We start from the raw sequence: 72,089 nt of genomic DNA on the forward strand, positions 1-72,089 counted from the left end.
TGGGTGTCTGTGTGGCCCAATTTTTTGAAAAAAGGGAGGTTCCGCTTGGAGTAACCCTTGCTTGCTGTGTTTCTAAAAATGATCCAAGATTAACAGATCTGGGATCAGCAAAGACTTTGCTACCTACCCCGGTGTCATCCTGGGGACAGTTAAGGATGGCGTATTTTTTAATGTGCTTGATGCAAATCTACCTGTGCAGTGTACAACTGGGGCACAAGTGCTGCCACTGAAGGGGTGTCTGTGTGGCCCAATTTTTGGAAAAAAGGGAGACTCTGCTTGGAGTAAAGCGGGCTTTACACGCTGCGACATCGCTAATGCGGAGTCGTTGGGGTCACGGAATTTGTGACGAACATCCGGCCGCATTAGCGATGTTGCTTCGTGTGACACCGATAAGCGATTTTGCATCGTTGCAAAAACGTGCAAAATCGCTAATCGGCGACATGGGGGTCCATTCTTAAAAATCGTTACTGCAGCAGTAACGAAGTTGTTCCTCGTTCCTGCAGCAGCACACATCGCTGCGTGTGACGCCGCAGGAACGAGGAAGCTCCCCTTACCTGCCTCCCGGCCGCTATGCGGAAGGAAGGAGGTAGGCGGGATGTTACGTCCCGCTCATCTCCGCCCCTCCGCTGCTATTGGGCGGCGGTTCAGTGACGCTTCAGTGACATCGCTGTGACGCCGCACGGACCGCCCCCTTAGAAAGGAGGCGGTTCGCCCGTCACAGCGACGTCGCCCGGACAGGTAAGTATGTGTGACGGCTGTTGTGCGACACGGGCAGCGATTTGCCCGTGTCACGCAACAGATGGGGCGGGTACCCACACTAGCGATATTGGGACCGATATCGCAGTGTGTAAAGTAGCCTTAACCCTTGCTTGCTGTGTTTCTAAAAATGATCCAAGATGAACAGATCTGGGATCAGCAAAGACTTTGCTACCTACCCTGGTGTCATCCTGGGGACAGTTAAGGATGGCGTATTTCTGAATGTGCTTGATGCAAATCTACCTGTGAAGTGTACAACTGGGGCACAAGTGCTGCCACTGAAGGGGTGGGTGTCTGTGTGGCCCAATTTTTGGAAAAAAGGGAGATTCCGCTTGGAGTAACCCTTGCTTGCTGTGTTTTTAAAAAGGAGCCAAGATGAGCAAGTCATGGTTCAGCAAAGACTTTGCTACCTACCCCGGTGTCATCCTGGGGACGGTTAAGGATGGCGTATTTTTGAATGTGCTTGATGTAACTCTACCTGTGAAGTGTACAACTGGGGCACAAGTGCTGCCACTGAAGGGGTGTCTGTGTGGCCAAATTTTTGGAAAAAAGGGAGACTCCGCTTGGAGTAACCCTTGCTTGCTGTGTTTCTAAAAATGATCCAAGATGAACAGATCTGGGATCAGCAAAGACTTTCCTACCTACCCCGGTGTCATCCTGGGGACGGTTAAGGATGGCGTATTTCTGAATGTGCTTGATGCAAATCTACCTGTGAAGTGTACAACTGGGGCACAAGTGTTGCCACTGAAGAGGTGTCTGTGTGGCCCAATTTTTGGAAAAAAGGGAGACTCCGCTTGGAGTAACCCTTGCTGTGTTTTTAAAAAGGAGCCAAGATGAATAAGTCATGGTTCAGCAAAGACTTTGCTACCTACCCCGGTGTCATCCTGGGGACAGTTAAGGATGGCGTATTTTTGAATGTGCTTGATGCAAATCTAGCTGTGAAGTGTACAACTGGGGCACAAGTGCTGCCACTGAAGGGGTGGGTGTCTGTGTGGCCCAATTTTTGGAAAAAAGGGAGACTCCGCTTGGAGTAACCCTTGCTTGCAGTGTTTCTAACAATGATCCAAGATGAACAGATCTGGGATCAGCAAAGACTTTGCTACCTAACCCGGTGTCATCCTGGGGACAGCTAAGAATGGCGTATTTCTGAATGTGCTTGATGCAAATCTACCTGTGAAGTGTACAACTGGGGCACAAGTGCTGCCACTGAAGGGGTGTCTGTGTGGCCCAATTTTTGGAAAAAGGGACACTAAGCTTGTAGTCCCCTTGCGGTGTTTTGCATGATTTTAGAAGGGCATGCCATGCCTATATCTGTGTCTCGTCCTCCTTTTCCTCGTCAAGCTGTTTTGTTTTTGCATTAGAATTTGTTCTTGTCACTTTCCCATGTGTTTTTGTTGTGTTGTGAGTTGTTTGTCACCTTTTGGGCACTTTTGAGGGTGTTTTCTAGGTGTTTTTATGTGTTTGTGATTGCCTCCCATTGTTTCCTATGGGGTTCGAGTGGTTCGCCGAACCGGTTCGCCGAACCGAACTCGAACTAGACCTCCGTTCGATAAACCGAACTCGAGCCGAACCGCAACCGGTTTGCTCATCTCTACTAATTAATGAAATAATTTTTTATCAAAACACTATTAACACAAGGTGAAAATAATACAGCTTATTATAAAGAAAAGCATACAAATTTTCGTTATTGTCACCAAAAAAATATAAAAAAAAGGGCACAAACTATATGATATAGACAATTATAAAATTATATATTATGTTGCCATGCAACAGCCCCTTGACTAGAGTTGAGCGCGGTTCGTGGTTCGTGGTTCTCCAGTTCTAGGCTCGAGTGATTTTGGGGCATGTTCTAGATCGAACTAGAACTCGAGCTTTTTGCAAAAGCTCGATAGTTCTAGAAACGTTCGAGAACGGTTCTAGCAGCCAAAAAACAGCTAAATCATAGCTTGGTTTCTGCTGTAATAGTGTAAGTCACTCTGTGAATCAAACTATTATCACATTTCAGTGTATAGTGTGCGTGAACAGCGCCTTCAGATCACTGCTGTTTCTATAATGGCGATCGCCATTTTTTTTTTTTTTTTTCTTGTCTTCCTTCCCTAAGCGCGCGCGTCTTGTGGGGCGGGCCAGCATGTCAGCCAATCACAGACACACACACAGCTAAGTGGACTTTGAGCCAGAGAAGCAACGGCATGTGTGATAGGATCTGCATGTCACATGTCCCTGCATTATAAAACCGGACATTTTCTTCACGGACGCCATTATCTGCCTTCTGCGTCTTTGGTGTCAGACATCACTGTCGCAGTTCCGTCTTGAGTCCTATCGCTGATACAGCTGTATGCGCTGCATACACAGCGTTAGACAGCATAGGGAGAGCACTTTATAGCAGTCCTTTTAAGGGCTCAAACCGGCAGGGTCAGAGTTAAGGTGACAGGTCCTGAAAACAGCGCCAGCGTCTGTGCAGCCAAGGTCAGGGATTTCCTCCCTGCATTTCACCATTAGGAGGGAATAGAAAGGCAGGCTTCCATTCCTCTACCCAGAGCACCACAATCCTGCCACTGTACCCTCTTGTCCTCTGCACACTCCAACTCATAACTAAGCCATTATACTAGCAAACACTCAGTGTACCTAGTGGCATCCTATCTGTGGCTATTGGACTTTGCTATAGTCCCACTAGTGCAAAGACATTTGCAGAGCACGTCTGCCTGCATTGCACACTACAACTAATTATAACTAAGCCATTATACTAGCAAACACTCAGTGTACCTAGTGGCATCCTATACGTGGCTATTGGACTTTGCTATAGTCCCACTAGTGCCAAGACATTTGCAGAGCGCATCTGCCTGCGTTGCACACTCCAACTAATTATAACTAAGCCATTATACTAGCAAACACTCAGTGTACCTAGTGGCATCCTATACGTGGCTATTGGACTTTGCTATAGTCCCACTAGTGCCAAGACATTTGCAGAGCGCATCTGCCTGCGTTGCACACTCCAACTAATTATAACTAAGCCATTATACTAGCAAACACTCAGTGTACCTAGTGGCATCCTATACGTGGCTATTGGACTTTGCTATAGTCCCACTAGTGCCAAGACATTTGCAGAGCGCATCTGCCTGCGTTGCACACTCCAACTAATTATAACTAAGCCATTATACTAGCAAACACTCAGTGTACCTAGTGGCATCCTATACGTGGCTATTGGACTTTGCTATAGTCCCACTAGTGCCAAGACATTTGCAGAGCGCATCTGCCTGCGTTGCACACTCCAACTAATTATAACTAAGCCATTATACTAGCAAACACTTAGTGTACCTAGTGGCATCCTATACGTGGCTATTGGACTTTGCTATAGTCCCACTGGTGCCAAGACATTTGCAGAGCGCATCTGCCTGCGTTGCACACTCCAACTAATTATAACTAAGCCATTATACTAGCAAACACTCAGTGTACCTAGTGGCATCCTATACGTGGCTATTGGACTTTGCTATAGTCCCACTAGTGCCAAGACATTTGCAGAGCGCATCTGCCTGCGTTGCACACTCCAACTAATTATAACTAAGCCATTATACTAGCAAACACTTAGTGTACCTAGTGGCATCCTATACGTGGCTATTGGACTTTGCTTTAGTCCCACTAGTGCCAAGACATTTGCAGAACGCATCTGCCTGCGTTGCACACTCCAACTAATTAAAACTAAGCCATTATACTAGCACACACTCAGTGTACCTAGTGGCATCCTATACGTGGCTATTGGACTTTGCTATAGTCCCACTAGTGCCAAGACATTTGCAGAGCGCATCTGCCTGCGTTGCACACTCCAACTAATTATAACTAAGCCATTATACTAGCAAACACTTAGTGTACCTAGTGGCATCCTATACGTGGCTATTGGACTTTGCTATAGTCCCACTAGTGCCAAGACATTTGCAGAGCGCATCTGCCTGCGTTGCACACTCCAACTAATTATAACTAAGCCATTATACTAGCACACACTCAGTGTACCTAGTGGCATCCTATACGTGGCTATTGGACTTTGCTATAGTCCCACTAGTGCCAAGACATTTGCAGAGCGCATCTGCCTGCGTTGCACACTCCAACTAATTATAACTAAGCCATTATACTAGCAAACACTTAGTGTACCTAGTGGCATCCTATACGTGGCTATTGGACTTTGCTATAGTCCCACTAGTGCCAAGACATTTGCAGAGCGCATCTGCCTGCGTTGCACACTCCAACTAATTATAACTAAGCCATTATACTAGCAAACACTTAGTGTACCTAGTGGCATCCTATACGTGGCTATTGGACTTTGCTATAGTCCCACTAGTGCCAAGACATTTGCAGAGCGCATCTGCCTGCGTTGCACACTCCAACTAATTATAACTAAGCCATTATACTAGCACACACTCAGTGTACCTAGTGGCATCCTATACGTGGCTATTGGACTTTGCTATAGTCCCACTAGTGCCAAGACATTTGCAGAGCGCATCTGCCTGCGTTGCACACTCCAACTAATTATAACTAAGCCATTATACTAGCACACACTCAGTGTACCTAGTGGCATCCTATACGTGGCTATTGGACTTTGCTATAGTCCCACTAGTGCCAAGACATTTGCAGAGCGCATCTGCCTGCGTTGCACACTCCAACTAATTATAACTAAGCCATTATACTAGCAAACACTTAGTGTACCTAGTGGCATCCTATACGTGGCTATTGGACTTTGCTATAGTCCCACTAGTGCCAAGACATTTGCAGAGCGCATCTGCCTGCGTTGCACACTCCAACTAATTATAACTAAGCCATTATACTAGCACACACTCAGTGTACCTAGTGGCATCCTATACGTGGCTATTGGACTTTGCTATAGTCCCACTAGTGCCAAGACATTTGCAGAGCGCATCTGCCTGCGTTGCACACTCCAACTAATTATAACTAAGCCATTATACTAGCACACACTCAGTGTACCTAGTGGCATCCTATACGTGGCTATTGGACTTTGCTATAGTCCCACTAGTGCCAAGACATTTGCAGAGCGCATCTGCCTGCGTTGCACACTCCAACTAATTATAACTAAGCCATTATACTAGCAAACACTTAGTGTACCTAGTGGCATCCTATACGTGGCTATTGGACTTTGCTTTAGTCCCACTAGTGCCAAGACATTTGCAGAACGCATCTGCCTGCGTTGCACACTCCAACTAATTATAACTAAGCCATTATACTAGCACACACTCAGTGTACCTAGTGGCATCCTATACGTGGCTATTGGACTTTGCTATAGTCCCACTAGTGCCAAGACATTTGCAGAGCGCATCTGCCTGCGTTGCACACTCCAACTAATTATAACTAAGCCATTATACTAGCAAACACTCAGTGTACCTAGTGGCATCCTATACGTGGCTATTGGACTTTGCTATAGTCCCACTAGTGCCAAGACATTTGCAGAGCGCATCTGCCTGCGTTGCACACTCCAACTAATTATAACTAAGCCATTATACTAGCAAACACTCAGTGTACCTAGTGGCATCCTATACGTGGCTATTGGACTTTGCTATAGTCCCACTAGTGCCAAGACATTTGCAGAGCGCATCTGCCTGCGTTGCACACTCCAACTAATTATAACTAAGCCATTATACTAGCAAACACTCAGTGTACCTCGTGGCATCCTATACGTGGCTATTGGACTTTGCTATAGTCCCACTAGTGCCAAGACATTTGCAGAGCGCATCTGCCTGCGTTGCACACTCCAACTAATTATAACTAAGCCATTATACTAGCAAACACTTAGTGTACCTAGTGGCATCCTATACGTGGCTATTGGACTTTGCTTTAGTCCCACTAGTGCCAAGACATTTGCAGAACGCATCTGCCTGCGTTGCACACTCCAACTAATTATAACTAAGCCATTATACTAGCACACACTCAGTGTACCTAGTGGCATCCTATACGTGGCTATTGGACTTTGCTATAGTCCCACTAGTGCCAAGACATTTGCAGAGCGCATCTGCCTGCGTTGCAGACTCCAACTAATTATAACTAAGCCATTATACTAGCACACACTCAGTGTACCTAGTGGCATCCTATACGTGGCTATTGGACTTTGCTATAGTCCCACTAGTGCCAAGACATTTGCAGAGCGCATCTGCCTGCGTTGCACACTCCAACTAATTATAACTAAGCCATTATACTAGCAAACACTTAGTGTACCTAGTGGCATCCTATACGTGGCTATTGGACTTTGCTATAGTCCCACTAGTGCCAAGACATTTGCAGAGCGCATCTGCCTGCGTTGCACACTCCAACTAATTATAACTAAGCCATTATACTAGCAAACACTCAGTGTACCTAGTGGCATCCTATACGTGGCTATTGGACTTTGCTATAGTCCCACTAGTGCCAAGACATTTGCAGAGCGCATCTGCCTGCGTTGCACACTCCAACTAATTATAACTAAGCCATTATACTAGCACACACTCAGTGTACCTAGTGGCATCCTATACGTGGCTATTGGACTTTGCTATAGTCCCACTAGTGCCAAGACATTTGCAGAGCGCATCTGCCTGCGTTGCACACTCCAACTAATTATAACTAAGCCATTATACTAGCAAACACTCAGTGTACCTAGTGGCATCCTATACGTGGCTATTGGACTTTGCTATAGTCCCACTAGTGCCAAGACATTTGCAGAGCGCATCTGCCTGCGTTGCACACTCCAACTAATTATAACTAAGCCATTATACTAGCAAACACTCAGTGTACCTAGTGGCATCCTATACGTGGCTATTGGACTTTGCTATAGTCCCACTAGTGCCAAGACATTTGCAGAGCGCATCTGCCTGCGTTGCACACTCCAACTAATTATAACTAAGCCATTATACTAGCAAACACTTAGTGTACCTAGTGGCATCCTATACGTGGCTATTGGACTTTGCTTTAGTCCCACTAGTGCCAAGACATTTGCAGAACGCATCTGCCTGCGTTGCACACTCCAACTAATTATAACTAAGCCATTATACTAGCACACACTCAGTGTACCTAGTGGCATCCTATACGTGGCTATTGGACTTTGCTATAGTCCCACTAGTGCCAAGTCATTTGCAGAGCGCATCTGCCTGCGTTGCACACTCCAACTAATTATAACTAAGCCATTATACTAGCACACACTCAGTGTACCTAGTGGCATCCTATACGTGGCTATTGGACTTTGCTATAGTCCCACTAGTGCCAAGACATTTGCAGAGCGCATCTGCCTGCGTTGCACACTCCAACTAATTATAACTAAGCCATTATACTAGCACACACTCAGTGTACCTAGTGGCATCCTATACGTGGCTATTGGACTTTGCTATAGTCCCACTAGTGCCAAGACATTTGCAGAGCGCATCTGCCTGCGTTGCACACTCCAACTAATTATAACTAAGCCATTATACTAGCACACACTCAGTGTACCTAGTGGCATCCTATACGTGGCTATTGGACTTTGCTATAGTCCCACTAGTGCCAAGACATTTGCAGAGCGCATCTGCCTGCGTTGCACACTCCAACTAATTATAACTAAGCCATTATACTAGCAAACACTTAGTGTACCTAGTGGCATCCTATACGTGGCTATTGGACTTTGCTATAGTCCCACTAGTGCCAAGACATTTGCAGAGCGCATCTGCCTGCGTTGCACACTCCAACTAATTATAACTAAGCCATTATACTAGCAAACACTCAGTGTACCTAGTGGCATCCTATACGTGGCTATTGGACTTTGCTATAGTCCCACTAGTGCCAAGACAATTGCAGAGCGCATCTGCCTGCGTTGCACACTCCAACTAATTATAACTAAGCCATTATACTAGCAAACATTTAGTGTACCTAGTGGCATCCTATACGTGGCTATTGGACTTTGCTTTAGTCCCACTAGTGCCAAGACATTTGCAGAACGCATCTGCCTGCGTTGCACACTCCAACTAATTATAACTAAGCCATTATACTAGCACACACTCAGTGTACCTAGTGGCATCCTATACGTGGCTATTGGACTTTGCTATAGTCCCACTAGTGCCAAGACATTTGCAGAGCGCATCTGCCTGCGTTGCACACTCCAACTAATTATAACTAAGCCATTATACTAGCACACACTCAGTGTACCTAGTGGCATCCTATACGTGGCTATTGGACTTTGCTATAGTCCCACTAGTGCCAAGACATTTGCAGAACGCATCTGCCTGCGTTGCACACTCCAACTAATTATAACTAAGCCATTATACTAGCACACACTCAGTGTACCTAGTGGCATCCTATACGTGGCTATTGGACTTTGCTATAGTCCCACTAGTGCCAAGACATTTGCAGAGCGCATCTGCCTTCGTTGCACACTCCAACTAATTATAACTAAGCCATTATACTAGCACACACTCAGTGTACCTAGTGGCATCCTATACGTGGCTATTGGACTTTGCTATAGTCCCACTAGTGCCAAGACATTTGCAGAACGCATCTGCCTGCGTTGCACACTCCAACTAATTATAACTAAGCCATTATACTAGCACACACTCAGTGTACCTAGTGGCATCCTATACGTGGCTATTGGACTTTGCTATAGTCCCACTAGTGCCAAGACATTTGCAGAGCGCATCTGCCTGCGTTGCACACTCCAACTAATTATAACTAAGCCATTATACTAGCACACACTCAGTGTACCTAGTGGCATCCTATACGTGGCTATTGGACTTTGCTATAGTCCCACTAGTGCCAAGACATTTGCAGAACGCATCTGCCTGCGTTGCACACTCCAACTAATTATAACTAAGCCATTATACTAGCACACACTCAGTGTACCTAGTGGCATCCTATACGTGGCTATTGGACTTTGCTATAGTCCCACTAGTGCCAAGACATTTGCAGAGCGCATCTGCCTTCGTTGCACACTCCAACTAATTATAACTAAGCCATTATACTAGCAAACACTCAGTGTACCTAGTGGCATCCTATACGTGGCTATTGGACTTTGCTTTAGTCCCACTAGTGCCAAGACATTTGCAGCACGTCTGCCTGCGTTGCACACTCCAACTAATTATAACTAAGTTACATTGTCAGGGATATTTATTCTTTATTATTCTGCTGTTAATAAAGCTAGACCAACACTGCAATCTTCACCACCTCTCAATTTTTACTACCACATTTTCAGTCCACAATCTTGTCGCAATCAACATGAGTGGCAAAATGACAGATGCTGGTGGAAAGGGGAAGAGGCGTGGTGGAAAAGGCAAAAAAGGTTTTGTCAGTGGGGAAGGTGGCAAAGCTCCATTATCATCTGCTGCAGATAGACCATCTACTAGCAAAAGTAAGATGTCTACTACTTATTGTGGACAATCCGATGTGCTCCCTTTTTTACGGACACGAACAAGAGGAACAAAGGTAGATGATGGGCAAAAAAGGAAAATGCTTGAATGGATCTCAAGTGGTCCAACAAGTGCCCTCTCAGCCACTTCAAGTACCGCATCCAAAAAACACCAGTCCTCTGAGTTGTCATCCCAATCACACTTGATTTCTCCCAGCTCTGAAGTCTCCATCAGCCCTGCACAGTATGGTGGAACTGAGATGGCTGAGTCTGCAGAGCTGTTCAGTCACACTATAGCCTGGGAATCAGAGGTCTGCTCCCAAGCTACAGTGAGTACAGAACAGGAAATGGTCTGCAGTGATGCCCAGAACCTTTGTGACTCTGATTCAGGCCGTGAGGACCAAGTTTCTGAGCATAATGTTGACCCTTTGTCACAAACTGTAACACCTGTGGTTATAGACAATGAGGAACATACTGATGACGATGAGACGCAGATACCAGATTGGGATGACAACTTAAATATTCGGTCAGGGCAAGAAGAGGCTCGGTCTGAGGGGGAGGGGAGTGCAAACACAACAATTGATGATGACGTTCTAGATCCCACCTACTGTCAACCCCCAGTCAGGCACTCGAGGAGGTCAACAGAGGCGGTGGAGGAGGATGCAACCGACGACGAAGTTACCTTGCGCCTTCCTGGACAGAGTCGGAGCACTGGTAGCACGTCTACAACTGCATCCTCAGCCACCACTCTGCCTATGAGCATTATTCGGGGTGGATCAACAGGTCGCATGGCCTCTAAGCCTTGCCTAGCCTGGTCCTTTTTTCACATCGAAAAAGATCGCCCAACTCATGTGATATGTAACATTTGTCATGATTCTGTTAGTAGAGGTCAAAACCTCAGCAGTTTGACAACTTCTTCCATGAATCGTCACATGACTAAATATCATAAGTCCCGGTGGGAAGCTCACCGTGCTGCAATGCGGCCTAGCGGAGCGAACCATCCACCGCCCGCCCCTTCCAGTGCATCCGCGCGCTCTTCATCTTCTAGGACTGTGGGGACAGCTGTCACACCTTTTTTTCCACGCAAAACTTCCACCACTGTAACCGCAACAGGCAGTTTGCTTGTAAGGTCGTCAGTTGGTTTGGAAGGGGAAACAAGTGAGTGTGTACAGCTCTCTCAGACATCGATAGCACCAACGTTGGATGAAGGCAACATCATGTCTCCGCCTGCACTTTCCTCACAAACCTGCATTTTTCCAGGGACACCCTACTCAACACCGTCTACACACAGCAGCCAGATCTCTGTCCCTCAGATGTGGTCAAATAAAAGGCCACTTCCTCCGACCCATGACAAAGCTAAGAGGTTGACTCTATCCCTCTGTAAGCTGTTGGCTACCGAAATGCTGCCTTTCCGCCTAGTGGACACACAGGATTTTAGAGACCTTATGTCTGTCGCTGTGCCCCAGTACCAGATGCCTAGTCGCCACTACTTCTCTAAGAAAGGTGTGCCCGCGCTACACCAGCATGTCGCACACAACATCACCGCTTCCTTGAGAAACTCTGTGTGTGAACGGGTGCATTTCACCACCGATACTTGGACCAGTAAGCATGGACAGGGACGTTACATGTCGCTGACTGGGCACTGGGTAACTATGGTGATAGATGGTGAAGGGTCTGCTGCACAAGTCTTGCTGTCCCCACGACTTGTGTGTCAATCCTCTGTCTGTCCAAGTTCCGCCACTGCTTCTGCATCCTCCACCTCATCTGGGTCCTCCACCTCCGCCCCAAGCCTGCCTGGTCAGGCCACCAGCGTTCTCACTGCGCAGAAGGAATCACGCACCCCTCATTACTATGCTGGCAGCAGAGCGCAACGGCATCAGGCGGTCTTTAGCTTGACATGTCTTGGTAATAAGAGTCACACAGCTGAGGAGTTGTGGTCAGCTCTGCGGTCCGAGTTTAATAAATGGTTGTCTCCACTCAACCTGCAGCCTGGTAAGGCCGTGTGCGACAATGCTGCAAACCTGGGTGCGGCCCTTCGCCTGGGCAAGGTGACACACGTACCTTGTATGGCTCACGTGTTGAACCTTGTCGTGCAGCAATTTTTAACACACTATCCCGGCCTAGATGGCCTTCTGAACAGGGCACGGAAACTGTCTGCTCACTTCCGCCGTTCAAGCGCCGCAGCTGAGCGACTTGCATCGCTCCAGAAGTCTTTCGGCCTGCCGGTTCATCGCCTGAAATGCGATGTGGCGACACGCTGGAATTCAACTCTACACATGTTACAGCGACTGTGGCAGCACCGCAGAGCCCTGGTGCAATACGTCATGACGTATAGCCTGGGCCAACGAGATGCAGAGGTGGGGCAGATCACCCTGATGGAGTGGTCTCAGATCAAGGACCTATGCACCCTTCTGCACAGTTTCGACATGGCGACGAATATGTTTAGCGCTGACAATGCCATTATCAGCATGACGATTCCAGTCATTTACATGCTGGAGCACACGCTAAACACTATTCGGAGTCAGGGGGTGGGACAACATGAAGGGGAGGAACTACAGGAGGATTCATATGCGCAAGGGACAACAACATCACCAAGGTCCAGACGTTCATCATCACCAACGCAGCAGGCATGGGACCAAGGGGGACAGGGATCGACAAGGGCGCATAGTAGCAGGCGAAATGTTGAGCAAGGTGCAGGAGAACATGAAGAAATGGAGGACGAACTGTCCATGGACATGGAAGACTCAGCGGATGAGGGAGACCTTGGTCAAATTTCAGTTGAAAGAGGTTGGGGTCAGATGTCAGAGGAAGAAAGAACGGGTAGCACCTCTATGCCACAAACACAGCGTGGACTTGGTCCGCATGGCTGCGCAAGACACATGAGTGCCTTTTTGTTGCACTACCTCCAACATGACAGTCGTATTGTCAAAATTAGAAGTGATGATGACTACTGGATTGCCACACTATTAGATCCCCGGTACAAGTCCAAATTTTGTGACATAATTCCAGCCATAGAAAGGGACGCACGTATGCAGGAGTATCAGCAGAAGCTGTTACTAGATCTTAGCTCGGCTTTTCCACCAAACAACCGTGCAGGTGCAGGGAGTGAATCTCCCAGTTGTAACTTGACAAACATGGGACGGTCTCGTCATCTTCAACAGTCTACCCGTACCAGTAGGACCGTATCTGGTGCCGGTTACAGCAATTTTATGGAATCTTTTCATAATTTTTTTAGACCCTCTTTTGCAAGGCCACCAGAGACAACAAGTCTGACACATAGTCAACGGCTGGAGAGGATGATACAGGAGTATCTCCAAATGAACATCGATGCCATGACTGTGCAACTGGAGCCTTGCTCCTTTTGGGCTTCAAACCTAGAAAAATGGCCAGAGCTCGCAACTTACGCCTTGGAGATTTTGTCGTGTCCAGCTGCCAGCGTTGTCTCTGAACGTGTATTCAGTGCTGCTGGGTGTGTGCTGACAGATAAGCGCACGCGTCTGTCCAGTGACAATGTGGACAGACTGACGTTCATCAAAATGAACAAGTCATGGATCCAGAAGGAATTTACTACCCCTGTGTCATCCTGGGGAGAGTAAATGCTTGTTGATTTGGAATGTGCTTGATGCAAATCAAAACATCCTGTTTGCAACTAGGGCACAAGTGCTGCCACTGAATGGGTGGGTGTGTGGGGCCCAATTTTTGGAAAAAAAGGGAGACTCCGCTTGGAGTAACCCTTGCTTACATTGTTTTTAAAAGAAGCCAAGATGAACAGAGCTGGGATCAGGAAAGACTTTGCTACCTACCCTGGTGTCATCCTGGGGACGGTTAATTATGGCGTATTTTTGAATGTGCTTGATGCAAATCTAGCTGTGAAGTGTACAACTGGGGCACAACTGCTGCCACTGAATGGGTGGGTGTGTGGGGCCCAATTTTTGGAAAAAAAGGGAGACTCCGCTTGGAGTAACCCTTGCTTGCTGTGTTTTTAAAAGAAGCCAAGATGAACAGAGCTGGGATCAGGAAAGACTTTGCTACCTACCCCGGTGTCATCCTGGGGACGGATAAGAATGACGTATTTTTGAATGTGCTTGATGCAAATCTAGCTGTGAAGTGTACAACTGGGGCACAACTGCTGCCACTGAATGGGTGGGTGTGTGGGGCCCAATTTTTGGAAAAAAAGGGAGACTCCGCTTGGAGTAACCCTTGCTTGATGTGTTTTTAAAAGAAGCCAAGATGAACAGAGCTGGGATCAGGAAAGACTTTGCTACCTACCCCGGTGTCATCCTGGGGACGGATAAGAATGGCGTATTTTTGAATGTGCTTGATGCAAATGTAGCTGTGAAGTGTACAACTAGGGCACAACTGCTGCCACTGAAGGGGTGGGTGTGTGTGGGGCCCAATTTTTGGAAAAAAGGGAGACTCCGCTTGGAGTAACCCTTGCTTACATTGTTTTTAAAAGAAGCCAAGATGAACAAGTCATGGGTCAGCAAAGACTTTGCTACCTACCCCGGTGTCATCCTGGGGATGGATAAGAATGGCGTATTTTTGAATGTGCTTGATGCAAATGTAGCTGTGAAGTGTACAACTAGGGCACAACTGCTGCCACTGAAGGGGTGGGTGTGTGTGGGGCCCAATTTTTGGAAAAAAGGGAGACTCCGCTTGGAGTAACCCTTGCTTGATGTGTTTTTAAAAGAAGCCAAGATGAACAGAGCTGGGATCAGGAAAGACTTTGCTACCTACCCCGGTGTCATCCTGGGGACGGATAAGAATGGCGTATTTTTGAATGTGCTTGATGCAAATGTAGCTGTGAAGTGTACAACTAGGGCACAACTGCTGCCACTGAAGGGGTGGGTGTGTGTGGGGCCCAATTTTTGGAAAAAAGGGAGACTCCGCTTGGAGTAACCCTTGCTTACATTGTTTTTAAAAGAAGCCAAGATGAACAAGTCATGGGTCAGCAAAGACTTTGCTACCTACCCCGGTGTCATCCTGGGGATGGATAAGAATGGCGTATTTTTGAATGTGCTTGATGCAAATCTAGCTGTGAAGTGTACAACTGGGGCACAACTGCTGCCACTGAATGGGTGGGTGTGTGGGGCCCAATTTTTGGAAAAAAAAGGGAGACTCCGCTTGGAGTAACCCTTGCTTGCTGTGTTTTTAAAAGAAGCCAAGATGAACAGAGCTGGGATCAGGAAATACTTTGCTACCTACCCCGGTGTCATCCTGGGGACGGATAAGAATGACGTATTTTTGAATGTGCTTGATGCAAATCTAGCTGTGAAGTGTACAACTGGGGCACAACTGCTGCCACTGAATGGGTGGGTGTGTGGGGCCCAATTTTTGGAAAAAAAGGGAGACTCCGCTTGGAGTAACCCTTGCTTGCTGTGTTTTTAAAAGAAGCCAAGATGAACAGAGCTGGGATCAGGAAAGACTTTGCTACCTACCCCGGTGTCATCCTGGGGACGGATAAGAATGGCGTATTTTTGAATGTGCTTGATGCAAATGTAGCTGTAAAGTGTACAACTAGGGCACAACTGCTGCCACTGAAGGGGTGGGTGTGTGTGGGGCCCAATTTTTGGAAAAAAGGGAGACTCCGCTTGGAGTAACCCTTGCTTACATTGTTTTTAAAAGAAGCCAAGATGAACAAGTCATGGGTCAGCAAAGACTTTGCTACCTACCCCGGTGTCATCCTGGGGATGGATAAGAATGGCGTATTTTTGAATGTGCTTGATGCAAATGTAGCTGTGAAGTGTACAACTAGGGCACAACTGCTGCCACTGAAGGGGTGGGTGTGTGTGGGGCCCAATTTTTGGAAAAAAGGGAGACTCCGCTTGGAGTAACCCTTGCTTGATGTGTTTTTAAAAGAAGCCAAGATGAACAGAGCTGGGATCAGGAAAGACTTTGCTACCTACCCCGGTGTCATCCTGGGGACGGATAAGAATGACGTATTTTTGAATGTGCTTGATGCAAATCTAGCTGTGAAGTGTACAACTGGGGCACAACTGCTGCCACTGAATGGGTGGGTGTGTGGGGCCCAATTTTTGGAAAAAAAGGGAGACTCCGCTTGGAGTAACCCTTGCTTGATGTGTTTTTAAAAGAAGCCAAGATGAACAGAGCTGGGATCAGGAAAGACTTTGCTACCTACCCCGGTGTCATCCTGGGGACGGATAAGAATGGCGTATTTTTGAATGTGCTTGATGCAAATATAGCTGTGAAGTGTACAACTAGGGCACAACTGCTGCCACTGAATGGGTGGGTGTGTGGGGCCCAATTTTTGGAAAAAAAGGGAGACTCCGCTTGGAGTAACCCTTGCTTGATGTGTTTTTAAAAGAAGCCAAGATGAACAGAGCTGGGATCAGGAAAGACTTTGCTACCTACCCCGGTGTCATCCTGGGGACGGATAAGAATGGCGTATTTTTGAATGTGCTTGATGCAAATGTAGCTGTGAAGTGTACAACTAGGGCACAACTGCTGCCACTGAAGGGGTGGGTGTGTGTGGGGCCCAATTTTTGGAAAAAAGGGAGACTCCGCTTGGAGTAACCCTTGCTTACATTGTTTTTAAAAGAAGCCAAGATGAACAAGTCATGGGTCAGCAAAGACTTTGCTACCTACCCCGGTGTCATCCTGGGGATGGATAAGAATGGCGTATTTTTGAATGTGCTTGATGCAAATGTAGCTGTGAAGTGTACAACTAGGGCACAACTGCTGCCACTGAAGGGGTGGGTGTGTGTGGGGCCCAATTTTTGGAAAAAAGGGAGACTCCGCTTGGAGTAACCCTTGCTTGATGTGTTTTTAAAAGAAGCCAAGATGAACAGAGCTGGGATCAGGAAAGACTTTGCTACCTACCCCGGTGTCATCCTGGGGACGGATAAGAATGGCGTATTTTTGAATGTGCTTGATGCAAATGTAGCTGTGAAGTGTACAACTAGGGCACAACTGCTGCCACTGAAGGGGTGGGTGTGTGTGGGGCCCAATTTTTGGAAAAAAGGGAGACTCCGCTTGGAGTAACCCTTGCTTACATTGTTTTTAAAAGAAGCCAAGATGAACAAGTCATGGGTCAGCAAAGACTTTGCTACCTACCCCGGTGTCATCCTGGGGATGGATAAGAATGGCGTATTTTTGAATGTGCTTGATGCAAATGTAGCTGTGAAGTGTACAACTAGGGCACAACTGCTGCCACTGAAGGGGTGGGTGTGTGTGGGGCCCAATTTTTGGAAAAAAGGGAGACTCCGCTTGGAGTAACCCTTGCTTGATGTGTTTTTAAAAGAAGCCAAGATGAACAGAGCTGGGATCAGGAAAGACTTTGCTACCTACCCCGGTGTCATCCTGGGGACGGATAAGAATGGCGTATTTTTGAATGTGCTTGATGCAAATGTAGCTGTGAAGTGTACAACTAGGGCACAACTGCTGCCACTGAATGGGTGGGTGTGTGGGGCCCAATTTTTGGAAAAAAGGGAGACTCCGCTTGGAGTAACCCTTGCTTACATTGTTTTTAAAAGAAGCCAAGATGAACAGAGCTGGGATCAGGAAAGACTTTGCTACCTACCCCGGTGTCATCCTGGGGACGGATAAGAATGGCGTATTTTTGAATGTGCTTGATGCAAATGTAGCTGTGAAGTGTACAACTAGGGCACAACTGCTACCACTGAAGGGGTGGGTGTGTGTGTGGCCCAATTTTTGGAAAAAAGGGAGACTCCGCTTGGAGTCACCTTGCGGTGTTTTACATGATTTTAGAAGGGCGTGCCATGCCTATATCTGTGTGTCCTCCTCTTTTTCCTTGTCCAGCTGTTTTGTTTTCGCATGAGTATATGTCCTTGTCACTTTCCAATGTGTTTGAGTTGTTTGTCACCTTTAGGACACCTTTGAGGGTGTTTTCTAGGTGTTTTTCTGTGTTTGTGATTGCCTGCCATTGTTTCCTATGCAGTTCGAGTTCGGTTCGTCGAACGTTCGACGAACCGAACTCGAACGGGAGGTCCGTTCGGCGAACCAACCTCGAGCCGAACCGCGACCGGTTCGCTCATCTCTACCCTTGACCATTAAAATACTCTTTGTATCTGTCCCGATTTCTATGGATATCATGGCGGAGTCGTCCTGGGATGGGGATCTGATTTAATGATTCGAGGTGGTTTTCAGTAGTCCTCCACTCACTAGGTTGTATTTCACCTGTCCGAGTATTTACCGTGTCATCATAGCTTGCTGGGGTGTATTGCAGTGCATCCTTTTTCCGAAGAAAATTATGCAATAAGCAGCAGGCTAAGACGACACAGTCTATGGACTCCAATTTTAAATTTATAGCTGTATGAAAGACCCTAAACCTACTTGCCAAAATTCCAAAAGCATTTTCTGCTACACGCCTTGCCCGGGATAGGCGGTAATTGAAAACTCTTTTTTCCACATTTAAGTGCAGTTGCGGATATGGCCTTAAAAGATGATTCTGGAGGGGAAACGCCTCATCAGCTATAAAAACAAAATTTTAATTTTCACATGTTTGTGCATTTGTGGACAATCCCAATTGATACCTGGCCAAACGTCTCCCGAACTCTGTAAAATCTAGAGCACCACCGTCAGACACACGCCATTAATGCCCCATCTACATAAAGGAACTCATAACTGGCATTCACTACAGCCAACAAAATAATGCTATAAAATCCTTTATAGTTATAAAAATAAGACCCACTGTTGTGGGGTTGAGTAATGCGAACATGTTTCCCATCAATTGCGCCTCCGCAATTGGGGAATTGCCATTGGCTCTCGAAATCTTTGGCTATTTCAAGCCATTTTGCTTGAGTACATGCAAATGGCATAAATTCCCTGAGGCACTCAATTATGGCCTGGCAGGTTTCTGGAATGAGACTGCTTAATAAGGACCTTGAAATAGCGGCAGAATATTGTAGGTCTCTGAGAGACTGTCCGGTTGCTAGATAACGTAAAGTTACGCCAAGTCTTTCATCCACAGGCACCGCTGGAGGCATCACTGTGTCCTGTCTCTGAATATAGGGTGTTACACGGTGGAGGAGAAATAGGAATGATTCCTCAGACATTCGCAGTAAGTTGCGGAAATCCTGAGGGTTACGATCTTGGAAATCCCGCACAAGCTGAATGTGGCTGTAGTGCTCCCTATGTAACAACCAATGTTGTGCCCACATGTGGCGTTGTCTGGGTTCTTGGCGGGTCTCATCCTCCAATTCTTTCACAGTAACGACCGCAGCGGCAACTACAGACGCACATAGGATGTTGTGTTGTTCATTGGTAACCATGATGAGACTGTGAATTTAAAAAAATCATATTATTTTTTTTATTAAATTAGAAAATATGTATTCATACAAAACAAACCAATTACATCTTTCTAAAATCAGAAAAATAAAAACAAAATCATTACAAAAACAACAATTCAATTTTTTGCTAATAAAAAAAAAAGTTTGGACACAAAAATTACGCATACATTTAAACATCCATATTTTCAATTTACTACTATATCTACACAAATTGATTTCCAAAAATAAGGATCTGGAAAGGTCCGTCTTGCGTCACAAACAGCAGTGAATGCGTCCAAATAAAGCACACATGCTGGCGGCCACAGCGGGCAGAAAACAAAGATCATCTGGATCTTTTTATTCATAGAGTGACCAATAGAAACCTAGATTCGCTGCCTTATCAGGGCGCGTGAGGCATGGATGTCTTTCAGCTTATACGCCCGCCCATGTCATTGATGACGCACGCATGTGCGATATTGTTGGTCGGTCACAGAGCTTCACACATAACAATGTGTGCTGCGGAATGGACGATAAACAAGGGAATTTGACAACCTTCAACGATTTATTGATTCGGAACGACCTCTCCACGGCAAATGATTTTGAGCACTTTTGCGATCGTTTTATATCGCTCGTACGTGTCACATGCAGCGATGTCGATGATGGAGCTGGATGTGCGTCACCCACAACTTGACCCCGACAATAATTCATTGACGATATCGTAGCATGTAAAGCCCGCTTAAGGACCATACAGGAACAACAGTAATTATAACATGAAGGCACTAACACAAATAAACATTTATATGCAGGTACCTTCTACACAACATTTCAGATTGGAGATGTTAGCATCCTTTTTATATTCAGTCGCCATGATGAGATTTCAGGTCCAGAGCTCTCCTCTGCAGATTTCCCTCTTCTACCATCTTCTGTCACATTTTATGACACATTGCCCTTAAGAATAAGTATCATTATATTGCCCCTTATGAACTATGGCCTCAACACTTTCTTACCTTATGCTGTCCCTATCTTTAGTGTCCCCACATGCTTCCACCTCTTCATACTGTTCTCCAATGCTCCTACCTTTCCATACTGCCCAGCCATACTCCCACGACTCCATGCTGTCCCTCCACCACTGCATACTGTCCCCCCATGTTACCACCTTTCCATACTGCCACCCGCTTTCTCAACTCTCTACTGTCCCTTCATGCTCCGAGAACCCCATACTATCTCTCTAGGCACCTACAACTACATACTGTCACCTAAAGCTCCAAAAACTTCATACTGTCCTTCCATGCTCCCACAATTTCATAATGTTCTTCCACGCTCCCACAACTCGATATTGTCCCTTCAAACTCCCAAAACTGCATAATGTCCTTCCAACTCTATACTGTCTCCCCTCCTCTTCATGCGGCCCCCTCCCAGTTCCACCCCTCCATAATGTCCCCCATGTTTTCATTACTGCTGCATCTTCATAACACACACCTGAAAGTAACAACGTCCACTTACAATAAAGTGTCTTTTAATCTTCGGCTCCTTCATGGGGTGCTTACTATTTGACTTCAGTATCATTTATTCTGCCTCTGTGGTACTGTCACGCTCCCCGGGTCCCCTGCGCTGCTCCCCGGCTCACCTGCCTCGCTCCCCGGTTCCTCGGTCCGGTCACCGCCGCTCCCCGCTCTCCAGCATCCATTGCCGGTGCGTCCCCGACGTCCTGGTCCCCGCTCCCGGCGCCCGTCGGCTTCTCAGCCCCAGCTTGGCTCTGCTGCTTCCTCCTCTCAGCTTCCTGCTCTGGCTTCTGGCACTCGGGCCGCGTGCATGCGCATTAGGGCGCGCGCGCGGTCATTGACCCTTTCTTAAAGGGCCAGCGTCCATTAACAGGAAATGAAGCACACAGGTACAGGGTATAAAGGGGTTTAATGTCCAAGTGGGCGGGGCCTGATCTTCGTGTTTCTCAAGCTAGGAGTCAGGTCTCCTTGTGTTCTCGTGAGATACTCACCTCTCTCTCTTCTAGAGCCGATCCTGCCTCGCCATCCGGTCCTGCCGAATCCCGAAACCCGAACGCTGTCTATCTGCCATCTTGACAGTCCGTACCATCTCGGATCCCTGCGGTGACCCGTCATCTCGCTCCAAAGGTTCCGGACTCCGCCTGACACCATCTCGGCTTCCGAATCTGAGCTCCGTCACCCGGACTACCTTCAGTGACTCCGTGGTCCCAGGGACTTCTCCATTTGTGCACGGACTGCTCTGCTACTTCTAGTGCTCCAGCTACCGGACCCCTTACCATCATCAAGGAGTTCGGCCCAGTGGATCCACCTCCTGGGTCTGCCCGTCCACCTGGCCCTGACAGGTACCTCATTAATAGTAGCAGGTTGATGAGGTTAGCAGTGTAATGACCTCATCATGCTGCTGGACATCAGGGTGCGAAGCTGACAAGCACTCATCTCCCACTGTTCCTGGTGTTCAAGTGTATTTATGTCTATAACATACAATACAGGTGAATGCAGGAAGATCACCATGGGCTGCAGAAAATCCTTTGGCAGGCTGCTTGTGGCCTTCAGGCTGTATGTTGTGCAGGCTTGATTTTTATTAGAGAATGAGTTATTGACTAGCTATTACTCTTGTTATTTTACTCACCTAACAATACTCTGTACAAAAGAATTGAAGTCCTCAGTGGTTGATACCTTTTAATGGCTAACTGAAAAGATGGTAATAATAGCAAGCTTTCGAGACTACTCTGGTCTCTTCATCAGGCATGGTATAACACAAAATCTGAAGAGTCACATTTATATGTGACTCTTCAGATTTTGTGTTATACCATGCCTGATGAAGAGACCTGAGTAGTCAGGAAAGCTTGCTATTATTACCATCTTTTCAGTTAGCCATTAAAAGGTATCAACCACTGAGGACTTCAGTTCTTTTAAACAATTTTTTCTCTCTACTGGCTAACACGGTACAAAGATCTATTTTACCTGTAACAATACTCTGTACAGTAATTTAACATTTTTTTTACTATCTAGAGTATAAACTAACAAATATAGCTTGTCTAATGTAGTATTTTTTTATATAGCTCTGAACAAAATTGAAAATAGGGACCAAAATGTTGAAATGCTATACCAAAAATACAGTGACATAAATCTGTTAAGCACACAAACGGGTACAACTTTGATCTCTGGTGCTTCTATAGATGTTGCTAGGGTCTTAATTCAAGGGCATAAACTTTAAGGCATTTGTCCCATCTTCCAAACACAAAAAGTGGCCTTATAGTGGTAAGTTATTGGTTCTACCCAGATGTTTTTCAGACAATATTAATTCTCCTAAAGTTTTTTTTTCCATAGATAAAGTGAAAAATTATTGTAAGGAAATGTCATTACTTTAAAATAGGGGGCTGTGGTTTCTAAAACCTATATGAATCCTGAAAGTAAATGGTGCACAGACATAATTTAGCACTGTGTCACCTTCTAAATTTCCACTATACAATAGAGCATTACATCTATGAATTCATGATGCCTTCAATGAAATGTAGCTCCCTGACACCATCAGAGCTGATGCAACCCCACATCTGTCACCACCATGTGATACTTTATGCATCATGCAATTGGAAAAAAAATCATTTAGAAACATGCATGGCGCCTATGGTGAAACATAGTAATGGCAGTGTCCCCATGTGAGGTTTCGCGGGTGCTGCTGGTGTTGGGGAGCTAAATTTCATTGATAGTATCATAAATTTACAGATGTACTGATCTATATTGCAAGAGAAAATGCTCCATTACTCCATGCACTTGGTAAACAGGCACTTTTCCTACATGACTATGTAGCGCCCCTGAGACTGGGTGCTACAGGGTATTGTATTGTATTTATTTTTATGTATTTTATAATGTCCATCCACCCTGGGCAGGGAGAGGTTAAGTCTGTTTCTGCTCACACAGCCTCACACACACAGACAAAGGAAACATTCCTTAGGTGGGGGCACGTGCAGGAGGAAGTTACAAAAGGGACAGTTTGGTTTCACTTTACTTCAGAACGCTTGGGAGACCAGAGAGAGTGGAAGCACACTTTTTCAGCTCCCTAGGGAGCTCTTTCTCAGTGAGGCAGAGCAGAAGAGCCACCAGGTCCAGATCGGTTATACACCATTTCCTTACCTGGGACCGGGCGAGTGGATGGCTGAGGACCCCTAAGCTGGGAGAGATGCCAGTTAGGAGGTTCCAGGTCCATTAGCTGGCAGAGACTTGGAATGGGAGAGGTGGCTGGCCGGGAAGGAGTTGAGATCCTAGGACTGGTAGTTGTTTGGCATGGAGGAGAAGAGGGTTACAGAGGGTAGGATGTTGTTGCCCCCTTTGAACAAGCGTAGCTTCATGTGGCAGAGTAGTTGGTCCCAAGAGCTCCAGAGACCAGGAGGGGACCACCACACGAGCGTACAAAAAGGAGAAAGTCCACAGGCTGCTCTACCAGACTTTGACCTCTGCCCTGCCTGGGAATGACCGCAGTCATTGCAATAAAGAAAGAACTTACTAACCAAAATCCCACAATGTCTGCCTGCTATTTCATCCTTCTTCTCTGCACAATTCCTAAAGCTTAACATGAACAAAACAGAATTCATTGTCTTTCCTCCTCATTCAACTCCTCCACCAAGCCTATCCATCAAAGTTAATGGCTGCTCACTCTCCCCAGTCTCACAAGCTCGTTGCCTTGGAGTAACCCTTGACTCTGCTCTATCCTTCAAGCCGCATATCCAAGCCATCTTCACCTCATGCCAACTACATCTCAAAAATATCTCCCAAATACGTGCTTTCCTTAACCAAGAATCAGCAAAAACACTAGTGCATGCCCTCATCATCTCCCACCTCGACTACTGCAACATCCTGTTCTGTGGCCTCCCTTCCAACACTCTTGCACCCCTCCAATCTATCCTAAACTCTGCGACTCGCTTAATCCACCTCTACCCTTGCTATTTCCCAGCTTCGCCACTCTGCCAATCCCTTCACTGGCTTCCCATTGCCCAAAGACCCAAGTTCAAAACATTAACCATGACCTACAAAGCCATCCACAACATGTCTCTTCCTTACATCTGTGAACTAGTCTCCTGGTACCTACCTGCACGCAACCTCAGATTCTTAAAAGATCTCCTTTTCTACTCATCTCTTATCTCCTATTCCCACAATCGCATACAAGATTTCTCCCATGCCTCCCCCATACTCTAGAATGCTCTACCCCAGCATATCAGACTCCTACCGTGATGCTGAGTATCACTCTTCATAAAGCATCCAGACTCTAGAAGAGGCCATTTTTGAAGAATGGAAAAAGATGTTGCAATATGTCACTAACTTCTTCATTTTATCCTTAGATAATAAAGTGCTGACCTTAAAAATCATGGAGGTCATACTGAATACTAGATGTAGTAGTTTTTGTAATGGGGTGCATTCGTTTTTGATTAAAACTGAAGATTTTGCAATAAAAGTTATTTTTTTTATTTCATATTATGGGTTAAAAATATTCTAAGAAACTCAGTCTTGTCAACATTTTTTATATTGTTCTTGTGTTCAATGAGATATTGATTATAATGTTCATTTTCAAAGGGGGTGTACTCATTGATGCTGAGCGCTGTAAGTTCTTTTTTATTGTTACCATTGAGGTTTGGGAAACTACTTCTAATATCATGCTATTGTTCACAGAATGCTCATAAGTGATGGGAAAATGTATTTCATGAATAAAAGGGTTAAAGCAACATGAATGTAAAGTTGGTGTATATATTTCCACAGCATTGGGATTTTGGTGACTCACCAGAAAGAAGAGCGGCATCAGCCATTACAATGTAATTATGGGGTTATGTGATTAAGGTATTCCTCCTGTTGCTTAGACTTCCTGAGTCAGGTCAGTTTAACCATGTATTAAAGTTTGAAGCAATAGTGATATTTCATCAGGAGTGCACCAGGTAAATGAATAAATCTGATTGGTGTCAATAGTTAAAAGCCACTGCTATTGCCATACTTTCAACCAACAGGTTTAACTGATGTTAGCCAACAAATGTCATTGTAAACAGCATTAACCCCTTCACTATCGGCCGATTTTGCACTTTCCTTTTTCTATTGCTATTCTTCTTCCGAGAGACGTAACTTTTTTATTTTTCTTTCAATATGGTCATGTGAGGGCTCGTTTTTTGCAGAACGAGCTGTACTTTCATATGAAACCATGAGTTTTACCATATAGTGTACTGGAAAACGCCAAAAGAAATCCAAATACGGAACAATTGCAAAAAAGTGCAATTGCACTATGGTTTTTGAAAAATGTTATTCATTGTGTTCACTATATGGTAAAACTGATGAGTTTGTGTGATACCTGAGGTCAATTCAAGTTTGTAGATAACAAACATGAATAGGTTTACTTTTATCTAAGGGGTTAAAAAACCCCAGAAGTTTGTCCAAAAAAAGTGGTGCATATTTTGCGCCATATTCCGTGACCCGTAGCGTTCTCACTTTTCCGGGATCTATGGCTCAGTGATGGGTTATTTTTTGCATCTCAAGCTGACATTTTTTAAGATACCATTTTTGTGCAGATGCTACAATTTGATCGCCTGTTATTGCATTTTGCGCAAAATGTGTGGCGACTAAAAAATGTAATTTTGGCATTTGAAATTTTTTTGCCGCTATGCCGTTTAACGATCAGATTAATTGATTTTATATTTTAATAGATTGGAATTTTTGAATGCAGCAATACCAAATATGTGTGAATATTTGTATTTATTAAACCCTTTAATTTCAATGGGGCGAATGGGGGTGATTTGAACTTTTATTTTTTTTAATTTTTCAAAACTTTTTTAAACTTTTATTTTTTATTTTACTAGTACACCTAGGGGGCTAAGGATCAGCTGTCTGCTCACTCATTAATTTCTCCCGTTCAGAGTGGCACTGCTCAGAGCGTGAGTAATGATCATCTCTTGTAACGACCAGTATTCAACTGTTTCTTACAGGACCATATGAGCTACAGGAGTCATTACATGACCCTGTGTTACCATGACAACCACCGGATCCACGTAATCACGTCACGTGAATTCCGGTATCAGCCTGTGAGTACAGATCTACCGTTATCGCCATTAACATGGCGCTGTCACATCTTCACAGCGCCATTTAAAGGGTTAAAAGGTATGAGCAGAACGCGATGTGCCTGGCAGCCAAATCACCTGACATGTGTGCTTATTGTTGCAGGCTGCTTTCAGCAGCCTGCGGGGATTAACACTATGACCGCTAGGACTTAATATTACCACCCACGGACGTTAAGGGGTTAAATATTTTGCTTAAGAAAAGTAAAAAATGTTATGACATTGCTCTTAGTTAAAATTGTATTCATAAGTTATCTGGGTCGAAAACCCCTTTTTTAGGCATGCCTAAAAATATCTATAGTTTATCAAAAATATTGTGCTTGCATGGATACCTGAAGTCTGAAATATAGCAAATCAGACATTAAGTGAAATTTGGAAGATAAACCATACTAATTTATTCTTTAGGGTGCCTTTAAGAACAATTTTCAATAACAGAGATTATTAAGATTTGCCATATTACCATACCATAGGACTTCATATTGCCATCCGTATATATTAGTTGAGCTCTTACTTATTTTCATTTAATTAAAGAAAGAAATAAACAGAAATGTTTCTTTGTCAGGGAAAATGCCAAGGATGTTCATGGGTGGTGTTTGGTATTGCATGTGAACCCATTCAAATAAATGTGGCTGAACTGTAATACCAGGCATAACCTATGGACTTACATTTTGCTGTTTCTGGAGAAAAAGGACAGTCACCCCTTGAAGGGGTCTCATAAAAATGTATTAAAATAAATAATGCACATTTAAATATTAGCTATTTTATTTAGCAAAATGTGTTCTCTGTCAGGATTTTACATATGGCAACTTCTATCTATATCATTTTGCACCCCTTCCTAGATTTCAGAAGACACATAGTAGAACTGGCTGCCTGAAGGACTAGACAGACACATTAAAACTGTCATTCTGAGATGGATTTTCCTTTTCAGTCAGCTAAAGAAAGGTGTTTATCTCCTCCTTTAGTCTGGTCATGACAGTGTCCTTTCTGGTTGAATGAACCAAGGGCTGCAAGTTCATGATGCCTGATGGGATGCTGATCTGGCCTGATGCCTGTTTAAAAATCTAGGATGGGTTGTGATTGATGGCAGCTGCTATCTTTTAAATCCTGACTGAGTGCAGTAGATAAACCATATCTTTTTGCTAAATAAAGGTATTTAGAAAATGTTTAATATTGAAATATTATTTATTTTATTATTTTATTACAATTCTCGGGGAACACCCTTACTGGGAATCTGTCAGCAGGTTTTTTTTTGCTTTAAAATATGAAGACAGCAGGAGAGACACTAAAACACAAAATTCAGCAATGTGCTACTTCTCAAGCTGTGTGCTTTTGTTTACCAACAATGAATGTTTTATCACTAGGACATTATCATTCCTGTGACTAGCTGCCTTGTGCTGAGTTATCCGATCACGCACCCTCCTCTGATAAGCAGCTCACTGTCTATAGACAATGTACAGAGAGCTGTGGTGTGGGCGGGGTTAGCTTTCTGAGTTCTGCTACATGAAACATCTAAGAACTCTGTGTTACAACTGGTCCATCCAGTAATCTAAGTGATACATTGTTAGAATCAGGATCTCTTGTCCTACATCATGCTGTTCTCAGATGAGATAGCAAAAACCTTGTGACAAATTCCTTTTGAGGTGCAATGTCAACTTGAACCCAATAACGTCAAATCTAATTAGCGTTATTGATACTAAAGATACATTAATGTGTTATACTTTTTTCCTATTAGCATATTGCTTTTAATTAAAAAACAAAAAAAATCTTGTTATAAAGTATTGACAACTTCATTAGGACTAAAATGTAATTATTCTACCTGAATTCCTTCTTGTGCAGATAAAGTGTGAGCCCTTGACCTAAAGTCACTGATCAGTTCTAATCAATTAATAACATTAATAACCTTCCATTTTTTAATCAAAGCTAACAGGTTCTGGATCTCCTATTAAGAAGGACCAGGAGATCAGGAATATCACATTTTCAGCAGATAATGTATGCGGAGACTGTGTATGTTCCAAACCTAATGCTTAATTGTTCATCTGTGTAAATCCTGTAATTCTTTCCTGGAGCAGAATATTAAACAGGAGTGACATTGACAGAGGTTCATTAGCAAAGTAAGTGTATTTTTAAAGTTCAACTTCTACACAAAAACAGATGCTAATTGCTGAGCTAAATGTTTTCTACTCAGTGACAGATAACTTCTTGTGTATTTATATTTTTACTTTGGAGACACAAAATCCTTTACTGTATATGACATTCAAAAGTTCAGACTAGTGTAGGTGTTTGCACAAAGATGTATAGGGGATCATAGTCTCCATTATGTATCATGCCAATATAAGCAATGGTGCCTAAAGGGAATGATTTGTTGTTTATCAAGTTTTTGTGTTGTATGTATTTTTTTAACAATTTTTTGTAATCATGCAATTTATTTAAAAACAATATTAGTAATTTTACAATTTTGTTACTGCCTATTGGGGATATTTCTGATTAAATTTCTGTTGTTTCATGAAATCTTTATGAATATTAGCTGTAGTGAACAGACACTGACTATCACTTGTATTGAAGCATCTGATGAGCATGTGCAAAGGTAGGGGGACAAGAGTCAGCTCAGCTGTGAAGTTAGCTATTGTGATTGGTAAGTCTTGTGTTATCAGCTGTGTATGGATGTTATTACCTGATATTGTAATCCTGCTTCCAATGCTAAGGAACCTTGCTAAAAACTCTTCCTAAAACCCACCCACATACTAGGAGTCTGTATGTAGTCAGTGTGAAGATGAATAGATTGCTCATTTTGTTTTTTAATTAAACATTGAAAAACTTTATTTAAAAATACATGTAACATAAAAATCTAATTTAAATAATGGGTAATTTTCTGATGACACATTCCCTTCAAGCCACGTGCACACATTCAGTATTTGGTCAGTATTTGAGATGCGAAAACCTGTTCAGTTCGTGTTCGCCAATTTTAGATTTGGTACAAGCCTTAACCGGTTTGTTCGGGCTTGGCTTACCAAACACTTTGCTCAAAAGTCGTCAATGTTCAGTAAGTGTTCGTTTGCAGAACACCCACTAATGGCCCCATCAAAGTCATGTCAAGTATTGGCATGGCTGTGAATGGCCAGGGAAATCACTGTAAAAAAAAAGAAGCAAAAAGGTTAAAGAACAACATACTTACCGAGTCTCCTTGTGGCTGTAACTGCTCGTGCAGCTGTACTTTTGGGGCCTCTGATTATCCCTCATACATGTTCACTGCTTTCCCCATACACCAACGTTTCGGACTCTGTCTGCATGTCTATATCGTGGTATAAAATAAATAAATAAAATTGGCATAGGATCCCCCATCTATTGATATAAGCACAAATAAGCCCACGGTTACAGGCTGCAGCCCCCAGCCATGCACTTATCTTGGCTGGGTATCAAAATAGGAGGAACAACATGTGGCTTTTTTGTAAAAGAAAATAAAAAAAAAAATAATTTAAAAACCCAGTGTGCGGTTCCCCCCAATTTTGATACCCAGCCATGTTAAAGCTTGATAGCTTGTGGCTGGTATTTTCAGGCTGGGGAGACCCATACTTATAGTGCCCCCCAGCTTAAAAATAGCAGACTGCAGTTGACCAGGCTTGCTGCATCCATTAGATGTGACAGTCCCGGCACTTTATCCGGCTTATTCCGATTACTCTGGTGTGGTGTCAATATGGGTAATAAGGGGTTAATCACAGCTCTCAGCTGCCACTAAGCCCTAGATTAGTAATCAGAGGCATCTTTAAAACCCCCCACTATTAATCTGTAGGTGAAAGTAAATAAATACAGTTTTCTGCCAGGAGATGCTAATTTAGTGCTGAAATGTCTGCACCAGATTTCAACACCAAATTTGCATCTCCTGGCAGAATACTGCACCTAAACAGAGTCAATACCATTTTTGTGCTTTTTTGCCAAGAGATGCAGATTTGGTGCTGAAATTTATACACCATATTCATGCACAAAACTGCATCTCCTGGCAAAAAAAAAGTATCACTACCGCATCAAAAGGATTTTTCCTGTGTTCGTGTATTTCTTTTCACTTACAGATTAGCAATGGGGGTCTCATAGAAGCCTCCCATTACTAATCTAGGGCTTAGTAGCAGCTGTGAGCTATAATTAATCCCTTATATTACCCCAATTGCCACTACACCAGGGCAATTGAGATGAACTGGTTAAAGTGCCAGGATTGTCCCATCTAATGCATGTGACAATTCTGGGCTGCTGCAGGCTGCTATATTTAGGCTGAGGGACTGAATAACCATGGGCCTCTGCAACCTGAGAATAACAGCCCCCAGCTGTTGGTTTTATCATGGCTGGGTATCAAAATTGGGGGGAAACTGCACAACATTTATTTTAAATTATTTATTTAAATAAAAAACAAAAAGCAGCATAGGTCCCTCTTATTTTGATACAGAACCAAGAGAAGCACATGGCTGGCGGCTGCAGCCTGTAACTGTGTGCTTTATCTGTGCTTGGTGTTATAATATGGGCAGACCTTACGCCAATTTTTTTATTTATTTATTTTTACACCACTATAAATATGCAGACAGTGTGTGTGATTATAAGCAGTCAGATACGCTGTCACACAGGTTGCAGGTGCGGTGTGACTGCAACCAATCACAGACAATGAAACTGCTGATGGGCGTGGGAAGCAGCACATTTGTATGAGGGATAATCAGCGGCCCTGGAGGTAGTGTTACAGCTACGCGAAGACTGGTAAGTATAATTCTCCTGCTTATCCCTATTTTCATTCTTTTTCCTTTAATTGTTTTGTAATTATCTGGATGGCCGAATCTGGATACTTACCCAGAGTTCCCTGAGAACTCTGGGCCCGGGGTCGGTGCATGGATACTAAGTATCCCGCTCAGATCTGGACTTTTACAGTCCATGTTCGACCATCATTACTTACTAGTCCTCTAATAGTTTTATCAAAACTACAAGAAGAAGCCCAATAACTGATAAATTACTGGAATCAGGGTCTCTGTCTATACATCATACTGCTCTCTGAATACAAGGTGGCATAAACCTGGCAACAGATTCTCTTTAAGCTAATATCTTATACATTTGTTCAACATTAAGAAAGTGTCATTAATTCAATATTTAGTACATGCATTTTCTTTAGGAAATCCTCAAGACATGGCCTACAGGGTTCATTGTAGACAGTGTTGGGAAACACTATTAGAAGACAATAGTCCAAACATTTAAAGACCATTTTCCATATACTTAAAGGCTGTCATACACGTAAGAGAGGTGTCAGTTGAATGACAATAATTTAGCTGACAGCTATATCCCTTGATTCCTTAATGCACAAGAGCACTCCTGTTCTTTATGGAATTCTTTGGCAGCTGCTTTTCTATGCATAGAACCAAAGTATTAGACTTTGGAATTCCAATGTGGTGATCTTTCCCTTTCCAGATATCATCTCTCATGGGATATTTCAGGACACCCCCATTTACAATGGACTATTTGCCATTGATACCTGCAGAGCCAGTGGGTTCAGACAACTTTAGTCCAATGTATTTGGGTGGATTAATACCTTTGTTGATATGAGTTCTATTGAAGCTTAAATGGAACCTGTCAGATGTAATATGCACCCAGAATCAAGAGCAGTTCTGGGTGTATATTGCTAATTCCTGCCTAACCGTCCCTGTATACACTAGCATAGATAAAAGAATCATTAGAAAAAGCATTTCTAAAGATCTTTTATTGTATGCTAATGAGCAAGGGCACTAGCCCCCTGGGCATTGCTTCCCTTGCCAGTCACCCCCATTAGCATGTTAGTACATCCCTGTGGGCGTGCTAACATGCTAATGAATATGCAGCGTCAGTGTATGATCTTACTCACTTCTCTGCCACCATCGCGTCCAACAGGGGATTTCGGCTCAGTTCGCATGCATGACTCTGGAGTTTGGGTCATGCGCGCTATGAAACCGGGTGTAAGCGTCTTGGATTCAAACTGAAGTAGTGCGCATGACCCAAACTCCGGGGTCATGTGCACTGAACCGAAATCCCCCGTTGGACGCGATGGTGGCGGAGAAGTGAGTGAGATCATCCTCTGATGCTGCACATTCATTAGCATGTTAGCACGCCCACAGGGACGTACTAACAAGCTATTGAGGGTAACTGGCAAGGGAAGCAATGCCCTGGGGGCTACTCCCCTCACTCATTAGCATACGGTAAAAGATCTTTAGAAATACTTTTTCTAAAGATCTCATCATCTATGCTAGTGTATACAGGGATGGTTAGGCAGGGATTAGCAATATACACCCAGAACTGCTTGTGGTTCTGGGTGCATATTGTACATGACAGGTTCCCTTTAAACAATGAACTGTTCATGAAATTGGATAATATATTAGCTTTAAATTAACACTACAATGAGTTTGATCTTAAAACAAAGTAATATTATTTAGGTCATTTTAGAATTTTGCGCTATTATCAACTGCAAGGGTTCCTTAATGAGTGTATATTGTAGTATATTATGAAAGAGCAGAGTCACATGTATTTGAAATATGCGTTTCTTTCATTTAAATATTTTGTAGGCATTATATTACTGGAGCTACTAATACTTCCAATACATCTTGAGAAGCTGTAATTACACTACAGACATTATCTAGATAGGCTGTGAATATAGATGAGCAAATACAGCAGAAGCTCAGTACACTGAATTGGTATAGTGAGTCATTTGTTGTCATTCTATTGGGTATTTGACAACAATGAATTTTAATAAGCCTGCTATGGCAAATTGAAGGACATTGTGTAAATTACTGATGCCTCACTATTATTTTGAAGCATCCTTGTAGAGTCATATAAATTCTATTTTCACCTTTAAAGACCATTTACTATTTGGTAAAGTCCTGAGCTGAAATCTTCCAAAATTTGTTACTGCCATATTGTCTGCACTGAGCTTGGTCTAATCACTTCTGGGAAATACAATTGTTAAACCAATATAAAGGACTTGGCACTTACATTTTAGAAGCAAACTTGTTAGATTTATAGACATACGATCCAAAGATACTGTGACAAGCAAAAGGGAAAACAATGCTTTGAACATTTGACTTTCAGGCTCCATATCTCACCATCCACTACAGCTTCAATTTGTGAGACGACTTTCATTTTATAGACAATCATCTTGACTATCTCATGCGAAAAACTTGACTTGCAACTCTTAAGAAGCAATTTGTTATGTAGATTGTTGTGATGTCACTGCATTGTTACTGTTTTGCTCCAGTTGGCGGAAAAATCTTTTTTTTCTTTCATACTACAAATTACAACCTATCCTCACATTTCCTAATAGATCAGTGTGTTATTAGGTTGATTCCCAAGTGAAAATTCACTGGTTCAAATGGAGGAGTAGCCATGAAGAATTTTTCTCAAGAGAAGAGAAACAGCATCATCCAGCTCATCGATAGCAGTATTTTGGTGGAGAAAATTGCCAAACTGCCTCATGTGAGTGCCATGACAGTTTGAACAATATGAAATGAAGTTCATCTATCCATTCAAAAGCCAATACGTTGCCGTCCAGGCAAAATATCAGAGTCTACAAGTCGCCTTATCAAAAGGTCTACAGGTTTTGGCACAACAAACATGGCAGTGGAGGTGCCTCGTATGCTTCGTAATAGTGATATCACAGTCATCCAAGCAATCAGTATGCAATGCATGCTACACAAGTCTGGAATGGTGGCGCAAAAAAAGTGAAAAAACTTCAGCTTCAATATATTCATAAGATTTGTCGGTTGAGTTAACAAAAAAAGTATGAAAAGTCGACAGTGGAACATTGGAAACGGGTAATCTGGAGCGATGAGATGAAAGTCAATTCTCTGATGGGTGCAAATGGGTCTGGAAGAATCAAGGGAAAAAGGGGCTAATAGATCAAGAAATAGAAGGAACTGTCAAGTGTAGTGGCAAAAGCATGAGGATATGGGGTTGTTTCATAGGAATTAGATAGTTAACCAGGATTTATGGTGGTCTCAATGATGAGCTGTACGTGAGTAACCTAGAAGATGAGTTACCTTGTACACTCGAGTACTATGTGTAGGAAAAAGACGACATAGTGTTCCAGCAGGACAATGACCTCAAGCATATGTCAAGATTAGCAAAGAAATGGTTAAATAACAATAAAGTAGAGCTGTTGGATTCTCCCCAGACCTCACCTAATTGAACTCTTGTGGATAGAATTGAAGAAAATGCTGTATACACACCCAAGTGAATCGACCAATATACACCAACATTGGTAATGTGTAGAAGAGACCTGGGATCAGATTTTGGTCAAAACAGGGTTGAATCTGATCCGGAGCATACCCAGAAAATTTCAGACAGTGTTGACTGCCAAAGGTGGATTTACAAATACTAACAAAATAATACAAATTTAAATGTAGATTTTTAGGAGCAAAATAGTAACAATGCACTGACATGACAAGGATTTGCATACCTAATCACATGTTAAATAGTTGCAAGTCAAAATTATATATAAGATAGTCAAGGTGATTGTCAATAAAATGAAGGTAGTTTACCTGGACTCATTTTTCAAGATATGGGAAATGCAGCTCAATGTCCATGATATTGGGACTAAAATAAGGGATGGATGGAATATAGTGGGAAAACATATTCTTAATGAGCAGTGGAGATAGACTCAGTTTAAAATAATACACAGAGTTATTTACGCTTTTGCTCTACCGGCGACTCCTCTTAAACTAGCCAGGATAGTGCATTGTCCAAAATGCAAGACTCCCTCTACAGATTTGTTATATGGCTAATGATTATGCCCTTGGTCAATAGAATTTTGGTAGGTAATCACTAAATATATGGAAACCATCTGGTCATTCAAGTTCATATGAATAATAACCATGAAGTGATAATACACATCATAATAAGATAACATCCATAAGGTAGGTGGATATGCGTGGTGGCGATACGCGTGGGGCCCTTTACCCTTAGCCACCTACCCCCATGGACACTGTCCTATAATGATCCGCATCATCACCACTCATGGGCTACCCTGCTACGTTATTTGGTTATTGTTTTCCTAATGCTGATGCAAAAAAATGTTTTTCCATCTGCTTTGCTGTGCATACAGTATATATGGCTTACTTACCTCCTTACCTTACCTTATGGATGTTATCTTATTATGATGTGTATCATCACTTCTTGCTTATTATTCTGCTAGGTTATCAGGGCTTTCCACCCCCTGTTTTTCAGCTTTACCTTGTATGCTAACTTTATAGTTTGCATATTTTTTCAGGTAACGTTTATGTTCTTTGCACATTGTATTAATCAAAATTCATATTGTTCATTATTTGCTGTATGGTACGTTTTGGCTTACTGTATATTTTGTCCTGTTTCAGGTGGTTCTCATGCTCCCTTGCACATTGTATCACAGATAGGATATTGATAGATGTCTGATCATGTTGTGTGTTTACTTCTTGATAATTTATTATTCTTGATTGTGCATTATCGTGGTTTTTTTTGCTCTTGTGTGTTTTTGTTGTTATCTTTTAAGTGTTTTTAATGATTTTTTGATACTGAATAAAGGTCTTTGTATAGATTGTATTGATCCGGTGTGCTCCTCATTCCATGTGCAGTGTCATTATGCTCCTTCTTAGTCTCTCTTGTTCTACTGCACTGGGGATCACTCAATATTTATCTTTTAGTATTGTAGTGGTGCACTCTGTTTTGGTTTTCAGTGCTACTTAACCATTGGCTTGACTCTAATGCCCCATCACTTTGCGAATTTCTGGAACAATTGAAACATTTATTGCATTTAGAGAAGCGGTATGCAGAAAAATGAAAGGATCAGATACCCAAATACTTTAAAACTTGGAAGGCATTTATTGAAAAATATTGCTCTACTGATGAGATAAAACACATAGTCACACCTTTTAAGGACTCTGCGTGGTACCACATAGAGAAGCTGAATGGTTCTTTGGGTAAACTGGAGATTGATATCTGATAGCTTGTAATTTTTGTCTATTCCGCTATAGCCCTGAGAGATGCTTACTTATATGCAAATTGTGCAAACTGTTTAAGTCTTTTACATTTTGAAAATTCTTTAAATGTTTACCTCATTCCTCTATGTTGAAAAACTAATAAAATTATATTTAATAAAAAAATGAAGGTAGTTTGAAGTTCGAAATTGTAGTGAATCATGAGACATGGAGCCTGAAAGTTAAATGTTCAAAAGATTACTTTTTGTTTGCCAGTGTATATCTTATGTTATTTCAGTTATCTCCTGTGACCTTCATTCAATATTGGAGTATCTCATCTCCACCATGACCTGCTCTTGGAACAATGCTTCTGTAGTCTGGTGCCACCATATTCATTCTGCAAGAGGCGCTGATTGAAAGACTTTGGAACCAGAAGCTTAATGCCATAGGCTTGTGCGTGGCTGGGATCAGCTGTGCTGTCCTGTCTAACAATATGGGTGTGTGTTATCCACCTGGAGATATTGACTTGATTTAGGGTACCTTCACACTTTAGCGATGCAGCAGCGATCCGACCAGCAATCTGACCTGGTCAGGATTGCTGCTGCATCGCTACATGGTCGCTGGTGAGCTGTCAAACAGGCAGACCTCACCAGCGACCAGTGACCAGCCCCCAGCCAGCAGCGACGTGCAAGCGACGCTGCGCTTGCACGGAGCCGGTGTCTGGAAGCTGCGGACACTCGTAACTAAGGTAAACATTGGGTATGGTTACCCGATGTTTACCTTAGTTACCAGCTCACACCGCTTAACTTAGCGTGTGCAGGGAGCAGGAGCCGGCACTGGCAGCGTGAGAGCTGCGGAGGCTGGTAACAAAGGTAAATATCGGGTAACCACCTTGGTTACCCGATGTTTACCTTGGTTACAGCTTACCGCAGGCTGTCAGACGCCGGCTCATGGTCCCTGCACATTCAGGATTGTTGCTCTCTCGCTGTCACACACAGCGATGTGTGCTTATCAGCGGGAGAGCAACAATAAAAAAACGAACCAGCACTGTGTGTAACGAGCAGCGATCTCACAGCAGGGGCCAGATCGCTGCTCAGTGTCCCACACAGCGAGATCGCTAATGAGGTCACAAAAAACGTGATTCAGCAGCGATCTCAGTAGCGATCTCGCTGTGTGTGAAGTACCCCTTAGCCAACTAGAAAGCACCACACCCTAATTAAGCTTCCAGATTACTGCTGGAAGCTGCCAGATATAGCGTTGTGCTCCTCTGATTAAGGTCTCTGTTCTCTGTTCCAGTGTAGTATATCTACGTCTTGTTTTGATGTTTATTATTTATTGATGTTTTTCCTGCCTGATGATTTTGTACCTTCTCTGATGTCTTGGTTTTGATCTTGCTAACAGACCATTTTCTTGTTCTGGTTAGCTTCTCTGGACAGCAGCACGTCGGTGGAAACAATCCAGTGGACGTCATTATAAGAACAGATCCTTGTACATGAGTTAAAAGGTAAAGGAGAGGGTTCCTCTGTAATCTGCCAGAAGGAGTGGCTTGCACCATCAGTCCAAGGCAGCATTTTTGGACCTTTGGCCTTACAGTCTTTACAAGGAGAAAATGCAGCACTCATTAGAAAGGGAGAAACACTTCTCTAGTGTGGTATCCACTGCTCTCCCTACACTTTCTTTCAACATCCCACCTACAATCCAATATGTAATGAAGGTCACAGAACATAACTGAAGTATCATTTGATGAAGATATATCTTTGGATTATCTATAAATGAATCTATTATATTTGCATCTGAAAACTGACGGCCAAGTTCTTCATACTGGATTTGTAAGGATTAGCAAGAATGCCTTATTCTATCCTCCTTAATTTTTAATCCAGAAAAGATTGTAGCACTAGCTTGTAATTTTGGATTAATAGTACAAGATAAAAAGTACAATGTATTTACAAATATAAATATGTATGTTTGTAAAATAAAATAGACTATATATACCTATAATTTGTATTGCTGCGAAACATGAATTTGTTTACCTTAACAACAAGTCTCCTTTTTACATACTTGGTACTTAGGTCGATTCTTGTAAGATTTTGCAACAGAAAAATCAATATATCTGACTAAAAACTATACACCTTCTTGTGGAGGTTGAGGGAAGTTTCCATTAACCATATTGAGTCTTAAATTTATGGTGGTCCAGTCCTGTGTTTATGTAGGCTCTTTTCTTGGTTTAGAGAGGGGAGCCAGCACGATCTGAAAATGGCATGCATCATATAAAAAGTGCAAATTCACAGATTTATTCCAACTGTACTGTAATATAAATGAGATTTTTAGCAAATAATTGATCAATTCTTTGAGCCACCCCTGCCAACGTCACGGCAAATCTCAATAGGGGGGTCCTACTCTATATTCTGTATTTCATGTGCCATGCGGCCTCCTAGATAAAGTTAAAAGCAGAACCATAATGGAGCACACATACCTGTAACCTGTATATATAACCGCTTCTATGTTGCAAAAGAGGCAATTGTGGATAGAGGCCAGCCAAGGTCCCAGCATGTGGAGCAAGCTCTACACATACCAGGACTATATCAGAACTGACCCTCCCAGTGCCACACAGCAACCATTGATAAAGGCGGACCAGATCTAAGTATGGTGCTTAATTAGCAATGCCTGTGGAAAGGGTGAGGCAACTGAATGTGTACAGCTACCAACAGGAGGAATATATTGCAAACCAAGATCAGGGGTGTATAGCATGGTGGTGACCAGCCACCAGACATTTGTAGCATAACTACAACCAAACAGAGAGAGAGGGGAGCCAGCACGATCTGAAAATGGCATGCATCATATAAAAAGTGCAAATTCACAGATTTATTCCAACTGTACTGTAATATAAATGAGATTTTTAGCAAATAATTGATCAATTCTTTGAGCCACCCCTGCCAACGTCACGGCAAATCTCAATAGGGGGGTCCTACTCTATATTCTGTATTTCATGTGCCATGCGGCCTCCTAGATAAAGTTAAAAGCAGAACCATAATGGAGCACACATACCTATAACCTGTATATATAACCGCTTCTATGTTGCAAAAGAGGCAATTGTGGATAGAGGCCAGCCCAGGTCCCAGCATGTGGAGCAAGCTCTACACATACCAGGACTATATCACAACTGACCCTCCCAGTGCCAGAGAGCAACCATTGATAAAGGCGGACCAGATCTAAGTATAGTGCTTAATTAGCAATGCCTGTGGAAAGGGTGAGGCAACTGAATGTGTACAGCTACCAACAGGAGGAATATATTGCAAACCAAGATCAGGGGTGCATAGCATGGTGGTGACCAGCCACCAGACATTTGTAGCATAACTAAAACCAAACAGAGAGAGAGGGGAGCCAGCACGATCTGAAAATGGCATGCATCATATAAAAAGTGCAAATTCACAGATTTATTCCAACTGTACTGTAATATAAATGAGATTTTTAGCAAATAATTGATCAATTCTTTGAGCCACCCCTTCCAACGTCACGGCAAATCTCAATAGGGGGGTCCTACTCTATATTCTGTATTTCATGTGCCATGCGGCCTCCTAGATAAAGTTAAAAGCAGAACCATAATGGAGCACACATACCTATAACCTGTATATATAACCGCTTCTATGTTGCAAAAGAGGCAATTGTGGATAGAGGCCAGCCCAGGTCCCAGCATGTGGAGCAAGCTCTACACATACCAGGACTATATCAGAACTGGCCCTCCCAGTGCCAGAGAGCAACCATTGATAAAGGCGGACCAGATCTAAGTATGGTGCTTAATTAGCAATGCCTGTGGAAAGGGTGAGGCAACTGAATGTGTACAGCTACCAACAGGAGGAATATATTGCAAACCAAGATCAGGGGTGCATAGCATGGTGGTGACCAGCCACCAGACATTTGTAGCATAACTACAACCAAACAGAGAGAGAGGGGAGCCAGCACGATCTGAAAATGGCATGCATCATATAAAAAGTGCAAATTCACAGATTTATTCCAACTGTACTGTAATATAAATGAGATTTTTAGAAAATAATTGATCAATTCTTTGCGCCACCCCTGCCAACGTCACGGCAAATCTCAATAGGGGGGTCCTACTCTATATTCTGTATTTCATGTGCCATGCGGCCTCCTAGATAAAGTTAAAAGCAGAACCATAATGGAGCACACATACCTGTAACCTGTATATAGCCGCTTCTATGTTGCAAAAGAGGCAATTGTGGATAGAGGCCAGCCCAGGTCCCAGCATGTGGAGCAAGCTCTACACATACCAGGACTATATCAGAACTGGCCCTCCCAGTGCCAGAGAGCAACCATTGATAAAGGCGGACCAGATCTAAGTATGGTGCTTAATTAGCAATGCCTGTGGAAAGGGTGAGGCAACTGAATGTGTACAGCTACCAACACGAGGAATATATTGCAAACCAAGATCAGGGGTGCATAGCATGGTGGTGACCAGCCACCAGACATTTGTAGCATAACTACAACCAAACAGAGAGAGAGGGGAGCCAGCACGATCTGAAAATGGCATGCATCATATAAAAAGTGCAAATTCACAGATTTATTCCAACTGTACTGTAATATAAATGAGATTTTTAGCAAATAATTGATCAATTCTTTGAGCCACCCCTGCCAACGTCACGGCAAATCTCAATAGGGGGGTCCTACTCTATATTCTGTATTTCATGTGCCATGCGGCCTCCTAGATAAAGTTAAAAGCAGAACCATAATGGAGCACACATACCTATAACCTGTATATATAACCGCTTCTATGTTGGAAAAGAGGCAATTGTGGATAGAGGCCAGCCCAGGTCCCAGCATGTGGAGCAAGCTCTACACATACCAGGACTATATCAGAACTGACCCTCCCAGTGCCAGAGAGCAACCATTGATAAAGGCGGACCAGATCTAAGTATGGTGCTTAATTAGCAATGCCTGTGGAAAGGGTGTGTGCTGGTCCTGGTATGTAAAGTCCAGGTATGTGCAGAGCTTGCTCCACATGCTGGGACCTGGGCTGGTCTCTATCCACAAGTGCCTTTTTTGCAACATAGAAGCGGTTATATACAGGTTACAGGTAAGTGTGCTCCATTATGGTTCTGGTTTTAACTTTATCTAGGAGGCCGCATGGCACATGAAATACAGAATGTAGAGTAGGACCCCCCTATTGAGATTTGCCGTGACATTGGCAGGGGTGGCTCAAAATATTGATCAATTATTTGCTAAAAATCTCATTTTTTTATTGTAGTACAGTTGGAATAAATCTGTGAATTTTCACTTTTTATATGATGCATGCCAATTTCAGATCGTGCTGGCTCTCTTTTTTTCTTTGTTTTGACCGTAGTTATGCTACAATCTGGTAACTGACCAACACCATGCCATGCACGCCTGATTTTGGTTTGCTATGTATTCCTCCTGTTGGTAGCTGTTCAGATTCAGTTACCTCACCCCTTTCCACAGGCAATGCTAATTAAGCACCATCTTGGATCTGGTCCGCCTTTATCAATGGTTGCTGTTTGGCACTGGGAGGATCAGTTCTGATATAGTCCTGGTATGTGCAGAGCTTGCTCTACATGCTGGGACCTGGGCTGGTCTCTATCCACAAGTGCCTTTTTTGCAACATAGAAGCGGTTATATACAGGTTACAGGTATGTGTGCTCCATTATGGTTCTGCTTTTAACTTTATCTAGGAGGCCGCATGGCACATGAAATACAGAATGTAGAGTAGGACCCCCCTATTTAGATTTGCCGTGACGTTGGCAGGGGTGGCTCAAAAAATTGATCAATTATTTGCTAAAAATCTAATTTTTTTATTGTAGTACAGTTGGAATAAATCTGTGAATTTTCACTTTTTATATGATGCATGCCAATTTCAGATCGTGCTGGCTCTCTTTTTTTCTTTTCTTGGTTTGCAGTTAATACCGTATGTTTGAAAAGATCTTTGTGGTGTTATATCGGAAACACTGTATCTAAAGGGGGCTTTACATGCAACGACATCGCTAACAAGATGTCGTTGGGGTCACGGAATTTGTGACGCACATCCGGCCTTGTTAGCGATGTTGTTGCATGTGACACGTACGAGCGACCACTAACAATCAAAAATACTCACCTAATTGTTGATCGTTGACACGTCATTCAAATCCCAAATATCGTTGCTGTTGCAGGACGCAGGTTGTTCGTTGTTACGTGCTACATGTGACACCCCAGGAACGACAAACAACACCGTACCTGCGTCCTCTGGCAACGAGGTGGGCGTGACTTTCATTCAGCTGATCTCCGCCCCTCCGCTTCTATTGGACGCCTGCCGTGTGACATCGCTGTGACGCCGCACGAACCGCCCCCTTAGAAAAGAGGCAGTTCGCCGGCCACAGCGACGTCGTTAGGCAGGTAAGTACGTGTGACGGGTACTAGCGATATTGTGCTCCATAGGCAGCGATTTGCCCGTGACGCACAAACGACGGGGGGCGGGTGCTTTCACCAGCGTGTAAAGCAGCCTTTACACACCGTAGGTATTGCTAACAATTCTTAAATTGAATATAGCTCAAACAAGTCATCTATGGCATTTCCCCAGTGATATTAGCTGATCATCAAGGGTTACAGCAGTCAGATTGAATATAGGAAATCCATAACTTACAGCAGTACTTTTTGTTACATGCCAAGTGGCCCAATTTTTTAAGGCAGCATATTATGGTGACAGAATATCATTAAAAGGATTTTTATAGACATAAAATTTGTTTTATAACCCAAAAATAATTTCACACTTCAGCTTCTTTTATTTATTATTTTAACATTCTAATACAATTCATAGCAGAACATTAAGTATACTGTTCACCTGAAATGATTATTATGTAATTTTCTTCATGGGGAAGAAGATTGGTATATTTCCTCTTTAGAGCAAGCCTTTACAAGGTTTATTGAGTCAAAGCCTGGAATTATATTTAGAAAGGTTAAATTCTCATAAAGAGTTTTGCACAAGTATTATTATGGTTCACAGGGCAGTCAAAATCCTTGTAAATATAATGGAAGTTTTCCTTGTGGTTCACATAACATTTGCCCTTTTATCAAAATAGGACACTGGCTGTGAAAATAAATTGAAACATGCCGAGAAGTAATAGTAGCGGTAGAACGGAGTTGGTGACATATTTATTGACAGACAGTTCTGAATATGTTTATTTGGTAAAATATCAGAGGCTAGGATTACACAAAAATCTTTACAACTTGGAAAGAACACTGTTCACTGAACTAATTCAGTGGAAAATATAATTTTGATGAATTAGGAGCATTATTACTAAAAAATTATTTTTTTTAATCTTACTTTTGCTGTTAATTTGAAAAGCTTTTTGCAGCTACTTGCTGTATTTACTGTGACATAAACTTTTTCCTGTGCAAAATAATAAACTTAAAGGTACTGTTATGTATTCTAAAGTCTTGAGTCAGCATTCTTGCTTTAAGTGCAGAAATAATTTTATTTGTAGGATTTAACATCCAGGATTTTTATTTAAAAATTGAATTCTTAATACATTTCTAGCTTAAGCGTTTGTCTAATTAACACAACAATTGTATCTATGTACTGGCTGTAGGGTGTAAGAACCTTACCGAGTAGGGTTTGTGGCTCTGGATCCTCTCTCTGAATCAAGAAGGAGATCTGCTCTATGAAAGAGGATCCAGTTCTGACAAGTTAAAGCTGACTTTGAATAATATAATTGTCTGTTTATCTAAATGGCTGTCATTTAATATATTTGCATGGTTTATCCTGGGAAAATAAGCTTTATTCAGGAAGGAGTTATTAATTGTGAGTTAAGAAAAATTTGTAAACTGAAAAGTAAAAGGGTAACAAATGTTTTGAACTTTCAACTTTCAAGCTCACCATCCATTACAGCTTCAAATGTGAAACTACCTTTATTTTAAGAAACAATCATCTTGGCTAGCTCATCCATAAATTTGACTTGCAACTATTTAGCATATAATTAGTTATCCAGATTCTTGTTGTGTCACTGCATTGTTACTGTTTTGCTCCTGGTGGTGGAAAATTCTTTTTCTTACTGTATACTACAAATTACAACCTGTTTTCACATTCCCTAATAGCTCTGTGTGGTATTATGTTGATTTCTAACCGGTCACTGGTTCGAATCGAGGAGCGACCATGAAGAAGGTTTCCCAAGAAAAGAGAAACAGCATCATCCAGCTCATTGATAGCAGTCTCTCTGCCAAGAAAATTGCTAAAGTGTATAAGGTGAGTGCCATGACAATTGGAAGAATATGAAATGAAGTCCATCCATCCATTCAAAAGCCAAGAGGTGGCCGTCCAGGCAAAATATAGTCGGCTCATCACAAGATCTATCAGTTCTGGCGTAACAAACATGTAAGTGAAGGTGGCTTCATAATAAGGAGATTCTTCATAATCTACACAATGCTTCATAATAAGGAGATCATAGATGTCCATGCAAGCACCATGTGATGCACATTACACAAATCTGGAATGGTGCCTTGAAATAAGGTGTAGAAGCCTCAACTTCAATATTGTCGTAGGATGCATTGGCTCAAGGTTGCCAAAAAGTACAAAAATTGGACAATAGAAGACTGGAGATAAGTGATTTGGAGCAATAAGGTGAAAGCCAAAAAAGTAGACTCTGATGTGTGCAAATGGGTCAGGAAGAAACAAGGGAATAAGAAGCTAATGGATTGAGAAATTGAAGGAACTGTCAAGTTTGATAGAGGAAGCCTCATGATATGTTTTTTTTTTCATAGCCAAAGGTGTTGGATACTTGAGCAAAATTGATAGTTGTCTCAATGCTGAGCTATATGTGAGTATCCTACAAGAGGAGTTACTTTGTACACTCAAGTACTATGGGTATGAAAAGGACGACATAGCGTTAAAGCAGGACAATGACCCAAAGCATACATTGAGATTGGTGAAGAAATGGTTCAATGACAATGAAGGAGACTGTTGGATTAATCCCCACAGTCCCCATTCTCAATCAAACCCTTGTGCATAGAGTTGAAGAAAAAGCTGTATACTTACCCGTGATTAACCAGTATGCACCTACATTAGGGAATGTGTAGAAGAGACCTGGAATCAGATATAAGTTGAGACATGCTTGAATCTGATCGAGAACATGCCAAGAAGTACTCAGTATTGAAAGCTAAAGGTGGATTTATACGATACTAACAAATTAAAATTAAAAATTAAAATGAAGATATTTAGAAGCAAATCAGTAAATATGCAGTGAGATGACAAGAATGTTTATAACTTGTCATATAATAAATAGTTGAAGTCAAATTTATGCATGAGATAGCCAAGATGAAGGTAATCTCATGTTGGAAACTGTAGTGAATGGTGAGATATGAAGCCTGAATGTAATAAATTAAAAAAGGGTGGATAAACAACCCCAATCAAGTTGAGCGGAAATTAAAGCTGTCCTGCAGGTTCAGGGTGCATCAGTGGTAGCACAAACTATCTGTCAACATTTGAATGAAATGAAAGACTATGACAGGAGACCCAGGAGGATCCAAGTGCTAACACAGAGACTTAAAAAAGGTAGACTGCAGTTTGCCACGATGTATGTGTGATGCCCTGGACTATCAGGTAGTCACAGGGTATTGTGCAATCTGCCCTTCTGTGCAATATCCACCTCCTCCTTGGTTATGGGTCCCCAGCTATATGGTGTTGCCGACAACAGCTAGTAAAGTCCTAGGTACACTCTGCACCACACCAACCAGACACACCAGTGGACAGTCTGAGTGGAATAGGGTCGCCCACTTGGGGGGTTGGTAAGGGGAGGTCAGGAGTGTCAGGAGTCGGTCAGTGAGTGAGGAGAAATAGAGAGTGAAGTGACGAGGTCAGGAGTCGGGCTCCTGGGAAGCAACTATGTGGCAGACGGTGGTCTGGACCTAGTAGGAGCTGGACCCCTGGTCGCAGGGAATCGGGACAAAAGGCACGGAACTGTCGAGGGGGCGGCCTTGTACCATCACCGGGCTTGGACCAGGGCATGATGGGGTACGTGGACCCTAGGTCAGGGAGTAGCTTCAGGCAACCTGACAATTTACCCGACGAGAACAGAGCCTTCAAGATCCGCTCTCCACCCGCTCCAAAATCAGGGTACCCGTGCAATGAGGGGGATAGGACTTTCCACAAAAACGGTCAAGAAAATCCCAAGCATGAACCCTGAGAGCAAGCTCCCACAGTTAGCCACACTGGGGAGCGGGACCCAACTAGTTCTACACTACCAGGACCAAATGACAAGTGAACTTAATGCCAGGAAGAAGGACACAAATCACAAAGCAACACCAGTGGGGATGGGACCCAAACTAGCTCCCCTCAGTGGCAGCGGTGTCCAGAACTTTGGTTTATCCAGTTATCGGTGTCAGCTTTATGGACTGAGTGAGTACGCAAGTGACCCCTTCACACCCAAAAGGCACTACCCAACCACCATCACCGAGTCCCAGGGCATCCCCCCTACCCGTGGAGGGTTCCAACACCTAGCTGCCCCGCTCCATCGCCCCAGGTACTCCCAACTGCAACGGTGGTACTCCATATTACCACACACCACGGGTGGCATCCCAAACTCTAAATATACAATCCCCTTTCAATACCCCCTTCATTTGAGTAGCCGCACGACCCCCAGGTCCGGACGCCCCTCGAGCCACCGCGAATCCGGATCCGAGCAGCCCGGCTGCTGACACGGGGGCGGCACATATGCAATGTATGTAAGTAAGCCAAATTTTTCTGGGAAAGCGTCTTGTGGACAGATGAGACTAATATACCAGTAGAGCTTCTTGGTTAAGCACATTATTCTACTGGTACCTGAAAATGGAAGGAGGCCTACAAAGAAAAGAACACATTACCTACAGTAAAATATAGTGGAGATTCTAAGATGGTTTGGCATTTTTATTTTGCCCCTTGCACTGGATGTCTTGACTGTGTGCAAGGCAACATGAAATCTGATGATTATCAAAGGATTTTGGGTCACAATGTAGTGTTCAGTTGTAGGAGGATAATTGGTGCTCTGCAGACCCTCTGAAGACATTATAGTTATTTTGTGGATTTATGTATGGGAAATGTTGTTATATATTTGTGCTCTTGGGTGCACTGTTTTCAGGTACCACTAGGTGTCAAAGCTCCCTTGTCCCTTAGTTTGGGGTTGGGATGGAGAACAAGGCTGAAGCAGTTAAAGGTTAAATCTGCCCAGCCACAGTTAGTTGACAGTTGGGATTAGTCAGATAGGGACACTGCTAAGAGAAGAGGCTGTATCTGAGTGAGGTATAATGAGAGAAGTCCAGAGAGATTCGACCAGACCCTGAGGGTTACCCCAGGAACTCCTGATCGAGTGGACAAAGGAAATTCTTCAGTAGCTGGGTGCAGAAATGGGCATGGACCAGTCCTGAAATTGTGGGCCTTGATTTAGTGGTCTTTCCAGGTAGCAACTGACTCCAATAGGATTGATGTAGGTGTGTGGTAACATAGACCCGAGTGAACGGGTCAGCACAGTGACAGTGGTGAAGGAACTCTGTCCGGTGGTGAAAGGAATCTCTGTGGGAAGGGATACGGTTAGAGCCATGTGGGACCCCATGAATTTACTAACTGCCACTGTGCTGTTGCCAGGGGAAACAGACAGTCCTTTAGTAGCCGGAGAGATATGTAGGAGGGAGCAGTGTGCAGGAAAATGTAAAATGAAACCAAACCGTAACATGTCTGTAACGTTCTAGCTATGTGCCCGCAGTGGATGTGTTCCACAGAAACTGTGCGAGTTATTCAATAAAGAAGTGTTAAACCTTATCCTGGACTTTGGGTTTGAATTTGTCCTCAGGAGGAGAAGTTGCGGTGTCCCAGGTTGCACTGAGTAGGTAGCAGGAGTGCTGCACTGAAGATTGACGCTGAATAGAAACAGGGGCTCACCTCTGCCCACGACTACGGCCCCCTGCCACACCCACAACATTGTGAAAGCTGATTTTGCATCCTATGTCATGGGCTTTTCATCAGGATAATGACTCCAAACATATTTTAAGAAGCCCCCAGAAATAGATGGAAACAAAGTGCTGTGTTGTGCAGAGTGTTTTGAAGCAATGAGTCCGGAAGTAAATCCCATTGAACACCTGTGAAGAGATTTTAACATTGCTGTTGAGGGAAGGCACCCTTCAAACATGAGAGACCTGGAGCAGTTTGCAAAAGAAAAGTCCAAAATTCCAGCTGAGAGGTGTAAAGGGTGCTTTACACGCTGCAACATTGCTTACCAGTATATCGTCGGGGTCACATCATTAGTGACGCACATCTGGTGCTGTTAGCGACATCGCAGCGGGTGACACCAAGGAGCGACGATCAACGATCGCAAAAACGTCAAAAATCATTGATCGTTGACACGTCGCTCTTTTTCATAATATCGTTGGTGGTGCATGCCACTGGTTGTTCGTTGTTCCTGCGGCGTCACACATCGCTATGTGTGACATCGCAGGAACGACGAACATCTCCTTATCTGCATCCACCGGCAATGAGGAGGGAAGGAGGTGGGTGGCATGTTCCGGCCGCTCCTCTCCACCCCTCCTCTGCTATTGGCCGGCCGCTTAGTGACGCCGCAGTGACTTCGCTATGACGCTGAACACACCTCCCCCTTGAAGGAGGGATTGTTCAGTGGTCACAGCGACGTTGCTGAAAAGGTATGTGCGTGTGACGCTGCCGTAGCGATAATGTTCGCTACAGCAGCGATCACCAAATGTCGCACGAACGACGGGGGCGGGTGCTATCACGCACAACATCGCTAGCTATCGCTAGCGATGTTGCAGCGTGTAAAGCACCCTTAAGAAGCTTGTTGATGGTTATTTGAGGCAATTGATTGAAGTTATTTATTCCAAAGCACAAATAGTGTGCAACCAAATATTAAGTTGAGGGTGCCAGCAATTTTGTCCAGTCCATTTTTGAAGTTTTGTATGAAATTCTGTCCAGTTTGCTTTTTTCCCTGTTGTTCCAGTACACACAAAGGAAAAAAAACGAGTATAGCAAAACATGTGTAATTGCAATAATTTTATCGGAGAAATACTTTATTTTCTTGAAGTATTATTACAACCAACAGTTTATTTAATTCCTGATAAATCCCAGTTTGTTGGCATTCTTGTACTTTCAGTTATTGCTCAATAAATAACAAGCTGACAATGTAAAGGCTTTTTTAATAGAGCAAGAATGATGTATTGAAGAACAGTGTACACTGGATTCTTTTTAAGATCCTTATTAGTAATTTTCAAGCTTTTTTAGCATTTAGAATGTTAGAATTTGTCACATGAACCTAGACTTATTTTAAGAAAGCAATCATACTGTATACCAACAAGAAAAACTGTTTAATGGCTTGTGTAAAATCTTTATTTTTATAGGAGATGAGAAAGATTTAAATGAAAAACAGTATGTGTAAAATCAGGAAATGTATGTAGAATTGTAAAACAGCAGAAATCTGCTGACTTGCACAATACCTGCCCAATACCAAAAACTACAATAATTCTTAGATAGGGATTTTCAAAAAAACAATAATTGTCAGATAGCGACTTTTAAATACACTATAATATTTAGATAGGGACTTTTGTTAAACAATACATTTTTTTCATAGTTTCTGTATCCTATGGCTAGGCTTATGAGGAGTTCTAAGATGGCAGGCCTAGGGTACTAGGGGGCCATTATTAGGCCCATATATACCATGTGAACCAATCAGTCTTCTGCAACATAATTACTGGGTGCTTATGGGTTATCAGAGCAGTAGGCGTCTTATAAAAGCCCCTATGCTTACCATCTATACACTCTATTTAACCCTACAAAAAGCAGATGTATATGGTAAATAGAGAGCAGGAGACTGGGGCTCCTAGACTGCCTCTCAGACTAAGGGGGCCCTAGCTATCCCTTATCTCAGAGTTACCTTGTAAGGTAAGGATGTCTCAGCCACCAGCCTGACTCTGCTCCTGACCAGCCCTGATCTTGTACCTATTCTCTCTCTACCCTTGCGGAGGGCCAGGACAGAAGTGTGACAAAACCAGCAGATATAGACAAACTGGGGAAACTAAAACTCTTTCTCATAGCACTCTCACCCAAAGGTATAAAACAATAAGTGGTAAGGAGGAAAATGGGAACACGGAGAAAACAACAAGATGATGAGAGGATTCCACAACAACTCTAAGCACCGTGCAATATAATCACCAGCAGGACTGGGACACAACAGGGCACAGACCAACACAGCAAAGCTATAGTTGGCGTGCGAAGACAGATTCCACAATCTTAAAAAGGAAGGGAGTAACTGTGATAGTTTTCCAGATGATTTCCAAAAATATGTGATCCCAGAGTTAACCAGCAAGCTAGCAGAGTTTAACTCTTGGTAGTGTCGCGGGCGGAGGAGGGGACGCCGCACTCTCCCACTGCTCGGGTCCGGCTGCCGCGGCTGCTGCGGCCTGCCGCTGCTCGGTGGCTCGAGCGATGGGCCAGATCCCGGGGACTCGAGCGGCGCTCCTCGCCCGTGAGTGAAAGGGAATTGGGATTTGGGGATAGTTTATTGTCCGTGACGCCACCCACGGTTGTGGTGATTGAATGTACACCACCGCTGCTCTGGCTGGGGATCCCGGGAGTGATGGTGTGGAGCAGCCAGTTGTTGTGTTGCCCCTCCATGGGTAGGGGTTGGTGATCCCGGGGCCCAGTGATGGGATTGGAATGGTGGACAGGCAGGTATGGGGCCTGTGGAGGTGCAGGGGCGCAGGGGCAGCGCTGTGCCGCACGGCACGGAGGTACTCACTCAGCCAGTAAACACGACACAGTTCTCGGTAAACAAACGGCTGGTTGGACGGGTCCTTCGGACGGTTACGGTGCTGACTTCCCCTGCAGTTGACGGTGACCGTCTCTTCCCTGCACCTATGTGTTGTTGTTTGGTAGCGATGGGTTCCCACCGGTAACCCGCTCCCCAGCTTGCATATGAGCCGGAGGAGCTCCACTCTTGCCCGCAGGCGCTGGCCCTGGGAAACTGGTGCCTTGGCGGTGGCGGTGTCTCCCCTTAACGGTTGGACTGTTGCCTTCAAACGGGACTTGGTTGTTGGGAGACAGTCGTCCTCCTCACTGACGGATTTGGCAAATTCGGCGACTCCTAGCCTTGCCGGGATCCGAAAGGCCCCTGCCCTGGTGCTGACTAATCTTCGTATACCGCTCCGGTACCGCCGGGTCACCACCCGTCCACGGTCCTTTCGGCAACCTCCAATCAGTCTCGCCTGCAGACAGTCACCGCCGTCTGCCAACCTTGCTGTCTCAGTCCGGGGCACACACCTGGACCAACTTCAGGCTTCTTTCTGTCACTTTCTGTGTTGCTCTTACTTTAGCTCCTCTACCACTTCCTCTCACTTTGAACTCCCACTTCTAACTCTCCACTTCAACTCCTTCCACCTCCTCCTCCAAACTCTATCTTTACTCCTTCACTTCCCTAGCTTAACTGCCTGGTTCTCCCGCCTCCAGGGCTGTGAACTCCTTGGTGGGTGGAGCCAACCGCCCGGCCCACCCCCTGGTGTGGACACCAGCCGCTGGAGGAAGGCAACAAGGATTTTAGTTTTGACCTTGTGTGTACCTGCAGGGAATGTGGGGTGCGTGTGGTGTTGTGACCTGTGACCCCTGGCTTGCCCAGGGCGTCACAGTAGCCTGACCATTAATGAGCACACTGTTGGTCAATGCCTCAGCCTGCCTGTGTAACTCAGAAACCCCAGGGAAACCAGTGTGGAGTGCAAGAATCTATAGTGTAAACAGCATGACACTTGGCGAGTTTTGTACAAAACTCTGTGTGACAGCAGGCTTAATGGGAGGGAGATGACAGAACAATATGCTAAAATACAGGAAATACAGAAGAATTTTAGTGTATTGTACCAGTGATAGAAAATGTAAAAAAAAATCCAGAATTGATGCTCCTTGATTACGTTGTCTTCCTCCCCAAAAATAAAAATAAAGTGTTCAAAATCTGTATAGCAATCTGTATGCCAAAATGATACTAATAAATCGACAACTTGGCATATGGAAAACTATCCATTGTTCAATTTTATACAAGAAAAAACCTTAGGGCTAACATAATAAAGTGACAGAAACCCCCCGAAAATATTTTAAAATAATATTTGTAAAATAAAATATAAACTTGGTATTGCCACAATGAAACTGACCTACTTAAAAAATTAACATCATATTTAATGCATGGTGGAAACAGTAAAAACAACATCCAGTTTTCATTAAATTGTATTGTAAAATAAAATTTGTTTTGATAAATACAATTTCTCCTGTTGAAAACTTACTCTTGCTCACCCATGTGAGCAAAGCTAAAGAAAAATTAGGGTTCTTGAAAGGAGGTGGTGATAAAACAAAAAATAAAAATGACTGCTGCTGGTAGAGGTTAAACAGTTTTTAAATAAGGATTGTTGTGTAGGTAATAACAATCCTGACATGCAACAATGAACTACACATACAATAAAAACAAGATTATTGAAAAATAAGAATTCACGAAAGATTAACCATTTCATAATAAGGCTATCTTAACCCCTTCCTGATCAGGCAAATTTTTGGATTTCATGCCCTTCTAAAAGCTTTAAAAAGTTCTTGTTCGGATAGTAAAATACCTTTTGCTTCTTTATTTCCCACAATACAAAGGGCTTAATTTTTACATTCAATGTATATATATATATATATATATATATATATATATATATATATATATATACATTGGGGGAAATATAATGAAAAAAAATACGTCTTTTCTTCATATTTATTTATTTTCACAATAACAATGGATCAGTAAAAACATTTTAAGCGGTGTCTTACCTTTTCCATATATTTTATTTTTATATATTGGACATCATTTTTGACAATGGAGGGGCTGAAACAGAAATTCAGACTGACATGCTTTTTTTAATTTATTTTTTAATTTATTTTTCAAGCTGTGTCCCCCATAAGGTCTCTATAGACATTTGAGGGTCATTTGTTTAATTTCTGATTACCCTTTTAACTGTCTCTGGTATATTGGACCCAGTTACAGGGGAAAATCAATCTTGTCTCTGCACAGCATAGTTGACTGACTTTCCTAAAACCCAACAGCTCATGTTCCCTTCTTACCCCCAGAGATCACATTATCTCTCGGTCTAATGAAACAAATGAGGACAGTGCTTCCTAATCTATATACAGAGTATTTGTTCAGCACTGTGTATTAAATGATCGAACAAGAAGAGATGATAATAAATCATGTCTGCCTTCTCTGTAAGGAGTCTGGCTGTGTATGATAGTGGGCTTCCTGACTCCACAGGTGAATAATGTATACAAAAAAACCCAGAAAATGTCCGGCACCAATATCCACACACACAGCCTCGCTATACACACCACAATGTGCGGTACAGCAGGGAAGCTAGTAAGGAGACAAACCAAACACAGTGGTGCAACACCTCCAAGTAAAACATTAAACAATCTTCAGCAAAAAAAGAAGAAAAAAGTGGTTCTCACCAAATGGTAATCTTCATTTATTTAGAAAAAGGGGACATCAAAAGGCAGGGAGGGATGCGTGGAGCATCAGAGACAATGGCAGCCATTTCACACTCACCATCTGGGGTGTTGCTTTAATGAGTCTGGACCCGATGAAGCACCTGTGAGCGCAAAACGGCCGCCGTAATCTCTGACGCTCCCCACATCCCTCCCTGCTTTTTGATGTCCCCTTTTCCTAAATAAATGAAGATTACTATTTGATGAGTGCCAACTTTTTTCTTCTTTTTTGCTGAATAATGTATACAGCAGCGTTATTACACTGTGACATTCTAGAATGTTACTGCAGAATAGAATGACGACTGTGTGCACTTTTGAAGTAGTTAAGGAAGCTTTATTTAAAAAATACAAAACTACTTTAAAATACTGAAACAGAACATTTTAAACCCAAAATGTCTATAACCCAGCTCACATAATTAATTAGAAAGATGTTTAAACAGGGAAAGAAATGGAACAGAAAGTTTGGAAGGCAAGATGCCAAAACCAAACTAAATCTGCTGGTCTGATTTTCTTTTTTTGTTCTTTTGCTAAGATCAATAATATCTTGTATGTCAGCTACAGCATTAAAAGCAATTACTGCTCTTGATCTCAACAGGTAGAAGCATCGTAGGGGTTTTATATAGACTCATAGAAACACTGAACTGACTTTCACAGCAAGGTGCTGTTTCAATGGAAAAACCCTATAAGCATCAGTTTTCAGACTTAATTCTACTGACTGCTCTGTACATCTGTTTGTGTATGTAATATTTTGTGATGGCATTTGAATGCTATAGTTTTTAACAAATTAATGGAAAAACAATCAAATCCTAATTTTTTTTATGAATTATCAAATCTGTTAAAAGGTTTTTCTGAGATGATTAATGAATAGAGATGAATGGACCTCTGAAAGTTCGGTTTCTCAGCATTCGGCCGGACTTTACACAAAAGTTTGGTTCGGGACCCAAAGAGTATTCCAAATTTAAAGGGTGAAGCTCTAAAATTTAGAGTTAAAGGAGTTCTTCTTGAAAATGAAAGGATTAAAAGGTTTATTTAAATAATTACTTTTAATTAGAAAGTCACACGACAGTGTCTTTAAAAGTATTCATTCCTCATGAACTTTTCTACATTTTTTAAGTTACACCAACAAACTTAGATGTATTTTATTGGGACTATATGTTATTTACTTAGACTAAGTAGCAAGTATAGGGATGGTGTTCCATGGTGATGGGAAGTGTTAGTTTACCGCCACAGGTAGTGTTTTGCATTTAGCCAGAAAGGTCTATTTTGGTCTTATCTGAGCAGAGCACCTTCTTCCACATTCTAGCTGTGTCCACTACATAGCTTTTGGAAGAAGGTGCTCTAGTTAGATAAGGGAAAAATAAAACCTTTTGAGTTTAATGTAAAGCCTTATGTGTGGTAGAAAACTAGCACTGCACATTACCTTAGGCCCCCTTCACACACACGTGAAAAAAACGAACCGTTTTTTCATGGACATATTAAAGGGGTGGTTTGCTCCCCGTGTGCCATGTTTGTGGCACATGCTTGTTATCCGTGTGTGATACGTAATAACACACGGAGAACGGAAAGTCCCGCCTTACCTGATTCTTCCGGAGCTGTCTGTGGTGCTGAATGACAGTGTCCGGCACAGGCCACGGCCCGCTGATGCTGCTTCCGGCCCCCAGTGAAGAAGATGCGTTGTTCCAATTCATTGGGGGTCGGATGCAGGTGACAGCCTCGGCAGAGACTGCAGGGCTTGTGGAGGTGAGTATGTGTTTTTTTTATTTTTACAATGACACGTGTGTTTCTCCGGCGCGTGTCATGGGGGACCACATCCACACTACATCCGTGTGGTACGGGTGCGGGCCACGTGACACCCGTGCTGCCGGAGAAAAAAGGACATGCTGCCGTATGGAGCACACGGGCTCACGTCTGCTCCACATGGAGGCACGGGCCAATGGCTGAATACGTGCGTGCACATAAACCCATTGATTTTAATGGGTATACGTGTGCCCGTGTCTCCGGTACATGCGAGAACGGACCTAACATGACCGGAGGTACGTGCGTGTGAAGGAGGCCTTAAGCTGTACTGGCTCCTCCCGTTGCACTGGTGCAGTGGCAATGGGGGTAATGAGGGGTTAATAACAGCACAGTTGCTACTAAACCCTAAGTTAGTGATGGCACAAGCATCTATGAGATACCTATATCTTTAACCTGTAAAAGAAAGCAAATAAGTACAAACACAAAGAAAAACTCCTTTATTTGGAATAAAATGCAAAAAGACATCCCCTTTCACCACTTTATTAACCCCCAATACACCCCTCCAGGTCTGAAGTAATCCACATGAGATACCACGCCGCTTCCAGCTTTGCTGCATCTCACATCAAGCGGCCATTGAACAAGACCGCCGGCTGTGAGTGTGGGCAATGACTGAGCCGCGATGATCGATAACTGCAGGCAGACGCTGTCACAGGCTAGGGGTGCATCTGACTGCAACCAATCACAGACAACAGGACGACAGGTGGGCCGGGAAAGCACGGAAAGCTTTTTTTATGCGATGAGCCTATTGCGCTGTAAATTAAGTGAATGTGTGACCTGGATGCAGTTTGTCGGCATGACACCAAGTCTCCGTAAGTATTGTTTTTTTATTTTCCCTTTTATTTACTCAGTGCCGAATCCGGATCGTGCACCCAGAATCCCGCGCCTGGGTCTGGCACCCGGGCATCTTTGAAACCATGCGGATCCAGACACTGATATAAAGCTTATAAAGAAGGCTTTTCTCAAATACATTGTCTAGTTAATTGTGCCTCTGAGCGGCACTATTGCGGTTCGCTCATCCCCATCACATGACCCCTGGGATCCGTGATCTCTGAGATCCGGTGATGTCATGTCAACTTCCAGTTGACCCAACATCACCAAGGTGGGACCCAGTCTCCTTAAGTGACTAGGCTGTGGGTGACGTTTTACTGCTCATCACAGCAATAAAACTCCACCCATAGCCCAGTCACTCAGGGAGACTGGGGCCCGCCTCGGTGATGTTGGGTCAACTGGAAGTTGACATGACATCATCGGGTCTCAGAATGATTGATTGCTCGCAGTGAGAGAAACAAAATTATAATTTTGTAGTTGTGATACCGGATCTCAGAAGTCAAGTAGCCCGGGGGTCATGTAATGGGGATGGGAGAATCACAATAGAGATGCTCAGAGCCACAATTGTCTACACAAGGTATTTGAGAAAAGCCTTCTTTATGAGCTGTACATTGTTGTGTGGCCACTATGCTGTGTAGTGAACCACATCTTTAACTTCTCTTAATCACAATTTTAAAATGACCTATCCTCTTCTGAAACTTTGCACATTCACTTGTTGAAGTTAATACTGGTTTCCATAGTGAGGATTTATTTTTGTTGGCTGTGAGCATGACCTAGCACTTAAGGTCCAGTCACACTAAGTAACTTACCAGCGATCCCAACAACGATAGGGATCGCTGGTAAGTTGCTAGGAGGTTGCTGGTGAGATGTCACACTGCGACGCTCCAGCGATCCCACCAGCAACCTGACCTGGCAGGGATCGCTGGAGCGTGGCTACACGAGTTGCTGGTGAGCTCACCAGCAACCAGTGACCAGCCCCCAGCGCCGCGTGGAAGATGCTGCGCTTGGTAACTAAGGTAAATATCGGGTAACCAACCCGATATTTACCTTGGTTACCAGCGCACGCAGCTACACGTGCAGAGAACAGGGAGCAGCGCACACTGAGCGCTGGCTCCCTGCTCTCCTAGTTACAGCACACATCGGGTTAATTACCCGATGTGTGCTGCAGCTAAATGTGCACAGAGCAGGGAGCAGTGCACAATGCTTAGCGCTGGCTCCCTGCTCTCCTAGTTACAGCACACATCGGGTTAATTACCCGATGTGTGCTGCAGCTAAATGTGCACAGAGCAGGGAGCAGCACACAATGCTTAGCGCTGGCTCCCTGCTCTCCTAGCTACAGCACACATCGGGTTAATTAACCCGATGTGTCCTGCAGCCACATGTGCACAGAGCAGGAGCCGGCACTGACAGTGAGAGCGGTGGAGGCTGGTAACAAAGGTAAATATCGGATAACCAAGGACAGGGCTTCTTGGTTACCCGATGTTTACTGTAGTTACCAGCCTCCGCAGAAGCCGGCTCCTGCTGCCTGCACATTTAGTTGTTGCTGTCTCGCTGTCACACACAGCGATGTGCGCTTCACAGCGGGACAACAACAACTAAAAAATGGCACAGGACATTCAGCAACAACCAACGACCTCACAGCAGGGGCCAGGTTGTTGCTGGATGTCACACACAGCAACATCGCTAGCAACGTCACAAAAGTTGTTCGTTAGCAGCGATGTTGCTAGCGATGTTGCTTAGTGTGACGGGGCCTTTAGATTGACAGTTCGCACTTTACTCATGCTCTGCAGAGATCGTTGTCAACCTAAATGCTCAGAGTGCTACTGTAGCTGCACCAACATGCCTGTATGACTGAAAGCCGGTGGCTGGGCTCCATTTTAATGCTATTGGCCATATATTAGCTTCACTATTTACCTGAAGATTGGTAGCGTTATCCAACATGACAAGTTGCATTTAAATAGAGAACCTGTTATGCTGAATTGCTTTTAAACTTAATCACCTCACTTAGAGCTGTAAATTGTTCATTTTTACGTTGTTTATTGTAACGTAGTATATATCATTATTCCAGCACGATATGTGCTAGAACAGTAAATACATTAACATTTTAAGAGATCTTAACAGAAGAATTAAATTAACATATTACTTTCCATGTTTACTGTACATTTTGGCAGGCAATTATCTAAAAAATTTACTGGTAAGACAGTTATTTAATGGTCACTATATTTAAACTTCTTAGTATTGTAAACACTACAGTCCACTCTTAACAGGTGAGGCCTGATATGTGAGAGCTGAATTTGCTATTGATCTGCTTTTATGGATTAATAATAATTGATAAGCTCTATTACTAAGGATGGTGACACTTGAATGATTATTTGACTTACGCGCGTTCGCGTTCTTTGATGGGAATGGATTACTAAAGCTAATTACTACAAAATACAAATGCATATATTCCACATTGTTCCAGAAGTCCTCATTAAGAGTATGTCAGACTTCACACATTTATAGCTTCAAAACTTGATCAACCGTTTGCTGCTTTTTACTGAAATAACTTTTATGTAGTTATTTCTTTCACATATGAGCATAGGGACTTTGCGACATTGTGTCATAGAAGGGTTTTCCTTTTTCAGAATGGAACAATCCATTGAAAAAAAATACTAAACCATTACATATTCCATGCTACTGTAGCTAGCTTAAGAAATTCACATTATTACCTATTTCCCAGAATGCCTTTGTTTGTATGTTTTCCAAACTTATTTGATTTCTCTTTTACTCATGCCCCCCACCTTTTCTTTCTGCTTTGGGTGAACTTTCATTCTATTTCACTGTATTTGAAGAGATGATGTTCGAATTGAACACTGATTGACTGCAGGGTCAAATGATTAGTGGTTATGAGGTCATCTCTTCTGGTCCAGTGTATTATGTTGGAATAGAGGTGGAGTGAAGAGTGGATTCTTATGCCTATACTTATGCCTTTTATTTATTTTATAAGCATAGCTTCCCACTTTTAAACGGTTTGTACTCTACTTTTATATATATGACCTTAGGATAGGTAATCAATATCAGATTGGATAGCGTACAGTATATGAGGCAAAACACTGTAGCTTCATCACACTGTTTAGTGGCTACTCTGTGGTATGCACATTAGTTCCTAGTTTTTGAATATAAGGTGCCGTGTAGTGCTGAGAGAGGCCACTATACGGTGTGATGTAGCTGCAGTGTTCTGCTTCATATACTGTTGTCATGGCTCCACTCTGGGGTTTGAACCTGTGATCTCTGGTTGTTGGTCGGTTTCAATGTTGGTAGGACCACAGCCTGTTTTGTGTTGGTCCAGGGATCTCTTGTCTTTCCTTCTTATACTGTGCCTGCCTGTTTCACTTCTTTTCAGGTCTGTGGTCTTTCTCATTTGATTTGCCCAGTCACATTTTGGCAGGGGCTATTTATGCATCTTACTCTGTGTTAGATATTTCTGGATGGATGATTATCTGTAGTCCCAGCTCCTCGGTTAGGTTTTCTTACTGAGATATTGCTGTTCCTTGCAGTTTGTGTGAATCCCTTCCCAGTTATCTCTTATTTTGCATCACTTAGGTTTGGGAGGGTTTCCATGTATTTTGATATTTATACATTATCCAACTAACACAATTCACTGTCCTTAATGACTGTTGACATATCTCAATGGTAGGGGCTCACCTGTTGAGGTAGAATCTTTAAGCAATGAGTGATGTTTGGCAGCACAGACTGGAGGTGATAATGCAGCAGAACTGGATTTGCAGGACAGCACTTGGATTAGTGAAGCCTAGTGCAGCAGGATATGCAGGACTACAGGTGGATAATCAGTGCTGAAAGCATTATAAGCATTTGGTCAAAATATACAGGATATACAGGAACAAGATATATGGGTTTGTATAGGCAAATTGGTATAAAAACATATGTGTAAAAACATCAGTATGTCATCAGTGTGTCAATTATGTGCAATCCATATTTTTCTGCCATGGATAAAAAAAAAGATATTACAAAGTTTCTCCTATACTGTCAATGTGATGTCATCAAAGATGCTTTCCAAGACCTCTTAGAAACAAGGTGCGGACTGGTATAGAGAGAATCGGCCATAGGGGAAGGAAGCTGAGGGCAGCATTGAAACTGGAGCAGGGAACACTCAAACTATGCCATTGCATCAAGGATCTGATCTACATATATTCCTGTAATTTCTAAGAAGTAATGTTATTAAAAGTTGTAATTTGTTCTAAATATAATGGATGCCATTTTGTGCATTAGTTTTGTTTCAGTGGTTTAATGCTTTATTTTTTCCATTAATAAACCCGCACTCTATATGATTGTGGGGGGGGGGGGGGGTTCATAAAAAAAATATATATAATAAAACCTGAAAAAAGAAATTTGCTTTCTATTTTGGACAATCTCCACAAGTCATAGACACATTACTTGCTTTAAAGGTCAATGGTTTTAGTTCAAGCATTTCCTATATTTCATGTGAATATGTTGGATGTTTCAGGCAGAAATAAAAGTGATCATGTTGAGGCTGTCAGTTTGAGAAGAAAGCTAAAACTAGTGAATAGAGAACAATATCATACTGCTCCTGCTTTTATTTGGTGCAATATTTTATTTATTGTATTCTTTGTAGGGATGCTATCGAAAGAAACTTTCATTTCACAGTACAGCTTGTAATTGGCTTAGTTTTCCTGAGTTATATCTGTGACAGTTTTTTTATCAACTATTAAAGGTTGATAGACTTTGAAGTTGTACTGATGCAAAAGAACATTTGGTATCAGATACAATTATAGGTATTAGTGGCAAAATTTCCTCAAGCTAGAATTAATTTTATCTCAGATGATATTGGCAGTTAAAATTAAAGAACTATGGAGTAGTCAGCAGATATACAAAGCATTGGGTTTTGCTTGCTTGACTATGGCTTATTTATGAGCTACATATGCAGCGTCGGACTGGCTACCGGAGGAATCTCCAGTAATACCAGGCCTGGCCGGGGTTACCTGCACTGAACTACGAAGCTCTCACCTGACCTCCGGAGTGCAGCCTGGAATGAACTCGGGGTTTGCAGGACTGAACCGCAGAGGTGACAACTCAACAATGCAGCCTGGCCTGTCTGCAGCTGTCATGAACTGAACCGCAATCGCTGGGGAATCAATCACTCGGCGCTCGCGGTTCAGTCCAGGCTGCACTTCGGAGCTCAGGTGAGAGCTCCGGAGTGCAGTGCAAGTAACTGTGGCAAGGCCTAGTATTACTGGAGATTCCTCCCTTAGCCAGTCCAATGCTGTACATATGGTACACTAACATAATATAGGATACAGGGAACCTACTGTCATGCGGTGTTCTGCCCCTCACTCACTAGGTATCATGGCAACTCCAGACTCTGTTAACATTGCAGTCTGTCAGGCAACCTGATGCTTCTTATTTGCTCAGCCAGAGTCGGGTGTCAACTGTTTAGTGCTCTCTGGCCTTCGGTTTAGCAAGAGTTAATTCTTGCTGGCTGGTGAATTGCTGTTGGGGTCACATGTTGCTGACATCCTATCACAACCACCTCCATCATAAATGATAGCTTTGCTGTAGTGTTATCGGTCTTTGTGCCTGGTGATACTGTTGTTGGTAACCTGTTGAGTGCTTTTTGCTGTGCTGGGAAAATATCCTTATTGCTTGTTTATTTCCTTCCTGTACTTTATTTCTCCCGGAGCACGTATTGTCTTTTCCCCGTGTGTGCTTGTAGTGAGTTTGAGTCTTGCTTTTTCCCTGTCTGTCGGTATTTGTGGGATTCGTTACACCTGTCTCAGCCCTTCCCAGGGGTGTTAGACCAAGACTACTCAGGCTTTAGGAGTTAGGGCTACGTTGGAGGTCCAGACCTCACCACCAGTTGGCTTACCTCTAGAATAAGGAACAATTTAGGGCCCGTAGTCTCAGGTCCAGTCAAGGTGCCCCTACTCTTTGTTACTGTGTCATACCCATTACACTTACTATAATGAATTTACTGCTCATCCTGCAAATCTGGGTGAAAAAGAAAAGCTTGGAAACTTCATTAAATGTTGTTCAACTTATTTCTCTAATATTTATGATGTCATTAATATGTTTTGCCAATCATCACCAGAGCAACTCCAAAATGGCAAATCTTATGATGTGTTCTTGGTTTACAGTTGTTAGTAGCTACAAAAACAAGGTGCAGGGAAGGTCAAGTAGTGAACTGGAAAAAGGATTATGAGCACTCAAACCTCATTGATGCGAAACGTGAGAGAATGGTTGGCCATCTAGTCTAATCTTACCAAAGAGCCAGTCTAATGCTAAAAAAGGCTAATGTATAATAGAATAATATAGTATAGTATAAAAGTATAATAGAAAAGTTTCAGGACACATGCTCTTTCTGGGAATAAAGCTGTGTAGTTGGAAACTCATATTGCTCATGTTGACCCTTGGGCACTAAGAAAGTGCTTTCAATGGCAATATATGCCATGACAATTCTACAATGAAAAAAAGGAATAAAGTGGCCTTTTCTGATACTTCACATGTTCTTTAAAGGGAACCTGTCAGGTGCAATATGCACCCAGAATCACGAGCAGTTATTATAGCATATTGCTACTCCTTCCCTAACTGTCTCAGGCTATAGTAGCACACATAAAGAGATCTTTAGTTTCAAGGGTGTTTATTCCTGCACTCATTCCGCCCTCTTAGCATGTTACCACGTCCAAAGGGGTGTGCTAACATGCTATTCAATGCCAGCGCCATCAGCAGTGATGCGCGTACCTGCGTCTGCTGTCACCGCTTCAGAATGAAGGGTTGTGCATGATTAGAAGTTCTGACACTTCCGGTCATGCGCACTAGACCTCTCTGAACCTGGGACATGTACCCCTGACTTCATAATGCGCATGACTGGAAGTACCGAGCATTCTGATCAGCGGTGACAGTGGACAGAGGTACGTGCGTCACCGCTGATGACGCTATTCAATGGGCATTGAATAGCATGTTAGCATGCCTTTGTAGGTGTGCTAACATGCTAAGGGGGCGGAATGAGAGCAGGAGCTAATGCCCTTGCAACTAGTCCCTGCACTCATTATCATATCATAAAAGATCTTTAGAAAAACGTTTTCTAAAGATCTCTTTATCTTTGCTACTAGATGCTGGGACTGCTAGACAGAGATTAGCAATATGCACCCAGAACTGCTTGTGGTTCAGTGTGCATATGGACCTGACAGGTTCCCTTTAATATCATATGGATGGCAGGATGTGTGCGCATTGCTTACTTGGGTAAGAAACGCAAGAGGTCAAAATGTAGTATGGTAAGAAAGCTAGCCAACTCTGGCAGATCCATATTCTAGGCAATGGTCTGCTGGGATTGTTTGGGCTCTTGTTTTAATGTAGACATCACTTTGACACATACCATCGACTACTACATTATTACAGATCAAGTACAACTGTTCATGACAATGATATCTGTGTAATACCAATGCTTTGTTATTTAAGTATCAGATTAAATAAAGGCACTGTAATTTATTCTGAATTGTGATCTATCGGTAGTGATAGGGGAATAATAGAATACTATAAGTAATATAGTGTAAAACACACATAAACAGTGAACTCTGCTTTTATGATGTTTCTCAAAAATAGGTTAAGAAAATAATAGTTCAAGCAGTGAGCAAGCTTTGTTTAGCATAGGAGGTTTATACATCAGTATCAACATCAGACACCATGACAAAACCCCAAAAGACCCAATTATAAGACAATAGATGAGGCTCGGATTCATCATACACTGGATCCTACTTCTTATAGTAGTGGTCCCCAACCTTTCTGACTCTGAGAGCCTCATTCGGTACCAGGAGATGGTCGCGAGCCACATATTGCTTCCACCCCCTCACAATAGTGACAAACAGAGCTCCCATTACCAGTATAACGACAGCCATAGCTTTTCCACATAAATCACACTGAGACAGTATACTCAGATCTAGGGTTTCCCATCTTACCCCATTCAGTACTCTCACATGAAGCACCTGTCTCCAGCCTACTATGCTTGAATTAGCTCTAAACTGCTGTTAGATATATATATATATATATATATATATATATATAATTGCCTTATTCTGTCTGTCTGTCTGTCTATCTGTCTGTCTGTCTGTCTGTCTGTCTGTCTTGCTCCAAAATTGTGTCCTTACGGTGACACAAAGCTGATTGGCCGCTGGGCTCGCCATGGCCCCGCCCCCCCGCACGGATTGGTCGCTCGCCTCGGCTCCTCCCCCCGCATGGATTGGCCGCTCGTTTCGCCTCGGATCCGCCCCCCCCCGCACGGATTGGCCGCCACTCACACTCAGACTCACACTCAGACGCACACTCAGACTCAGACTCAGACGCACACTCAGACTCAGACTCAGACTCAGATTCAAACTCAAACTCACACTCAGACTCACACTCAGACTCACACTCAGACTCACACTCAGACTCAGACTCAGACTCAGACTCAGACTCACACTCAGACTCACACGCACACTCAGACTCACACTCAGACTCACACTCAGACTCACACTCAGACTCAGACTCACACTCAGACTCACACTCACACTCACACTCAGACTCAGACTCACACTCAGACTCACACTCAGACTCACACGCACACTCAGACTCACACTCAGACTCACACTCAGACTCACACTCAGACTCAGACTCACACTCACACTCAGACTCACACTCAGACTCACACTCAGACTCAGACTCACACTCAGACTCAGACTCAGACTCACTCAGACTCAGACTCACACTCAGACTCAGACTCACACTCACACTCAGACTCACACTCAGATTTAGACTCACACTCACACTCAGACTCACACTCAGACTCACACTCAGACTCAGACTCACACTCAGACTCACACTCAGACTCACACGCACACTCAGACTCACACTCAGACTCATTAAGCAAGCATTGTTGACCTTAGGGAGATCAACATATCCACTGCGGAGACACCATCACGTGTTTCTCAACGCAGTGATTCTAGAGCATTGCCCCCTGGGAAGTATGCAAATAAGAAAGCCGCGGAGACACCATCACGTGTTTCTCAACGCTGACAGGAAACTAGCCAGGTCTTTCACCGGGAAGGAACAACCACGGGAAGGGCAGTCTCCAGTCAAGGAGACCACCTATACCAAACATGGTATCCATCCACAGACAGCCGTTTCGGGGTATTTGCCCCTCATCAGTGTGGAGTAGGAATCTGGCTAGTGGGGGCAATGCCTAGTAAAAGACTACTTAAGCAAGCATTGTTGACCTTAGGGAGATCAACATATCCACTGCGGAGACACCATCACGTGTTTCTCAACGCAGTGATTCTAGAGCATTGCCCCCTGGGAAGTATGCAAATAAGAAAGCCGCGGAGACACCATCACGTGTTTCTCAACGCTGACAGGAAACTAGCCAGGTCTTTCACCGGGAAGGAACAACCACGGGAAGGGCAGTCTCCAGTCAAGGAGACCACCTATACCAAACATGGTATCCATCCACAGACAGCCGTTTCGGGGTATTTGCCCCTCATCAGTGTGGAGTAGGAATCTGGCTAGTGGGGGCAATGCCTAGTAAAAGACTACTTAAGCAAGCATTGTTGACCTTAGGGAGATCAACATATCCACTGCGGAGACACCATCACGTGTTTCTCAACGCAGTGATTCTAGAGCATTGCCCCCTGGGAAGTATGCAGATAAGAAAGCCGCGGAGACACCATCACGTGTTTCTCAACGCTGACAGGAAACTAGCCAGGTCTTTCACCGGGAAGGAACAACCACGGGAAGGGCAGTCTCCAGTCAAGGAGACCACCTATACCAAACATGGTATCCATCCACAGACAGCCGTTTCGGGGTATTTGCCCCTCATCAGTGTGGAGTAGGAATCTGGCTAGTGGGGGCAATGCCTAGTAAAAGACTACTTAAGCAAGCATTGTTGACCTTAGGGAGATCAACATATCCACTGCGGAGACACCATCACGTGTTTCTCAACGCAGTGATTCTAGAGCATTGCCCCCTGGGAAGTATGCAAATAAGAAAGCCGCGGAGACACCATCACGTGTTTCTCAACGCTGACAGGAAACTAGCCAGGTCTTTCACCGGGAAGGAACAACCACGGGAAGGGCAGTCTCCAGTCAAGGAGACCACCTATACCAAACATGGTATCCATCCACAGACAGCCGTTTCGGGGTATTTGCCCCTCATCAGTGTGGAGTAGGAATCTGGCTAGTGGGGGCAATGCCTAGTAAACTCAGACTCAGACTCACACTCAGACTCACACTCAGACTCACACTCAGACTCACACTCACACTCACACTCAGACTCAGACTCACACGCACAATCAGACTCAGACTCACACTCACACTTACACTCACACTCACACTCAGACCCAGACTCACACGCACACTCAGACTCACACGCACACTCAGACTCACACGCACACTCACACGCACACTCACACGCACACTCACACGTACACTCACACTCAGACGCACACTCACACTCACACGCACACTCAGACTCACACTCAGACTCACACTCAGACTCACACTCAGACTCAGACTCAGACTCACACTCACACTCAGACTCACACTCAGACTCACACTCAGACTCAGACTCAGACTCACACTCACACTCAGACTCACACTCACACTCACACTCAGACTCAGACTCAGACTCAGACTCACACTCAGACTCACACTCAGACTCACATTCACACTCAGACTCACACTCAGACTCACACTCAGACTCACACTCACACTCAGACTCACACTCAGACTCACACTCAGACTCACACTCACACTCAGACTCACACTCAGACTCACACTCAGACTCACACGCACACTCAGACTCACACTCAGACTCAGACTCACACTCAGACTCACACTCAGACTCAGACTCACACTCACACTCAGACTCACACTCACACTCACACTTACACTCACACTCACACACACACTCAGACTCACACGCACACTCAGACTCAGACTCACACTCAGACTCACACTCAGACTCACACTCAGACTCACACTCAGACTCAGACTCACACTCACACTCAGACTCACACTCAGACTCACACTCAGACTCACACTCACACTCACACTTACACTCACACTCACACGCACACTCAGACTCACACGCACACTCAGACTCACACGCACACTCACACTCACACGCACACTCACACACACACTCACACTCAGACTTACACGCACACTCAGACTCACACGCACACTCAGACTCACACGCACACTCAGACTCACACGCACACTCACACTCAGACTCACACGTACACTCACACTCAGACGCACACTCACACTCAGACGCACACTCACACTCAGACTCACACTCAGACTCACACGCACACTCACACTCAGATGCACACTCACACTCAGACGCACACTAACACTCAGACTCAGACTCACACAAACACTCACACTCAGACTCACATGCACACTCACACTCAGACTCAAATGCACACTCACACTCAGACTCACACGCACACTCACACGCACACTCAGATTCAGACTCAGACTCAGACTCAGACTCAGACTCACACTCAGACTCACACGCACACTCAACGCCGCAGACACACAACACCCAACACACAAACACCGCGGCACACACAAATATACGCACATACCTCACAACACACACATTGCACAAAACATACCTCCCCCCAAAACACACACACACACACACAAACCGCGCAACACACATACACAATGATACAGACACACAGCGATCCACAAATAACGACACACAACGCAACACACAAACAACACCGCTCTCACCCCCCGCTACACCCAGACAACACCCAGAACATGTACAGCCCCTACACAAACACTTGGTAACTATACACAACAACATCTATATATATATATATATAACAAAAATCATACATTAACTACACAATACGTAAATTCTAGAATACCCGATGCGTAGAATCGGGCCACCTTCTAGTATATATATATATATATATATATATATATATCCAGATCTGTTCTTCTGTGTTGGGCTACTCACAAAGTCAGCATCTGGAGATTTGATCCTCATAGCTGTTTGCTATACCTGGTGCTAATGCACCAAGCTGGAAGACAGTTGTGAGCTACACATTACAAGCTCGCAAACCATATGTGGCTCCTGAGCCATAGGTTGGGGAGCCCTGTCCTATAGCTTTGTTAATCACAATATAAAACACCACCATATTGCAACTGTGAATATAGCTTTTCCAGCCAATAATAGTCAACTTAGTTAAAAATTAAAAATATACTTGCCAATAGTTAATGTGATGTTCAGGTTTTAGTCACAAGAATGTATTGTAGATTTGAGTTCTGGTTACAGATTTGTAATATTGTACCATGTTTCCCTGAAAATAAGACAGGGTCTTATGTTATTTTTTGCTCTATTAACAACAATCCACATTTATTTTTGAACAAAAAAAAGTCAACATTTATTCAAATATAATCATATAGCACTCATCATCAGCAACATCACCATAACTCTCCAAACCCTATGTGTAACACATTACTACATATCTATCTATCTTATATATATATATATATATATATATATATATATATACAGTTAGGTCCAGAAATATTTGGACAGTGACACAGGTTTTGTTATTTTAGCTGTTTACAAAAACATGTTCAGAAATACAATTATATATATAATATGGGCTGAAAGTGCACACTCCCAGCTGCAATATGAGAGTTTTCACATCCAAATCGGAGAAAGGGTTTAGGAATCATAGCTCTGTAATGCATAGCCCCCTCTTTTTCAAGGGACCAAAAGTAATTGGACAAGGGACTCTAAGGGCTGCAATTAACTCTGAAGGCGTATCCCTCATTAACCTGTAATCAATGAAGTAGTTAAAAGGTCTGGGGTTGATTACAGGTGTGTGGTTTTGCATTTGGAAGCTGTTGCTGTGACCAGACAACATGCGGTCTAAGGAACTCTCAATTGAGGTGAAGCAGAACATCCTGAGGTTGAAAAAAAAGAAAAAATCCATCAGAGATATAGCAGACATGCTTGGAGTAGCAAAATCAACAGTCGGGTACATTCTGAGAAAAAAGGAATTGACTGGTGAGCTTGGGAACTCAAAAAGGCCTGGGCGTCCACGGATGACAACAGTGGTGGATGATCGCCGCATACTTTCTTTGGTGAAGAAGAACCCGTTCACAACATCAACTGAAGTCCAGAACACTCTCAGTGAAGTAGGTGTATCTGTCTCTAAGTCAACAGTAAAGAGAAGACTCCATGAAAGTAAATACAAAGGGTTCACATCTAGATGCAATCCATTCATCAATTCCAAAAATAGACAGGCCAGAGTTAAATTTGCTGAAAAACACCTCATGAAGCCAGCTCAGTTCTGGAAAAGTATTCTATGGACAGATGAGACAAATATCAACCTGTACCAGAATGATGGGAAGAAAAAAGTTTGGAGAAGAAAGGGAACGGCACATGAGCCAAGGCACACCACATCCTCTGTAAAACATGGTGGAGGCAACGTGATGGCATGGGCATGCATGGCTTTCAATGGCACTGGGTCACTTGTGTTTATTGATGACATAACAGCAGACAAGAGTAGCCGGATGAATTCTGAAGTGTACCGGGATATACTTTCAGCCCAGATTCAGCCAAATGCCGCAAAATTGATCGGACGGCGCTTCATAGTAAAGATGGACAATGACCCCAAGCATACAGCCAAAGCTACCCAGGAGATCATGAGTGCAAAAAAGTGGAACATTCTGCAATGGCCAAGTCAATCACCAGATCTTAACCCAATTGAGCATGCATTTCACTTGCTCAAATCCAGACTTAAGACGGAAAGACCCACAAACAAGCAAGACCTGAAGGCTGCGGCTGTAAAGGCCTCGCAAAACATTAAGAAGGAGGAAACCCAGCGTTTGGTGATGTCCATGGGTTCCAGACTTAAGGCAGTGATTGCCTCCAAAGGATTCGCAACAAAATATTGAAAATAAAAATATTTTGTTTGGGTTTGGTTTATTTGTCCAATTACTTTTGACCTCCTAAAATGTGGAGTGTTTGTAAAGAAATGTGTACAATTCCTACAATTTATATCAGATATTTTTGTTCAAACCTTCAAATTAAACGTTACAATCTGCACTTGAATTCTGTTGTAGAGGTTTCATTTCAAATCCAATGTGGTGGCATGCAGAGCCTAACTCGCGAAAATTGTGTCACTGTCCAAATATTTCTGGACCTAACTGTATAAAAGCCATATTCTGTCTGTCTGTCTTGCTCCAAAATGACGCCAATACAGTGACAACTAGAGATGAGCGAACCGGTCCCGGTTCGGCTCGAGGTCGGTTCGCCGAATGGAGGTCCCGTTCGAGTTCGGCTCGTCGAACGTTCGACGAACCGAACTCGAACTGCATAGGAAACAATGGCAGGCAATCACAAACACATAAAAACACCTAGAAAACACCCTCAAAGGTTTCCAAAAGGTGACAAACAACTCACAACACAACACAAACACATGGGAAAGTGACAAGGACATATACTCATGCGAAAACAAAACAGCTGGACAAGGAAAAAGAGGAGGACACACAGATATATGAGTATATGCAAGGAAACATCGATTCCATTATTGTGCCACTTGAGCCCTGCTCATTTTAGGCTTCCAATCTTGATAAATTGCCTGAGCTCGCCACGTACGCCTTGGGGATCTTGTCGTGTCCTGCAGCCAGCGTTCTCTCGGAACCTGTCTTCAGTAGAGTTGAGCGTGGTTCGCGGTTCGAGGTTCTCCAGTTCTAGGCTCGAGTGATTTTGGGGCCTGTTCTAGATCGAACTAGAACTCGAGCTTTTTGCAAAAGCTCGATAGTTCTAGAAACGTTCGAGAACGGTTCTAGCAGCAAAAAACAGCTAATTCCTAGCTGGCTTTCTGCTGTAATAGTGTATGTCACTCTGTGACTCACACTATTATGACATTTCAGTGTATAGTGTGCGGGAACAGCGCCTTCAGATCACTGCTGTTTGTATAATGGCGATCGCCATTTTTTTTTTTTTCCTTGTCTTCCTTCCCTAAGCGCGCGCGTCTTGTGGGGCGGGCCAGCATGTCAGCCAATCCCAGACACACACACAGCTAAGTGGACTTTTAGCCAGAGAAGCAACGGCATGTGTGATAGGATGTCCATGTCACATGTCCTTGCATTATAAAAACGAGTATCTGCCCGTCCGGACGCCATTATCTCTTCTGCGTCCTTGGTGTCAGACATCACTGGCGCAGCTCCGTCCTTTGTCCTATCGCCGATACTGCTGTATGCGCTCCATACACAGCGCTAGACAGCTTAGGGAGAGCACTTTCTATCAGTCCTTTTAAGGGCTCGTACCGGCAGGGTCAGAGCCATAGGTGACAGGTCCTGAAAACAGAGACAGCGTCTGTGTAGCCAAGGTCAGGGATTTCGTCGCTGCATTTCCCCATTAGGAGGGAATAGAAAGGCAGGCTTCCATTCCTCTACCCAGAGCCCCACAATCCTGGCACTGTACCCTCCTGTCCTCTGCACACTCCAACTCTTTTTAACTAAGCCATTATACTAGCAAACAG

This window comes from Anomaloglossus baeobatrachus, chromosome 3 (assembly GCF_048569485.1).
Source record: "Anomaloglossus baeobatrachus isolate aAnoBae1 chromosome 3, aAnoBae1.hap1, whole genome shotgun sequence".
Classification (NCBI taxonomy): domain Eukaryota; kingdom Metazoa; phylum Chordata; class Amphibia; order Anura; family Aromobatidae; genus Anomaloglossus; species Anomaloglossus baeobatrachus.